The following is a 72089-nucleotide window of genomic DNA, read 5'->3' as shown; positions in this document are numbered from 1 at the left end:
TGTGAAGATTCCAGAGGGAGGCGCCCCACTTCATCGATCCCAGCATATCGCAAAAGTGGCCCGACGTTCTCTTCCACAAGGGTTCCCGTTCGGACGGCTGCAGTGGTCCGCTGCCTTGACTGTCGCCCTGTCTTGGACCCGAGGTGCAGACCTTGGTACGGCGAGACGTGACGGGTTTCTCCTTGGTGACGTCTTCAGTGCCTCAGTTAAGTATTAAGTGGTTGCTAGTTGTTTGGTTACCTCGTAAGGGTTTGCTCCTGTTTGGATAATCCTTTTAGTTCTTTGGTTTGGTTTGGTTTCGTAAGATTATCACTGGTTGTTCTCGTTACGATAATCTTTTGGTTTGGTTTAGGTATCGATACATTCGTTCACTTTGGTAGGCCTAAGTTCTCAGTTCGAGTGCGCGCCTTTCTTTGTGTTTGTTCTGTGTTCCGGTTTATAAAATGGTAAGTCGGAAAAACTGTATGTTTTCATGTTTTGGTTGCAACAGGGACTCCCGGTTGGAGGACTCGTGTCCGGTTCCTCCGATTGGAACTCCTCTTTATGATCTTTACTGCAAGCATGGTGTGGGTCCTATATCTTATAATGAGGTATGGATCCGCTACACGGAAAAATATGGTGTCCTTAGTTGGCCACTACATGGTAGTTTTGAACCTGCAATTCTCGATAATTTAGAAATAAAGCTGTTTAAGAAGAAAGCCCGGCCGGCAATGTTTGATTCTTTCCGTTGTTGGCGAAAAGAATCCAAACAGAGAGAGACTAAAAAATTGAAGAAAGAACAAAAAGAGCAAGAGTTGACTTAGAACAGTCTGCCAAGCAGCTGCAACTCAATGAATCTGAGAAAGCGATAGAGGTAGCCAATAGAGAGCGTAATTTAGCGATAGACAAGTGCTACCCTGCCTTGCCATCGAGTACTGCTAAGACAGAAGAGGACCCTGAAAAGGATCCCCTGTTGTCTAACTTGTTGAGGTCACCTCCACCGTATGCACAGGGTGCTACAGCTCCACCTCTGCCAAATGTTGTGTTACCGGTTGCTGGACAGCCTGGTATGCCTGCCCCTGCTCCCCTGAATCAAGCACCTGCACTCCCTGTGGTTAACAATATTCCTCCGGCACCCCCTCTTCCAGGGTTGCCAGCTCCCCTGCCTATGCCTGCACCGCTTATACCTGTTGTTTCACAAATTACTTTGCCTGCTACTCCTACTCTTACTGTTCCGTCTGTCCCAACTACTACTCTACTTCAAACTTCCTCAAGCTATATGACTCCGCTTTCTGTTTGTCGGAGAATCACTGAATCTGTCTCTAATATTCTATCTCCCTTTTACAAAACTCTGATTAGGAGTCCTGCCTCTGAATCTGTTCAGAGACGTAGTCAGCTTCCTAGTGTTGAAGAACGAGGAATATTAGATTCTACAGCTCTTAGGTGGATTTCTAAGTTGGAAGGTATGATGTACGAGATGTATTAGATACATTTATGCAATGGAATGAACCGACACAACGCTATGTGTTTGATGTTACGTGTTCCCTTTTACGTGAGGAGTGGGAGGAGAACGATTCTGAACAAGTTCCGGATGAATTAATTCATGTTCAACAAAAAATTTGCTGCAGGTATGATAGTCAGTCAGGAGATAAAAGAAGCAATGGAACTGATTTTAGGCTTCAGGTTTGATCATTCCCTCCGTTCACCAAGGGACTTAGAGAAACGTAGGGCAAATAAAGGTCGTCAATATCCTATGAGGGAGGTTCCGCCAATATGGCGCAAAGCCTTTCAAGCTGATGCAGTGAATGGTATTGCGGCCGCTCCAGCACAGTTCCAGAGAGTGTGGATACATATTCCGTGGAAACGAGCTGAAGTGTTAGCAGTAAAACAGGCCTTGCCAGATCCGCGTAAAAATCCCGCTGGATATTACAAAGAGCTGACCCAGACGGTTCAAGCTTGCGTAATGAATTTAGCGGACATTGACATGCTATTTGGCAATGTAGTACCGCAACCAATCTGGGCTAAAATTCGCAGAGAAAATCATCCAGTTGCTCTAGGTGGTGATTGGCAGGCTATAGTAGCAGCAGATGGTCAACAAATTGGTGGTTCTAAACCCGAACCTCTAATTGCTAATTTACCTGGTAGGATAATTGATTTGATGAAAACTCTGATGCCAGCATTGCGCGTTAACTGGGACAAATTGTCCGCATGCAGGCAGAAGAAAGACGAAAGCGTTTCTGACTTTTTCACTAGATTTGAAGAAACTTTCGTAGATCACAGTGGTCAGGATATGAGCACGGAGGGAGGCCAGAGATTATTTGTTGATAAATTTGTGCACAATTTGTTACCAGAGCTTAGTAATAAATTAAAAGATTCTGAAAGTGCGTGGGCTGTCTCTACGACTGCGCAAATACTTGCAACTGCCCAGTACTATGAAAATAGGGATAAAGAAGAGAAAGAAAAATCAGAAAAGAAAACAAAAGATTTAAAAACTAAAGTCCTTTTGCAGCAGGCATATCCGCCCGCACGAATCAGACAAACTCTCAGCAAGGGCCATACCAGAGGACCGATTACGGTTCACAGAGACCGCAATACCAATGGAATCAATGTGCGTACTGCAAAAAAGAGGGTCATTATAAGAATGAGTGTCCAGTGCTAGCACAAAATAATAATGCTGCAGCTCAGAGAGGTCGTGGTGGTTTTACGCAACCTTCTACAGGTCGAGGACGAGGTGCTATGCCTCCACAAACGAATGATCGCCCTTCTAATTATTTTGATCAGCGAAATGGGCAATCTGTACAGCCAACTAGATCTCAACAGTATCACGTTGAGGATTACTGTGAAGTTAGTGAGGAATTTCAGCAAAATGAGTACTAGGACAGCCATGGACAAAGAGAGGGAGTAGTATCAGTTCCAGTAGATCAGAGTGGGCCTTATGTCGCAGTAGCTACATCAGGTGTAGTCGAACCGTTTCTGTTGGATACTGGTGCAGCAAAAAGTTCTATCATACATGCGAAACTCCCTGGCGCACCTTTGTCCGGCTTAACAAATGTTTCAGTAGGTTTTTCAGGCACCCCTGTTCACAACCCTGTTTCTGGTCCTTTGTCTATTTCTGTTGGGCCTCATCAATTGAAAGCACCCTTGATTTTGACGACCGGTTGTAATGAAAATCTGCTTGGTTTAGACTTGTTAAAACACCTATACGTGACTCTGTACTGTTCTCCATCAGGAGTACAGCTTACGTTAGGTAAGAGAATCATCTCCCCGATGTACTTGTCAATGGATGCGCTTCCACTGGAGCTGCGTTCTCTCCCTGATACTCTTTGGGCGACTGGTCCTAACGATGTAGGTCTTTTGGAAATTCCTCCTTATGTAGTAACTTTGAAAGCAAATGTCAAATTCCCACGAATCCCACAATATAAGATCTCTAGTGAAGGCGAACGTGCGCTCTTATTGATAGTGCAAGATTTGATCCAAAAAGACGTAATAGAGGAAACTAGAGGAAATGTCTGTAACAGCCCTGTACTACCAATTCTGAAACGCACTGATCCTTCAAAACCTCCAGTCTTTAGATTTGTAATTGACCTTAGAGAGGTTAACAAAATTGTGATTCCACAGTTTCCTGTGGTTCCAGACATTACTGCATTGTTAACGTTGATGCTGAGGACATAGTCAGGGGGGAAAGATGGCGGCCGGCTGCTGAGTCCGGTCGGGAGCTCCGTGCCTGAGCTCCGTATGCAGATACGTTTAGAGGAAGGATGCTTGCGAAATCGAAAAATCACCCATGAAATCAAGATTGTGATACTTGCGATGACTAATATGCAGGGAGTAGCGTGAGCCCGGGAAATCGATTACATCTATTGAGGGCACTAACGGACGTGGCAGGCACAGTGAACGCAGCGAAAGTGAGCGAAAGTGAAAGTGAGCCCGACGTTTACCTGCTGCTGTGTGTGTTCCGTTTGGCGAATGCTGACCCCGCTCAGCGCTAGTGTTAGCGCTCAGGTTTTTCATTCATCCTCCGCCATCAGAACAGAGAGATCCGGCGAGAGGCTCCCTTCCATCGGCGATTCAGAGCTCGATTCAGCTGGCTCAGACACTGGAAAGTGGGAGGCGGCGCTGCGTGCTCATCGAGTCTGCAGGAAAGCGGTGAGCCGAGTTTCCTTCTGTGCTGGAGGTAAGGTGGGGACAGTTGAGGCGCTTAGAAACTGGACATTTTGTGTGAAGTACCTTAATTCTGAGACTTGCTTCTGCTCTTCAATTAATAATACAGTTTGGGGGGTGTTATATAAAAAATACAATTTAATCAACTCGGTTGATTACCCCCAGCTGACTTTCCAGCCAGGAGCCTGTGGGAATAGAATATTATTACAACCCCTTCAGTTACAAGTACAATTACAATTACAACTACAATCACAATTGCAACACATTGTTTCAGGGAGATTGGCTGGAACAAAAGTGGAGGGACAGAAGGAAAGCACAATCTGCGCCACCGCACCTCCAGTAATTCCAGAACTGGCAACACAGGCTATACAGGCTATACAGGCTAGAGTTCTTTTGGACAATAATCCCTCAGGTGTAGACAGAATTGAAACCGTAAGCGCTGACATTTCTGCTTTGGACATTAAAACTGAGCCTCATCTCGATTTGTGTCACCAGGAGAAGTCGTCCTATTGTTTAAGGAATAGGCTTTTTCTTAAAAAATCATCTCCCCCTACTCTCAAACAAACGGTAATCCCGCGAATCACAAAGAGAGTCTCGCGTAAAGCTCCTAAATCAGATAAAGGGATACCAATAAACAAGAAAGAAACCTCGGAGGTTAGGCAGGAACTAGCAGAGAGAAGGAAAAAATCCGCAATAAAAATTACACCTTCTCTGAGGACTTATTTTAAAGTGCAGGATAAACCTCAAGACAGAGCACACTTTGTACCTGTTATGGAAAAGTCTGCCTCACCAGAAGTACCAATGTTATCTCAGCCACTAGTGGGGGATATAAGTGATCCGGGAATTTTTTTGTCTGAGTTTTCAATGAAAGAAATAGGAAGTCAGGATCTGGAGAAATCACAGATGATAGATCAACCTCAAAATCAAACTACTAGTCAAAACCAGTCTCTCATTACGACTACTCCTCTAGGCTCCCTTGGAAATGAACCTGTCTCGGTCCCTGGTTGTTCCACTATGCCGACTACCCCAGAGCTAGAGAATGTTACAAATTTTGTATCCCCTGACGTCATGACTTTGGATATATTTAATACTAATTCTGAACCTGAAGCCAACTCTGACTCTAACCCGAACAAACCTGACAATTCTGCCAATTCTGCTAAGAATCTCTGTGAGTCTAGCAGCAGTAGTATTGTGAGAAGTTGGCCTGATAGGTAGTGTTTCCAATTCTGGAACCACTGGTTATCAGTCCAAGCAAACCCCAAAGATGTCAGGTTGTAAGTCAACCTTGTAGACAAGCTATCCTAGTGGTAGCATGGACTAAGCAGCCTTAAAGGCTTAACTTAAGAGGTCGTGTTAAGCGAGCTTGTTTTACCACATACAATCCTGTAATCAAATGAAAGGACACCACACAAGTATATATTATAAAAATATATGTATTTATTACTAAATTACTCCCCAGTACTCTTTATGAGGAAAGGGGCACAAGCGTTAAATCAAAAGCACTGTTACACATATAAAGTTGCACGTTTATGGATGAGGGCGGGTGGCCACTCAGACCATATATCAAAAAAGTGGTATAAGTAACACTTTACGAACAATGGTTAGGCCTAGGGCCTAGAGATTCGCTGGGAGCAGTCAGGACAAGCAATGAAGAAGTCGGGAGTAGCCCACAGGAGACGGGTGCAGCACGGAAAGTGCGGCGCGCACCAATGCACTGTCAATGGTGCGTAAAAGTCAATTAAAGTGAATAAAAAGATACTTCCGCTGAACCTAGGAACACAAAACTTTAGACACAGACCCTAGAGGTGTGTACCAGTGTAAAGACACCGGCGTTGCAAAGTTACCTCACCCACAGGCCGTGGGTGCACAGGGTCGAAGTGGCGTCGGGTTCTGTCACGCAGGTTCTTGGTGCTTGGAGCTGTTGCAGCTGCAGGCGCTGTGAAGCAGAAGTGTCCGGTGCGATCCAAGGGTGGATCGAAGTAGAAAAGTACCTGAAAGCAGAGGGGACAGAGTCTGGGTCACTCAGCAGTGACCAGGGTGGAACCAGGACGGAACCAGGCAATGTCGGGCGCAATCAGGCGGTTGTCGATAGGCTTCTCTCCGCTGTCACGTGGGCTCTGGGGCATCTGCGACGTCCAGGAGCAGGTCACGATCTGTCCCACGTAGGCTCTCGCCGTCAGCACCGTCGGCTTGAAGATTGTAGCAAACAGCACTTGGCAAAAGCAATCCACGCGGAACCGGGAGATTGCTTATCACTCGAACCAGGAGGGTCAGAGTGGGTGCTCCTTTTCACAGGAGCTGGTGCAGATCTGGAGCAACCAGAAAAGCAAGTCGTATTTCGAAGTTCGTCGGCACAGGGGCCACAAGCCAGCTGGCAAGTGACCGGGCCAACGCGTCGAGCGCACACAAGCAGAAGGGCCCCACGCAGCACTCGTCGAGTGTGGAGGGGTGAGCTTTGGTGCAAGTGGAGCTCGGGGCTGGGGCTTCTCAAACCCCGGTGTACAGCTTCGAGGGTCACTCGTGGGCCGCACGGTCAGCGTCTCGTGGCCTTTTCAAGATGGCGTGCCCCACGCTTCCGGTCGCCTCCACGGGTCTCAGCTCTGCAGGGACTGTGGATCGGGCAGGTAGAAGGCAGGCAAGCTTGATCTCGTCGATCTCTGTCGCTCGAGTTCCGGCGGGAACTGCAACAAAGCAAGGGTCGAGGGCTGGATGGTGCCTGTTTGCACAGGGTGGTCACTCCTTGACCACAAGGGAGATTCTTCAGTCTTCTCACGTCGTGTAGAAAGTCGAAGGGTCCAGATTTCGTTTCTTATGTTTCTTCAGGATGATCTAAAGTCCGTTGGGACTGCTCCCCCTCTTATTCGAATCTAGGGGGTTGGACATCCTGCTAGGTCCCCTCCTATGGGTGGGACCCAGGAAGGGGGTGGTTACACCCCTCTCCTTTGATCCTGGCCGCGCTGGGACAGGGGCTGGGAGGCCCCAGAACCGGTTTGGCCGGATCCTGCAAGGGGCAGCCTTGTGCTCCCCAGGCAGTGTCTGGTTTCATTGAAACTTCCCTACTCCAATCCACTATCTCCTGTCTGGGGTGGTTTGACACCGCCCTGTGACAGGAAACTCTTTGTCCAGGCCTCCTCTGCCGGGTTTCGGTCAGCAGCAGGAGGTCAGACCCGTGTCTGTGGCAGGGGCATCCATTTTGTGGATCTGAGGCTCATTTTAAATCAACCGCGTTTCAGTAAAGTAACATGTCTTCTCCCTCTAGAAGGGTGGAATGCTATCCCCGTCGCCAGAACTGGCGAGGGGATAGTATTCCAATTCGTATGACACCTTACACGACATGTTTTGATAAAGCCAAACCAAAGTTGCTATATAACCGCGAGGATTATAATGCGCTTAAGAGTATATGGTATGGCATTATCCCGGATCAGCTTAGGGAGTTGTTCCCGACAGCTGCAGACAGGCCCAGCTCATGCCAGAGCACCATCTCACATAAAACCACGCACTCTGCCTCCAGGATTGATGAGGCCTTCCATAGGAGTGGCTTACAGGCTATATATGTGTCCAGATATAGGTTTAGATATAGGTATACTATATCTAAGCAAGGGGTGATTACACCCACTTGCCCCAGCTGAGTGATCAGCCAGTTGTGTCAATTTAGATAGCCAGCCAGGGGTGGCAAAAGATATGCTGCAGCCCCTGGTAGGCCTTGGATGCACCTATGCCCTGGGCACCTATAGTGCTCTGTACAGGGGCTGATAAGGTGACCCAAGCCAATCTAGTTATGCACCTAGGGTACATGGAATCCATTTTACAGAGAGAGCAGATAGCCTGGGGCCCTGATTAGCAGGGAACCAGGCCAACTAAGTCGAAAACCAGCTAAACACAGGGCAAAAAATCTGGGGTAACCATAGTCAGGTAGCCACCTTCCTACATAACCCCCCCCCAAACGAAAGGAGATAAGGCTATCCTTGGCCAGGTAAGCCTTTATTGCCTGAGTGGCCATATAAGGAAGTACCTGCACTAGCATGGGTACCCCCTGTCTCATGGTCCACTAAGCAGTCCCTCACCCTAGGGGTATTAGAGGGTCTCCACCATAGGGAATCACTACCTTGGGTGTGTTTATGCAAAGTTAAAGGCTGGTTTGGATATGGAGTATTGAAGTGAGGCTCCACTATTTTTGGGCTCAACTTCCTCCAATTATCTTCCACCATATGTGCCTTTCTTTCTTCAACTGAGTTGCACTGAGCTCTCAGGGTCAACCTCTGGCTACCTAAAGCTGGAGGCTGGGTCCCTCTGTTTGGCTTGCTGGAGGGACAGTTCAGGTTTGGGCCCTTTGGGTCCCAGGTTTGGCTGTGCCCAACAGAATCCATCTGTGGGAGGTCCCTAACTGTGTTTAAGGGGGCTCCCTCAGGAGTTTTTAAAGTTTTCACCTTACTAGGCCTACTAGTTTTGGTGCCCCTAATCTGTTGATGGGGGTGCTTTATTTGACAGGGGGCCCTCTGGGTCTCACTGTCCTTCTTGCCCTCTGCAGCCCTGGGCTGACTGAGGCAAGGTAGAGAGGGGCAGGTTACCTGCTCCAGACTGGATCCCACCTGAGAAGGGTCCACTGCCATCAGAGGCTCTGTCAGGCCAGGCCTAACAACCTCTGGGGCAGTTCCTTCATCAGGGGTAAGATCAGTTCCCTGAGGAGGCTGATCCTGTCCTAATGTCTGGTGAGGGGGAGATTTCTCTTCCTCCTCCATGCTCTCAGTTTGGGTGGAGTGATCCATCATTTCAGGCTTCACAACACACATATCTGTTTGAGTTTGGGCTGTGGCCATCACGGCCCCACCAACCTTTTCAGGAGGAGACTCAGTTTGGGTTTCTGCTGTTATCATAACAGTTTTGCTATTCTGTCTGGGAAGAGCTTCTGGTAAAGATGGGGCAGAGAGTTGCTCAGCCCTACCAACCTTTTCAGGAAGGACATCTTGAATTGGGGCCATAGCCAGTACAGCCCCACTAACCTTTCCATTGGAATTTACCATTCTAGAATGGATTTCCTGTTCAACCTCAGCCCAGGCTGAGATTTCCAAATCATTACCTAGTAGACAGTCTACAGGCAAGTTTGGTGACACTGCCACTCTCTTTGGGCCAATGACACCTCCCCAGCTGAGACTTACTACTGCCATGGGATGATTGGTTTGGATGCCATCAATGTTGGTTACCTGGTATGTGGCACCTGGTAAAAGTTGCTTAGAGGGGACTATACAGTCAGCCACCATGGTGATGCTAGCCCCTGTGTCTCTAAAAGCTTCCACTTTCAAACCATTGATGATGGGTTCCTGTCTATATTTGCTCAAGGTATTTGGGCAAACAGAGAAGTTGGCAAACCCCATGCCAGTCTCATAGACAAGATCATTTGGGGATGGAGACCTGGATAGGCCAGGGTCCCCTTGGGCTCCAAAAGTAAACCCACCCAGATTCCTGGGTGTGCTCCCACTTCCTGGGGGATTACCGCTGACAGTAACAGGAGGTGTTGGAGCTGGCTTTGGAGGTATGTTTTCTTTATTGCCATTCTTGGGACAACAGCTGTCTGTTTTGTAATGCCCAACCTGTTTACAGGCATGGCAATAAGGCTTTTTCTCTGTTGAAGAAGTGTCTTGGGACCCACCCCCCTTCTTGGAGTTTTGGGGCCCTGGGGAAGTGTTTTCTTTACTTTTATCCCCACCCTTATCTTGAGGCTTGGTAGACTCCTTCTTCTGGTTATTGTCCTGATTCTTAGGCCTAATCCTGGTTCTGACCCATTTATCTGCCCTCTTTCCCAATTCTTGGGGAGAGGTCAAATCTGAGTCCACCAGGTGCTGGTGTAAGAGCTGGTTCTGACAATTACTAAGGATCTGCTCCCTCATAATCAAATTATACAATCCTGTAAAGTCATGTACTTTGCTGCCATTCAGCCAACCCTCCAGAGCCTTAGTTGCACAATCAACAAAATCAGTCCAGTCCTGAGTCTGTGTCTTCTGGGTATCTCTGAACTTTAACCTGTACTGTTCAGTGGTTAAGCCAAACCCATCTATCAGAACACTCTTCAGGACTTTGTAATTGCTGGCATCCTCATGTCTGACAGTGAGGAGCCTGTCCCTCCCTTTCTCTGAAAAGGAGTACCATAAGATTGCTGCCCACTGTTCCTCAGGAACCTGCTGTACCATGCAGGCTCTCTCCAGAGCAGTCATCCATTTGTGGATGTCATCCCCTTCCTGATAGGGGGGCACAATCTTTGTCAGGTTTCTACTATCATAGGACCTGGCTTTTTCTTTAGGAACTTTGCTGCCACCAGTGGCATCTAAGCCACACAATTTTTTCTCTCTTGCTAAAGCAAGTTTAGCTTGAGCCAAGGCTACCTCTTCCCTTTCTATTTGGAGTTGGACAGCCCTCATCCTGGCCCTATGCTCTTTTCTCTGGGAGGAAGTCATTCCTCTTTGAGATTCTCTTGAGGCACTAGAAAGGTGAGAGTCCCTTGACAGAGATCTCTCCCTTCTATTACCTGGGAGAATTTGGTTATGAGATCTGGAGTGGTGCTGGCCCCCTCCATTCCCATGTAGGTCCAAGTTGGCCTGGTTAAGCCTGGCAACCTGTACCTGGTTTCCCACCTGATCCTGATCTTCAGGCTCTTCTACATCAGAGCCTTCCTCTGGGTCTTCCTCTTCCTCCTCTACTCCTTCTTGAAGATCCTCATTCTCAGGGGAGTTTATCCCTTCCTCTGTTTCTAAGGGAGTCTGAATCGCCTTATCTAGGTCATCCTTTTCTAGGAGAGCTATTAGGGAAGGAATGGTAGGGCCTCTGCCCTTTTTTAGCCCCCTGGCTGTGCACAAGGCACTCAGGTCTTTGTGGCTAAGGTTGTCATATCTGGATGTTGTCCCTATAGGATCAACTATTACAGGAGCAGAGCCTGAAGCTCTACCTGTATCAGACATGACTGCTAGTGAGGTGTAAGTGGTGCACTTACCTACACTAAGTGGTTTCCTACTGTACCTTGCTAGTGAGTTGTAGTCAGGGTGTGCTAATCCCTTTAATCTACAACTACTAAGTTCAGTAGAACTTAATATGCTAAGCTTTTGATTTATATGTACCTAGAGGTACTTGATGTGATCTTTCAATTTGATAAAGATTGCAATGGTAAAACAAACAGCAAGCTCAAATCCGCACCGCTGCACACCAATGTGAGAAGTTGGCCTGATAGGTAGTGTTTCCAATTCTGGAACCACTGGTTATCAGTCCAAGCAAACCCCAAAGATGTCAGGTTGTAAGTCAACCTTGTAGACAAGCTATCCTAGTGGTAGCATGGACTAAGCAGCCTTAAAGGCTTAACTTAAGAGGTCGTGTTAAGCGAGCTTGTTTTACCACATACAATCCTGTAATCAAATGAAAGGACACCACACAAGTATATATTATAAAAATATATGTATTTATTACTAAATTACTCCCCAGTACTCTTTATGAGGAAAGGGGCACAAGCGTTAAATCAAAAGCACTGTTACACATATAAAGTTGCACGTTTATGGATGAGGGCGGGTGGCCACTCAGACCATATATCAAAAAAAGTGGTATAAGTAACACTTTACGAACAATGGTTAGGCCTAGGGCCTAGAGATTCGCTGGGAGCAGTCAGGACAAGCAATGAAGAAGTCGGGAGTAGCCCACAGGAGACGGGTGCAGCACGGAAAGTGCGGCGCGCACCAATGCACTGTCAATGGTGCGTAAAAGTCAATTAAAGTGAATAAAAAGATACTTCCGCTGAACCTAGGAACACAAAACTTTAGACACAGACCCTAGAGGTGTGTACCAGTGTAAAGACACCGGCGTTGCAAAGTTACCTCACCCACAGGCCGTGGGTGCACAGGGTCGAAGTGGCGTCGGGTTCTGTCACGCAGGTTCTTGGTGCTTGGAGCTGTTGCAGCTGCAGGCGCTGTGAAGCAGAAGTGTCCGGTGCGATCCAAGGGTGGATCGAAGTAGAAAAGTACCTGAAAGCAGAGGGGACAGAGTCTGGGTCACTCAGCAGTGACCAGGGTGGAACCAGGACGGAACCAGGCAATGTCGGGCGCAATCAGGCGGTTGTCGATAGGCTTCTCTCCGCTGTCACGTGGGCTCTGGGGCATCTGCGACGTCCAGGAGCAGGTCACGATCTGTCCCACGTAGGCTCTCGCCGTCAGCACCGTCGGCTTGAAGATTGTAGCAAACAGCACTTGGCAAAAGCAATCCACGCGGAACCGGGAGATTGCTTATCACTCGAACCAGGAGGGTCAGAGTGGGTGCTCCTTTTCACAGGAGCTGGTGCAGATCTGGAGCAACCAGAAAAGCAAGTCGTATTTCGAAGTTCGTCGGCACAGGGGCCACAAGCCAGCTGGCAAGTGACCGGGCCAACGCGTCGAGCGCACACAAGCAGAAGGGCCCCACGCAGCACTCGTCGAGTGTGGAGGGGTGAGCTTTGGTGCAAGTGGAGCTCGGGGCTGGGGCTTCTCAAACCCCGGTGTACAGCTTCGAGGGTCACTCGTGGGCCGCACGGTCAGCGTCTCGTGGCCTTTTCAAGATGGCGTGCCCCACGCTTCCGGTCGCCTCCACGGGTCTCAGCTCTGCAGGGACTGTGGATCGGGCAGGTAGAAGGCAGGCAAGCTTGATCTCGTCGATCTCTGTCGCTCGAGTTCCGGCGGGAACTGCAACAAAGCAAGGGTCGAGGGCTGGATGGTGCCTGTTTGCACAGGGTGGTCACTCCTTGACCACAAGGGAGATTCTTCAGTCTTCTCACGTCGTGTAGAAAGTCGAAGGGTCCAGATTTCGTTTCTTATGTTTCTTCAGGATGATCTAAAGTCCGTTGGGACTGCTCCCCCTCTTATTCGAATCTAGGGGGTTGGACATCCTGCTAGGTCCCCTCCTATGGGTGGGACCCAGGAAGGGGGTGGTTACACCCCTCTCCTTTGATCCTGGCCGCGCTGGGACAGGGGCTGGGAGGCCCCAGAACCGGTTTGGCCGGATCCTGCAAGGGGCAGCCTTGTGCTCCCCAGGCAGTGTCTGGTTTCATTGAAACTTCCCTACTCCAATCCACTATCTCCTGTCTGGGGTGGTTTGACACCGCCCTGTGACAGGAAACTCTTTGTCCAGGCCTCCTCTGCCGGGTTTCGGTCAGCAGCAGGAGGTCAGACCCGTGTCTGTGGCAGGGGCATCCATTTTGTGGATCTGAGGCTCATTTTAAATCAACCGCGTTTCAGTAAAGTAACATGTCTTCTCCCTCTAGAAGGGTGGAATGCTATCCCCGTCGCCAGAACTGGCGAGGGGATAGTATTCCAATTCGTATGACACCTTACACGACATGTTTTGATAAAGCCAAACCAAAGTTGCTATATAACCGCGAGGATTATAATGCGCTTAAGAGTATATGGTATGGCATTATCCCGGATCAGCTTAGGGAGTTGTTCCCAACAGCTGCAGACAGGCCCAGCTCATGCCAGAGCACCATCTCACATAAAACCACGCACTCTGCCTCCAGGATTGATGAGGCCTTCCATAGGAGTGGCTTACAGGCTATATATGTGTCCAGATATAGGTTTAGATATAGGTATACTATATCTAAGCAAGGGGTGATTACACCCACTTGCCCCAGCTGAGTGATCAGCCAGTTGTGTCAATTTAGATAGCCAGCCAGGGGTGGCAAAAGATATGCTGCAGCCCCTGGTAGGCCTTGGATGCACCTATGCCCTGGGCACCTATAGTGCTCTGTACAGGGGCTGATAAGGTGACCCAAGCCAATCTAGTTATGCACCTAGGGTACATGGAATCCATTTTACAGAGAGAGCAGATAGCCTGGGGCCCTGATTAGCAGGGAACCAGGCCAACTAAGTCGAAAACCAGCTAAACACAGGGCAAAAAATCTGGGGTAACCATAGTCAGGTAGCCACCTTCCTACAAGTATGGAGTTACTTATGGAAAAAATGTTCACAGAGATGACATCCAGATTTAGGATATCAGAAGTTAACCAAACCAAACTCCATGAAAGGTTTGAATCTCTGGACTCAAAGTTACTGGCACTAAACGAGAGAGTCTCTACAGTAGAAGCTGTTGCTGTGGGTCTAACAAAGAGGGTGGAAGCATCTGAAAAAAATATAAGAGATTTAAGAGCAAAGGACAAAAGTATGGAGGAAAAACTGGAAGCCTTGGAGAACCAGTCTAGGAGGTCAAACTTGAGATTTCTTAATGTGCCAGAAGGCAGAGAAGGGCCAGATGTAAAGAAATTAATCATCTCCCTACTAGAGGAATACTTCCCGTGGTGTAAATCTTCAGACCTAGAAAATGACATCCAGCGGGCTCACCGTGACCCTTTTGGGAAACCGAAAGAAAGAAAGAACCCTAGGAAGATTCTGGTGAATTTTAAATCATACAACATCAAAGAAAGGATTCTGAGTGAGGCTCTAAAAACAGGAACATTCAACAGAGATGACTGGTCTTTTAGAATTCGATCTGACATTGCAAAGGTGACACAAGATAGGCAGTGGGAGTTGGGTCAAAAAATGCCTGAATTAAAATCACTGGGGGCAACAGTTCAAATGAAGTTCCCGGCCTCACTAAGAATAATGTGGAGAAACAAGATGTACAATATAAGAGATCCCCTAGAGGTTGATAACTTGATAATATTAATGCGGGACCAGATTCAAATACAATCTCAAGCCCACTCCTAGGCATAAAGCTAAATACACTTGCTGTGGGAGACCACATTTATAATGATTCTATGAAATTTAACTGTCCAATTAAGATATACTCTCCATTTTAGCATCCTTATCTAGTCTTTCTCCTTTTTCGGGCACGGAGCTCAAAGAGGGCCATAATTAAGGCCCAAAGGAAAGGGAGGCTTTCCCAGGGAGGGTGTGTGTCTCCCCGTCCCTCCTTTTTTCTTTTCTTTTCCACATTTTTTAGTAAATACTCACGAACACAAATGGTTTTCAACCACTTTAAAAGGGGAGGAAGGAGTGGGGGGGGAGCACATGGGGTGTGGGAGCAAACTAGGGAAAAAAAACAAAAAATGTCCTCAACGCAAAATAGAGAAGAAAACCGGGAACCAGATGTTCAATAAAAAGCACCATAAATCTTACAGAGGGGGATGGAAAAAAATCTGAAGAATATAAAAATAATTACTTGGAATGTTAATGGGTTAAGAGTCAAGAGCAGAAGAAGGAAAATCTTTGAATATTTAAAACTTGTCGATAGCGAAATACTAATCCTACAAGAAACTCATCTAATGAAAAAAGAATGGGAAGAGGTCATTAAAACTCTTTATTGGGTTGAAGATTACGTCTGTACTGACCAACAATGCGCCTCAAAGGGGGTTGTTATTCTTATAAAAAAATCCCTGAAAGCTAAAATATTATCCTCCGAGATAGACCCTAAAGGGAGATGGGCCATGGCCAAGATAACTTTTTTCAACAATACCTTTATTTTAGCCGGGTATTATGGCCCTAACATAGACGACCCCACCCCATTACAATCGTTATACTCTCAATTAATCGCGGTAAATTTTCCTGTGATCCTAGGAGGTGATTTTAATATAATCTTAAACCCAAACATAGATCGGATACCAAAAGGGAAACAAAACACCTTGCCCAAAATGAGAGAATGGCTGACAATATACAAAAGAGATTTAAATCTCATTGATGTATGGGACCAAAGGGGCTCCAAACAGGATAGATTTACTTTTAATAATAAAAAATTGAGAACACAATCAAGAATTGACTATTTCTTAATAGATCAAGGTCTGGTAGAAAATACTCATAAACTGAGTTGCCTCCCCGCCCATCTCTCTGACCATTCGGCTGTGCAAATGATATTAAAAATAAATGATATTAAATCTATATCAAGATGGACTTTAGACCGCTCGATCCTCCTGGACACTACAATAATTGATTTACTTATACAAGAGACAGATCAGTATTTTCATGATAATACAGGGAGTGCTTCACCCCAAATGATCTGGGATGCATATAAGGCTGTAATTAGGGGTAAGATTTGTAACCTGGCAACACATAAATCAAGAGAGGCAAAAAAAGAGATCCAGAAAATGGAAGAAAACATAAAAAATTTGGATAGACAGATCTTGTTAGATACTTCCTCACCGAGATGCCAAGAATTATTGAGGGAAAGGCTCAACCAGAAGGAAAAATTATCATCACTATTGGAAGGGAAAATTAGGGAGAGATGGGAATGTAGTAAACTTGCCAATTACGAGTATGGAGAGGGTTGTGGAAAGATGCTCGCATGGAAACTCAAATCAGACCAAGTTAGAAATAAAATAAATTACATCCACCCAACAGACAACTCTCAAAATGGGTTTGAGGAGAAAATAATAAAAGAAGAATTTTCGGCTTTCCTTACTAAACTCTATGCCGAGGATTGCAACCCAAAAATTGAAGAAATAACTAACTTCCTGCATGCACAAAATATGCCAGTTCTAACCCCAGAGGAAAAAATAATTTTAAATGGTGAAATAAAATCAGAGGAAGTTGCCCAAGCAATTAAAGATCTAAAGAGAGGGAAAGCAGCAGGGCCTGATGCCCTCCCCAACGAATTTTATTTAAAGCTAAAAGATACGCTTGTCCCCCATTTAACAACACTAGTCAACCAGATTTTCATAAACAATGCTAAAATCCCGGAGTCATGGAATGATGCCATCATCTCTATCATATTAAAACCAGGAAAAAATCCAAAGCAATGTGAATCTTACCGCCCAATATCCATCTTGAATTGTGATTACAAGATTTTTACTCAAATCCTGGCAAAAAGGTTAGGGAAAATAGCGGGGACCTTAATAAATTCTAACCAGAAAGGCTTCATGGCAGGAAGACACCTACAAGACCTCACTCACGAGTTAATCGCAGCAATTGACATCTCTATAACAGAAAAGATTCCTCTATCAATAATTACAATAGACGCTGCTAAAGCATTCGATAGAGTAAATTGGTCCTATCTAAATGAAGTACTAAAGATATTCAATCTAGGGGAAAACATCGTAAAAGCAGTAGCCAATATTTATAACTCACCCAGAGCTAAAATATTAATTAATGGGCACCTTACTAACAACATCCTGATAGGCAGAGGTACACGCCAAGGTTGCCCACTCTCCCCTCTACTCTTTAACTTTTATATTGAGCCGATTGCAGAACACCTTAGGAACCTCCCTTTAATTTCCCCATTCTCTTACCAAGGGTGGCACAAGAAAGTCGCATTATATGCGGACGATCTTATGAACTTTACCGCAGACCTAAAAGAGGCTCTTAAAACAACAGAAGAGACCTTGCTGAATTTCGGTAGGATATCTGGTTACCAGATAAATCAAACAAAAACTGAAACCATTAGCTGGAATGAAAACTTCGTATCCCCCTTTAGTAAAGACAAATTAAGATACCTGGGTATCGATCTGGTAAAGGAGATTGATAAAATTACACAACTAAATCTACATAGGGTAGAGGTTGAAGTAAAAAAACTACTGAATGTCTGGAGAGCTTTACCCTTAACATTCCTGGGGAAATCAAACATCATAAAAATGGCAATTCTACCAAAATTCACCTTTATTTTTAATGCTATCCCGCTTGAGTTCAATAGAGATAAGATAAAAAAGATCCAGGGAGACATATCCAGCTTCATATGGTCATCTAAAAAAACAAGAATTGCATGGCGTAAATTAAGAAGATCAAAAGAGCAAGGAGGAATAGCAAGCCCAGACCTACTAGAATATTGCAGAGCCTTCCAATTTAAAAGTAGTAGGGTGTTGTTGGGTCCATATGAAAATTACCCACTATTCTTATGTGTATTAACAAACAACACCAGTCACTTTCTATACAAATTCGGACATCCTAAGTTCTTCAAAAAAATTAAACTAAAGGTCCTGAAATCTGCCGCAAGAGTATGGTACTGTATCAGATCTACGCTGGATATCCCCTTTTACAGCGAAAAAGCCCCGATCTGGGACTCTCATACTACACCAGACTGCCTTAAGGATAGTTTAGCAATATCGCTAAGATCAGCAGGAATAAAGGAATGGGGTCAACTTCTGATTCAGAATAACTTGCTTGAATGGGAAATATTATCTCAGAACACAAACTTCACTCTTTCTAAATTTAAATACTACCAACTACAGAGCTGGAGTAAGTCCCTCAAAGAAACTAGAAAAGGTAATACTACCCTGGAGATGAAGATGTGGACGTCTAAATCATTTTTGAAAGAAACTTCCTACTGGTATTGGGCCTTAATCTCGGCCGGGGAGGAAGACTTCCGAATCCCAGAAGACATCTGGGGAAAAGATCTGCCGACGCTGGATATAAGTAACATATGGCAAGTATCTATGAACATGTGCTGGTCAATTGTAACATCTGCTGCTCTTAAAAGAAACCATTTGCTCACTGTACACAGAGCCTACTGGACTCCGAAAAGATTATCCAAATTTATCGGGGCCACAGTGAAGAACTGTCCAAAGTGCGGTCTGCAGAGGGCAGACGATTTACATATGTTTTGGCGTTGTCCCAGCCTGGATGCCTTTTGGAATGAAGTGGGTACTACCTTAGAAGGGGTATTTGGAAGACAACTCTCTGTAAGTATGGACTTAGTTATTTTTGGGATCTCTAGAACAATTGCGGGAAGGCCTCTTACTAAAGCCCAAGAGAAGTTACTTTTCATTCTGATTCTCTTGGCAAGGAGGGAGATCTGTGTAAAATGGATAACTCCGGTTGCCCCTATTCATAATGAATGGTTGGCCTCAATTTTGAAAGTGTTTAACTTAGATAAAAATAAGAGGTATACCTCAAAAAAATGTAGATTCTGGGATCTGTGGGAAGAATACCATAAGCATTGAACTAAAGGGTGTGGTAAATAAATTGTCTACTTGAAACTTGAAGGTATTACTCCTGGCTCTCCAAATCACCTCCTCTGTGTATGGTCCAATGATTACGCTATCGCAACAATGATGAGAAAGGCTTGTAAGAGTAGCAAAAATGGCTAGCTCAACCCACTATGACCAACTATGCCTCCTCCCTATAAGTATGTGGACGTAAGGGGCTTCCTTTCTCAAGGGTGTCACGCATATCGAGAAGGATCCCTGAAAACTCCTGACTTTTAAATGTTGCGTAATGAGGACTAAAAAGAAAAAAATAATTAAAAAAAAAAATTGTTAACGTTGATTCCTGCAACAGCTACATGGTTTTCAGTGATCGACTTGAAGAATGCCTTTTTCAGCATTCCGATAGCCGAAGAAAGCAGAGACATTTTCGGCTTCTCTCTAGGAGGCCGAAGCTTCAGGTTTAAACGTGCTCCACAAGGTTATTGTGAAAGCCCATCCATTTACAGTCAGGCATTAAAAAGTCAGTTAGATTCTTTTGTACTTCCTCCTGGTTCTGCTTTGGTGCAATATGTTGACGATCTTCTAGTGGCTGCCGATGACAAGGAAACTTGCAAAGCAGCTACAATTTCCCTACTGCATCATTTGTCTGATTTAAATCACAAGGTGTCACCTTCCAAAATGCAATATTGTTGTCAAGAAGTGACCTACCTAGGTCATCTCTTGTCAAAGGAGGGAAGAAGGTTGACCCCAGAGAGAATAAAAGCAATTACGCAGATGAATGTTCCTAACACACAGAGAGAAGTGCGTGCGTTTTTAGGTATCACCTCATACTGTAGGCAATGGATCCCAAATTTTTCACTTTTGGCAAAACCATTGGTGGCCTTGACTGGGAAAGGTGTTCCGAGTCCGGTGCCATGGTCTGCCGAATGTCAGCAGAGCTTTTCTGAGTTACGAAATGCACTGTGTTCAGCTCCGGTGTTGGGAACACCTGACTACAGTAAGCCATTTACACTCTATGTTCACGAGAGAGAAGGTTGTGCATTGAGTGTTCTGACGCAATGATTTGGTGATAAACAACGTCCTTGTGCGTATTTTTCATCAATATTAGATCCAATAGCCAGAGCGTTGCCAAGTTGCTTGAGAGCTACAGCAGCAGCTGCAATGTCCATTCGACAATCTGCTGGTTTGGTCATGAACAACATGCTAGTGGTCATGGTTCCACATGCCGTGGATACACTCATGAACCGAACAAAGACACAGCACCTCACCAGTGCTAGATTATCACGCTATGAGCTGACACTGCTAGCAAGTCATATTCAGATTAAAAGATGCAATGTATTGAATCCAGCAACATTGTTGCCGACTAGCCAGGAGTCGAGTGATTCTGAACCACATGACTGTTGTTTTAGAACTGAGGAGGAGACAAAAGGACGGATTGATCTTAAAGACACTCCGTTATCAGACCCAGATGGCACGTTGTATGTTGACGGTTCTTGTTTTAAATTGGAGAATGGTGATGTAACAGCTGCCTACGCAGTAACGACTTTGAGTACGATTGTGGAGACTGCAAGAGTGAGTCAGAATTCTGCCCAAGCAGCAGAATTAATTGCATTGACTAGAGCGTGTGTTTTAGCTAAAGGAAAGAGAGTGAATGTGTTCACAGATAGTCAGTACGCGTTCGGCGTAGCGCATAGTTTTGGTCGATTGTGGAAGGAAAGAGGTTTTATTACGTCCCATGGGACTAAAATCCAGCTTGGTCAGCTAGTTAATGACTTGGTGGAATCTCTAACCTTACCAATGGAAGTTGCGATTGTGAAGTGCAGTGCACACCGAGCAATCACGGATGATGTTGGTCGTGGGAATGCTTTTGCTGATGAGACAGCTAAACAGACAGCTAGAAATAAGATGAGTGGGATGTATGTGGCAACGTCTGCAAGATGGGTTGCTGAATCGGGAATGTGTGAGGACACAGTGGAAAGTGTGAAAGCAATTCAGACCGAAGCGACTGAAGAGGAAAAGCTTGCATGGAAAGAGAAAACGGGTAAATTGGACTCGAGTGGATGTTGGATCGATTTGTCGGAACAGCAGCGTTGGATGTTGCCTGATGGGTATGTGCTTGCGGTGGTAACGATGGCGCACGGAGCAGCGCACATCAGTTCTAAAGGGATTTGTAAGATGTTGGCTCCAGTCTGGAAGAATGATGGAATTAGTAAATGTGCAGAAAGAGTGGTGAGAAACTGCATGATATGCCTGATGCATAATCCTGGCAAGGGAATCCCCACACCCACTGGTCACTTCGCTCCTCCTTCCTGCCCCTTCGAAGTGATTCAGTTGGATTTCATTCACATGGATCGATGTAACAATCTTAAATATGTCCTAGTGGTAGTCTGTGCTTTTTCAAGGTCTTTTTTTGATCGAAGCATATCCACTAAAAGATAATACTGCCTTGTCCACTGCCAAAATCCTCCTAAAAGAATACTTCCCCAGGTATAGTATGCCACGGATTGTATGGTCGGACAATGGAAGTGAATTCGTAGGGAAAGTTATGCAGAGTGTGTGTACAGGCTTGGGAATCAAGCAGAAATTTCACAGTGCGAATCACCCCCAGTCAGCAGGTTTGGTTGAAGGGTACAATGGTACCCTCAAGCTGAAACTAGCCAAGATACAAGCCTCCACAGGCTTGTCTTGGCCAGACGCACTACCTTTGGCCCTGTTATCCACAAGAGCGACTGTGCATTCCCGAGTAGGGCTCAGCCCCTACGAGATTGTGTTCGGTCGCCCTGCTAATGTTTGGGGGTACCAAGACCTAGGGAGTTTAAACAACTGGAATACCCAATGCTAATTGATTACCTTTTTGACTTGACTGCTAAATTGAGTCTCATTCACCAACAGGTTTTCGATGCATTGCCAAAGCCTCCGGAAAGTCAAGGTCATCAGCTGAAACCCGGTGATTACATCGTTATCAGAAATTTTGGATGGACCAGGAACCTCCAACCCAAGTTTGTGGGTCCTTTTCAAGTGCTGTTGGCGACAAGGACTGCTGTACGTGTGGCTGGACTGAAAAACTAGGTCCACGCGACCCACACTAAGCGTGTACCCCTTCCACTTCCTTATGACAACTGGGTTAGGCAAGGAATTGGTGCCTCTGATACAGAACCGGTTCCTAGATATGTTCCATTCAGTGATGCAGAACTGATAACTGATTCATCGAACTCTGACTCTCCTTCTGAAGCTGCTTCTTTGATCACTGACCAGAACACTGCATCAAAAGAACATTTGTCCTCTGCGAACTCGAACATTGTTACTCCTGCTGAAAACAGACTATTCCCGGATCAAACTGCGCCAGGAAAACTGAGATACAACCTTCGTTCTCATTCTAAGGACAAATAAAGCAGGAAACTGCCTATTTTTATGTTTTGATCTGATATATTGCCTCCAGCCAGGAAGCTTGCTGAAAATTTTGTATTTCCCTGTGTATTTCTGTTGTTCTTATTACCTTGCCGTCTGGGTCGCCGTAGGGTCGTGGCTTTGTGCCTAGTTGAATTTGCGGGGGCCAGACACAAGGTCGGTCTTTCTGTTAGTTCTGGAAACTCCCAGGGCTGATAGAGGCATTTTCAACTACGTACATATCATCAGTGGTCGCGAGCGGTTGTAGAAGATGGAGCTTCCTGGGCTGCACCGAGAGAATGTAATTCATGTTCGCAGAAATAGATTATACAAAGTTCTACATAACAAATGTTTTCTGATGCAATGTGCAATTACGTTTTTGATTATTTTAATAACGTTGGTGGGTGGAATTGCCTTTGGTATCCATTTAATTTTTGCACCGATAACAACTACAGTACCTCCCTCTGATCTTGTTTCTCCTACTGTTGCTTCTTTTCATTCCTTTCATTCGTTCCCCGAACATGAGCAAGCTCGACGCTCAGAATTCATAAATAACACTTTTGTATAGCTCTTGCATCAACACCAACTGGTAGTTAACACAACAGACTGCTGGGTATGTGGTTTGATACCACACACTATGGATAAAGGCATTCCCTACCTGGTCTTGCCTTTTAGCTATAATGGATCATGTCGGGCCTTCCAGACTGTATTTGTCTATGCTCTCGAGACCTATCCCCCGCGTCCTCCAAGTTCCACTAAGTATAACTCCGTTAATAAAGCCTTGATAAAGGGAATAACTGACATGATTAAAGACGTCAATAACTCCCCAATTATCACTAGAGATGAGCTTCGAGTCTATCTGAGTTGGAATTCTACGGAGTATAGCATTAGTTTGGGTGAAAGCAAGGGTAAGAGCTCCACTCCACTTTGCGTCGTACCTCACCGAGGTCAATTCTGCTTGCAAGGTAATGGGAGAAATCCAAGAGCTCGGCTAGGGAAGAGTGACTGTGTTGAAACTTACGTGTATCCATCAAACTCTTCCCCTGCCTTCCTAACTGCTAAGGGTACCTACTTCATCTGTCGAGATAGGGCATATACATGGTTGCCTGCTGATTTTTCAGGTTCATGCTATATTGCTCGACTGTTGCCTCCGACATACACTGCTTCCTCAAATTATCACATGACCAGAGTAGTAAGAGGTGTTTTCAGCAAAGAAGATACCACTGGTCAGGAAGCCGGAGACTTTTTCAAAGGTTTCCTTCCGTTCTGGGGGCCTATGGCCAATAGTAGAAATCTACGTCAGCTAACACGGGTAGTTGAGTCTACTATTACAGAAACTGCTGGTGCCCTTAGTAATTTAACAGCTGAGCTCCAGGCGGATCGTCTCATGATGTTACAGAACCGTATGGTTCTTGATGTAATACTTGCAGATCGAGGTGGGGTATGCAGAATGATCCAATCGAGCTGCTGTGTTTATATTCCCAATAATGCTCCGACTGTATACGAAGCGATCTCTAAGCTACACAAGATTTCCGACTCTATTCATGTAGACAAGGGAAATTGGTCATTAATGGAATGGCTTGGGACTCTACTATCAGCGTGGAGATGGAAGGTTCTGATGGTCATTGGTATTATCTTAGTATTCCTATTCTCGTGCTGCCTTATTATCCAATGTGGTCATGCTTTGTGTAGCCTCTGTGCTGCAACCTGTTTTAGAAAAACGCCTGTGTTTGGAGACAAGGTGCGAGAAAGGATAATGCTGCAACAACATATCACTGACCTAATGAACATTGAGATAGACTCTGACATAGACTGAGTAATTGCCTATGTAAGGGCAAAAGGAGGGTTTGAGGTTCCGTGACGATTTGAACCCGTGTTTTTGACATCGTCGTAAACCCATAATTTCGGTACCAATGAACCGTAAAGGATCCATATAGTACATCCTGGTGTTTTCGCTATGCTACGAGCAAGAGCACTCTAGTTATGAACACATTTCCGATGCACCAATGGCATCCATTTTAGATCATGGCACCCATCTTGTATTCTTGCCCTTACATAGTCAATGGACACACAGTGACCTCTGATCAACTCATTTCACTTAAGGACACGTAGGCTTTAGCCGGCGATTCACCTTGCTAGTGACACGTGCACCTTAGGACAGAAACGCTGTGGCCGCATGACTCGGCAAAAGCTGCCTCCTTTGCCTGAGGCCAGTCCTGCTACACTGGTTCTCGTGCTCGTTGGCCTGATCATGATTAGGCGGCCAAAGTTGGTAGCCTTGCCCATTTACGACCCACAAACATCTCTTATCCTGTTTTTCTATCTTCTGCACCTGGCTCTGCTCCTTTCCTTCTGGGCCTTTATTAGGGGGAGGTAACGAAATTTACGGTGAGGCGGTCCGGCTCTTGAATGAAAAGATGACATGGGATTATGATCGAACAGTGGGAGCCTCTCATTCGTAATGTTTTGACATCAGAAATTTGTTGACGATTCCTGTTTAACGCCAAATATTTATTGTTTAGGACATAAAGTTTAAGAAACGTGCTAGTATGTGGAGAATGTTGCCCCCAGCTAAAAAACTTGTTTTTAAGGAGCAACCAACTTAGTGCAAATTGAACAGGCTCCTAGAATCTGCCCGTGTGTAGTTTCTGTGACTTCTGTGTCCCTGCAGTAATAAACCTTTGGTCTTTGACGCCACCATCGAGAAGCCCGTGTTTCTGTTTATTTGTGCACCGAGACAGGTAGAACTCAGGGGTCTTCGGGTGTTGTCCCTGACACCTCTGGACCTTAATAAAAGTCCAGAACTCCAATGTGTCATCATTTGTCATGTGTCGTCATGTATCATGTGGAGTCATGTGGTTCAAGTTCAAGTTCCAAAATTTGTATAGCGCAATACTCACCCATAGGGTCTCAAGGCGCTTGAGGGAGGGAGGTGCTTTACTTATCGAATATCCAAGTTTTTAGTTGCTTTCTGAATGAGAGGTGGTTCTGTGTAAGGCGGAGGTGGGTGGGGAGAGAATTCCAGGTTTTGGCCGCCAAGTAGGAGAAAGACCTTCCCCCCATGGTGGATCTGTGGATGCACGGAATTTTGGCGAGGGCTTGAGTGGACGATCGTAGTTGGCGGGAGGGGGTGTAGAAGGATAGTCGCGTGTTGAGGCATTCGGTCGTAGAGGGCTTTGTGTGCCTGGGTGAGGAGACAGAATGTTATTCTCTTGTTGATAGGGAGCCAATGGAGGTCTTTCAGGTGGCCGGAAATGTGAGCTCGCCGAGGGATGTACAATATGAGTCTGGCTGAGGCGTTTTGGATGCGTTGGAGTTTTTTCTGTAGTTTGTCTGTGGTTCCGGCGTAAAGGGTGTTTCTGTAATCCAATCGGCTTGTGACCAGTGCGTGGGTGACCGTCTTTCTTGTTTCAGTGGGGATCCAACGGAAGATTTCTTTGAGCATGCGTAGGATGTAGAAGCTTGATGATGAGACGGCGTTGACTTGTCTGGTCATCGAGAGAGTGGAGTCCAGGATGAAGCCCAGGTTACGTGCGTGGTCCTTAGGTATGGGTGCGGTTCCCAGAGCCGGTGGCCACCATGAGTCGTCCCAGGCAGATGGGGATGACCTTAAGATGAGGACTTCCATTTTGTCAGAGTTTAGCTTTAAACAGCTGTTCTTCATCCACTCGGCTACTTCTTTCATTCCTTTGTATAAAATGGTTTTGGCGGTGTTTGAGTCTTTGGTGAGGGAGAGGATCAGCTGGGTGTCGTCTGCGTAGGAGATGATGTTGAGGTTGTGTTGGCATGCGATGGATGCGAGGGGACTCGTGTATACGTTGAAGAGGGTGGGACTGAGTGATGATCCTTGTGGTACGCCGCAGATGACTTCGGTGGCCTCTGATTTGAAAGGGGGGAGGCATACTGTAGGAGAGTAGGGTCTGCTATCCTATGGTCACCCCAATTTTTGCTTTTTGCTTCACTGGTTTTCGACTTACTGAGGCTGTGGGCCTGCTAACCAGACCCCCAGCCTGCTGTTCTCTCTCTAAATTTATAATACATGTGCTATAGGTACATACCACAATTGGAAATGGACTCCTTGTCAGCCCCTGTACCATGCACTATAGGTGCTCAGGGCATAGGTGCCACCAAGGCCTACCAGGGGCTGAAGGATAGCTTTTGCCACCCCTGGCTGGTTCTTAAATTGACACAACTGGCTGATCACTCAGCTGGGGCAAGTGGGTGTAATCACCCCTTGCTTAGATATAGTATACCTATATCTAAACCTATATCTGGACACATATATAGCCTGTAAGCCACTCCTATGGAAGGCCTCATCAATCCTGGAGGCAGAGTGCGTGGTTTTATGTGAGATGGAGCTCTGGCATGAGCTGAGCCTGTCTGCAGCTGTCGGGAACAACTCCCTAAGCTGATCCGGGATAATGCCATACCATATACTCTTAAGCGCCTTATAATCCTCGCGGTTATATAGCAACTTTGGTTTGGCTTTATCAAACATGTCGTGTAAGGTGTCATACGAATTGGAATACTACCCCCTCGCCAGTTCTGGTGACGGGGGTAGCATTCCACCCTTCTAGAGGGATAAGACATGTTACTTTACTGAAACGCGGTTGATTTAAAATGAGCCTCAGATCCACAAAATGGATGCCCCTGCCACAGACACGGGTCTGGCCTCCTGCTGCTGACCGAAACTCAGCATATGGTGGCCTGGACAAAGGGTTTCCTGTCGCAGGGCGGTGTCAAACCACCCCAGACAGGAGATAGTGGATTGGAGTAGGGAGGTTTCAAAGAAACCAGACACTGCCTGGGGAGCACAAGGCTGCCCCTTGCATAATCCGGCCAAACCGGTTCTGGGGCCTCCCAGCCCCTGTCCCAGCGCGGCCTGGATCAAAGGAAAGGGGTGTAACCACCCCCTTCCTGGGTCCCACCCATAGGAGGGGACCTAGCAGGATGTCCAGCCCACCAGATTCGAATAAGAGTGGGAGCAGTACCAATGCAACTCAGATCATCCTGAAGAAACATAAGAAACGAATTCTGGACCCTTCGACTTTCTACTCGACGTTAGAAGACTGAAGAATCTCCCTTGTGGTCAAGGAGTGACCACCCTGTGCAAACAGGCAACATCCAGCCCTCGACCCTTGCTTTGTTGCAGTTCCCACCGGAACTCGAGCGACAGAGATCGACGAGATCAAGCTTGCCTGCCTTCTCCCTGCCCGATCCACAGTCCCTGCAGAGCTGAGACCAGTGGAGGCGACCAGAAGCGTGGGGCACGCCATCTTGAAAAGGCCACGAGACGCTGACCGTGCAGCCCACGAGTGATCCTCGAAGCTGTGCACCGGGGTTTGAGAAGCCCCAACCTGAGCTACACTTGCACCAAAGCTACCCCCTCCACACTCGACGAGTGCTGCGTGGGGCCCTTCTGCTTGTGGCGGCTCGACGCGTTGGCCCGGTCACTTGCCAGCTGGCTTGTGGCCCCTGTGCCGACGAAAACTGAAATACGACTTGCTTTTCTGGTTGCTCCAGATCTGCACCAGCTCCTGTGAAAAGGAGCCCCCACTCTGACCCTCCTGGTTCGAGTGATAAGCAATCTCCCGGTTCCGCGTGGATTGCTTTTGCCAAGTGCTGTTTGCTGCAATCTTGAAGCCGACGGTGCTGACGGCGAGAGCCTACGTGGGACAGATCGTGACCTGCTCCTGGACGTCGCAGATGCCCCAGAGCCCACGTGACAGCGGAGAGAAGCCTATCGACAACCACCTGATTGAGCCCGACATTGCCTGGTTCCGTCCTGGTTCCACCCTGGTCACAGCTGAGCGACCCAGACTCTGTCCCCTCTGCTTTCAGGTACTTTTCTACTTCGATCCACCCTTGGATCGCACCGGACACTTCTGCTTCACAGCGCCTGCAGCTGCAACAGCTTCAAGCACCAAGAGCCTGCGTGTCAAGACCCGACGCCACTTCGACCCTGTGCACCCACGGCCTGTGGGTGAGGTAACATTGCAACGCCGGTGTTTTTACACTGGTACACACCTCTAGGGTCTGTGTCTAAAGTTTTGTTCCTCTAGGTTCAGCGGAGGTATCTTTTAATTCACTTTATCCAACTTTTACGCACCATTGACATTGCATTGGTGCGAGCCGCACTTTCCGTGCTGCACCCGTCTCCTGTGGGCTACTCCCGACTTCAGCATTGCTAGTCCTGACTGCTCCCAGCGAATCTCTAGGCCCTAGGCCTAACCACTGTTCGATAAGTGTTCCTTATACCACTTTTTTAGTATATGGTCTGAGTGGCCACCCGCCCTCATCCATAATTGTGCAACTTTATATGTTTTACTGTGCTTTTGATTTAACGCTTGTGCCCCTTTCCTCATAAAGAGTACTGGGGAGTAATTTAGAAATAAATACATATATTTTTACAATATATACTTGTGTGGTGTCCTTTCATTTGATTACAGGATTGTATGTGGTAAAACAGCTCGCTTAACACGACCTCTTAAGTTAAGCCTTTAAGGCTGCTTAGTCCATGCTACCTCTAGGATAGCTTGTCTAACAAGGTTGACTTACAACCAGACATCTTTGGGGCTTGTTTGGACTGATACCCAGTGGTTCCAGAATTGGAAACACTACATATCAGGCCAACTTCTCACATTGGTGTGCAGCGGTGCGGATTTGAGCTTGCTGTTTGTTTTACCATTACAATCTTTACATCAAATTGAAAGATCACATCAAGTACCTCTAGGTACATATAAATCAAAAGCTTAGCATATTAAGTTCTACTGAACTTAGTAGTTGTAGATTAAAGGGATTAGCACACCCTGACTACAACTCACTAGCAAGGTACAGTAGGAAAACACTCAGTGTAGGTAAGTGCATCACTTACACCTCACTAGCAGTCATGTCTGATACAGGTAGAGCCTCAGGCTCTGCTCCTGTAATAGTTGATCCTATAGGGACAACATCCAGATATGACAACCTTAGCCACAAAGACCTGACTGCCTTGTGCACAGCCAGGGGGCTAAAAAAGGGCAGAGGCCCTACCATTCCTTCCCTAATAGCTATCCTAGAAAAGGATGACTTAGATAAGGTGAGTCAGGCTCCCTTAGAATCAGGTGAAGGGATACACTCCCCTGAGAATGAGGATCTTCCAGAAGAAGAAGAGGAGGAGGAAGAGGAAGAGGAAGGCTCAGATGTAAAAGAGCCTGAAGATCAGGATCAGAGGGTGACCCAGGTACAGGTTGCCAGGCTTAACCTGGCCAACCTAGACCTACATGGGAATGGAGAGGGCCAGCACCACTCCAGATCTCATAACCAAATTCTCCCAGGTAACAGGAGGGTGAGATCTCAATCAGGGGATTCTCATCTTTCTAGTGCCTCAAGAGAATCTCAAAGAGGGATGACTCCCTCCCAGAGAAAAGAGCATAGGGCCAGGATGAGGGCTGTCCAACTCCAAATAGAAAGGGAAGAGGTAGCCTTGGCTCAAGCTAAACTTGCTTTAGCAAGAGAAAGAAAATTGTGTGGCTTAGATGCCACTGGTGGCAGCAAAGTTCCTAAAGAAAAAGACAGGGCCTATGACAATAGAAACCTGACAAAAATTGTGCCCCCCTACAAGGAAGGGGACGATATCCACAAATGGATGACTGCTCTTGAGAGGGCCTGCATGGTACAGCAGGTCCCTGAGGATCAGTGGGCAGCAATTTTATGGTACTCCTTTTCTGAGAAAGGGAGGGACAGGCTCCTCACTGTTAGACCTGAGGATGCCAAAAACTACTCTGTTCTGAAGAGTGCTCTTATTGAAGGGTTTGGCCTAACCACTGAGCAATACAGGTTGTTGTTCAGAGACACCCAAAAAGCACAGACTCAGGACTGGACTGATTTTGTAGATTGTGCAACTAAGGCTCTGGAGGGTTGGCTGCAGGGAAGTAAAGGTTCAGACTATACAGGATTGTACAATCTTATGATGAGAGAGCAGATCCTTAATAACTGTCAGAACCAGCTGTTGCATCAATACCTTGTGGACTCTGATTTGACCTCTCCCCAAGAATTGGGAAAGAAGGCAGACAAATGGGTCAGAACAAGGATTAAGCAGAAAAACCAGAACCAAGGTGACCAGAAGAAAACAGACCAGAAGGGTGGGAATCAGAAAGATAAAGAAAAGGACCAGAAGTCTTCAGGCCCCCAAACTAGCAATAAGGAGGGGGGTTCCCAAAATGGAAACAAGAAAAAGAAGAATGATGGCCCAAAGAAACCTTGGTGTAATACCTGCAAATCAGTTTCACACTGGGGCAGTGAATGCACTAAGAAAAATCCAGTCCCCACCACTGCAGCTCCTAAAGCACCTGCACCCCCTAGTACAGTTAACAGTGGTGGTACACAGCCCAAGGGTTTAGTAGGGTTGACCCTGGGTACTGAGGTGGAATCTGGCCTAGTCAGAATCCCCACACAGGCAGTTCTCCTATATGATGTGGACTTACCTTTGCCCACTGCAGTAAGCCCCAGTAACCTGGGCAAATATAGGCAGACTCCCTTAATCAATGAGAAACTGGCTCATGCCTACAGGGACACTTGTGCCAGTGTCACTATGGTGACACCTGACTTTGTGGACCCTGGTCAGATTGTACTAGGTGAAAGTTACCTAGTGACCAATGCAAGCAACTCCACTACTTCCCATAGTGTGGCTGTTGTGAACTTCTCCTAGGGAGGGGTAGATGGCCTAAAGAAAGTTGTTGTGAGTGCAGACCTCCCAGTAGACTGTCTGTTAGGCAATGATCTTGAAAGCTCAGTTTGGTCAGAAGTGGAGTACAGGACTCATGCAGAAATGCTAGGGATTTCAGCTCATGTCCTTGCAGTGACAAGGTCTCAGGCTAAGAAGTGCCTTCCTGAACCAGTGGTGGATCTTGAAACAATAGACCAACCACAACCCAAGAGAAGGAGCAAGAGGGTTAAGGCTGTGCCTTCCCACTTGCCCCAGGTTGAGGATCAAGTTTCACAGGAAACTGATTCTGCAGTCCAAGAGGAGACTGTCTCAGATGAGCTTGAACCTGACCAGGTTGAGTTTCTGGGGACAGGGGGACCCTCAAGGGCAGACCTGGGGCAGGCTCAATTAGATTGCCCTTCCCTTGAACCCCTCAGACAGCAAGCTGCTGCTGAGGCTGCAGGGAATGCTCAAGGTACCCATAAGGTGTATTGGGATGAAGGACTCCTTTATTCAGAGGCTACAGACCCCAAGCCTGGCACAACCAGGAGGTTGGTCATACCTTTGAAGTTTAGGGGTTTCCTTCTTACCTTGGCCCATGATATTCCCCTTGCAGGACACTTAGGCCAGAATAAGACTTGGGACAGGCTTGTTCCACACTTTCACTGGCCTCACATGTCAGAAAATGTCAAGGAGTTTTGTCGCTCCTGTGTCACTTGCCAAGCCAGTGGTAAGTCAGGTGGCACAACAAAGGCCCCCCTGATACCACTACCTGTGGTGGGGGTACCCTTTGAAAGAGTTGGAATAGACATTGTGGGTCCCATGGATCCTCCAACAGCATCTGGGCACAGATTTATACTGGTGGTAGTGGATCATGCCACCAGGTATCCAGAGGCAATTCCCCTGAGGACCACCACAGGTCCTGTGGTGGCAAAAGCCCTCATTGCAGTTTTCTCAAGAGTGGGCTTTCCAAAGGAGGTTCTTTCAGACAGAGGTACCAACTTTATGTCTGGATACTTAAAAGCAATGTGGAAAGAGTGTGGAGTAAACTATAAGTTTACCACACCCTACCATCCACAGTGCAATGGGCTTGTGGAAAGATTCAACAAGACCCTAAAGGGAATGATAAAAGGTTTACCAGAGAAGCTTAGGCGGAAATGGGACATCCTTTTACCCTGCTTGCTCTTTGCTTACAGAGAGGTCCCACAGAAGGGGGTTGGCTACAGCCCTTTTGAACTTTTGTTTGGCCACCCTGTAAGAGGTCCATTGAGTTTGGTGAAGGAAGGATGGGAGTTACCTCTCAAAAAGCCTAAACTAGACATTGTGGACTATGTACTTGGTCTCCGCTCCAGGATGGCTGAATACATGGAGAGAGCATCCAAAAACCTTGAGGCAAGTCAAGAATTACAGAAAGCTTGGCATGACCAAAAGGCTGTTCTGGTTGAGTACCAGCCAGGGCAGAAGGTGTGGGTGTTGGACCCAGTGGGGCCAGCAGCTCTCCAGGACCAATGGACTGGACCCTACCCTATCATTGAAAAGAAGGGAGAAGTCACCTACTTGGTTGACTTTGGCACCCCTAGGAGCCCCCACAGGGTGCTCCATGTAAACAGATTGAAAGCATTTGTTGACAGGGAGGACATGAATCTCCTCATGGCCACAGATGGGGAACAGGAGGAAGAGAGTGACCCTCTCCCAGACCTGCTTTCCCAGAACCCTGATGATGGTTCAGTTGATGGAGTAGCCTTGGCAGGCAGCCTCACTGAGCAGCAACAGGTGGACTGCAGACAGGTGTTGCAAGCCCACAGACATATGTTTTCTCTCACACCCAGCCAGACTAATTGGTGCACCCATGAGGTGGACACTGGTGACAGTCTGCCTCTGAAGAATAAGATCTACAGGCAGCCTGACCATGTCAGGGATTGTATAAAGGCTGAGGTGCAAAAGATGTTGGAGCTTGGAGTGATTGAGCCTTCAGAGAGCCCATGGGCTAGCCCAGTGGTCCTTGTGCCAAAACCTCATACCAAAGATGGGAAGAGAGAAATGAGGTTTTGTGTGGACTACAGAGGTCTCAATGCTGTCACTAGGACAGATGCTCATCCCATTCCAAGAGCAGATGAGCTCATTGATAAATTGGCTTCTGCCAAGTTTCTGAGCACATTTGATTTGACAGCTGGCTACTGGCAGATCAGACTAGCTGAAGAGTCAAAAGCCAAAACAGCATTCTCTACCCCTAGTGGGCATTATCAGTTTGTGGTAATGCCCTTTGGTTTGAAGAATGCACCTGCCACCTTCCAAAGGTTGGTGAATCAAGTCCTTGCTGGGTTGGATGACTTTTGTGCAGCATATCTAGATGATATTGTTGTCTTTAGCTCCACCTGGGAGGATCACCTGATCCACCTGAAGAAGGTTCTGGAGGCCCTGCAAAAGGCAGGCCTGACTATCAAGGCTACTAAGTGCCAGATAGGGCAGAGCAAGGTTGTGTACTTGGGCCACCTAGTAGGTGGGGGTCAAGTTCAACCACTGGAGAGCAAGATCCAGACCATACAGGACTGGGCTCCTCCAACTACCCAGACACAAGTCAGAGCCTTCTTGGGCCTGACTGGGTATTACAGAAAATTTGTAAAGAACTATGGGTCCATTGTGACACCATTGAATGACTTGACATCCAAGAAGATGCCCAAAAAGGTTCAGTGGACAGTTAGCTGTCAAAAGGCATTTGATGACCTGAAGAAGGCCATGTGCTCTGCACCTATCCTGAAGAGTCCTGACTACTCCAAACAGTTCATTGTACAGACAGATGCTTCTGAGTTGGGGGTGGGAGCTGTGCTTTCACAACTTAATCAAGATGGTCAAGACCAGCCCATTGCTTTTATTAGCAGAAGGCTGACCCCCAGGGAGAAACGTTGGTCAGCTATTGAGAGGGAGGCCTTTGCTGTGGTTTGGGCCCTGAAGAAGTTGAGGTCATACCTGTTTGGTACTCACTTCCTAATTCAGACAGACCATAAGCCCCTCTTGTGGCTAAATCAGATGAAGGGTGAAAATCCCAAACTGCTCAGGTGGTCCATTTCCCTACAGGGGATGGACTTTACAGTGGAGCACCGCCCAGGGACTGACCATGGTAATGCAGATGGTCTCTCCAGGTACTTCCACTTAGAACATGAAGACTTATCTGGTCAAGGTTAAGTTTAATGTCCCTGCGTTTGGGGGGGGGGGGTTATGTAGGAGAGTAGGGTCTGCTATCCTATGGTCACCCCAATTTTTGCTTTTTGCTTCACTGGTTTTCGACTTACTGAGGCTGTGGGCCTGCTAATCAGACCCCCAGCCTTCTGTTCTCTCTCTAAATTTATAATACATGTGCTATAGGTACATACCACAATTGGAAATGGACTCCTTGTCAGCCCCTGTACCATGCACTATAGGTGCTCAGGGCATAGGTGCCACCAAGGCCTACCAGGGGCTGAAGCATAGCTTTTGCCACCCCTGGCTGGTTCTTAAATTGACACAACTGGCTGATCACTCAGCTGGGGCAAGTGGGTGTAATCACCCCTTGCTTAGATATAGTATACCTATATCTAAACCTATATCTGGACACATATATAGCCTGTAAGCCACTCCTATGGAAGGCCTCATCAATCCTGGAGGCAGAGTGCGTGGTTTTATGTGAGATGGAGCTCTGGCATGAGCTGAGCCTGTCTGCAGCTGTCGGGAACAACTCCCTAAGCTGATCCGGGATAATGCCATACCATATACTCTTAAGCGCCTTATAATCCTCGCGGTTATATAGCAACTTTGGTTTGGGTTTATCAAAACATGTCGTGTAAGGTGTCATACGAATTGGAATACTACCCCCTCGCCAGTTCTGGCGACGGGGGTAGCATTCCACCCTTCTAGAGGGATAAGACATGTTACTTTACTGAAACGCGGTTGATTTAAAATGAGCCTCAGATCCACAAAATGGATGCCCCTGCCACAGACACGGGTCTGGCCTCCTGCTGCTGACCGAAACTCAGCATATGGTGGCCTGGACAAAGGGTTTCCTGTCGCAGGGCGGTGTCAAACCACCCCAGACAGGAGATAGTGGATTGGAGTAGGGAGGTTTCAAAGAAACCAGACACTGCCTGGGGAGCACAAGGCTGCCCCTTGCATAATCCGGCCAAACCGGTTCTGGGGCCTCCCAGCCCCTGTCCCAGCGCGGCCTGGATCAAAGGAAAGGGGTGTAACCACCCCCTTCCTGGGTCCCACCCATAGGAGGGGACCTAGCAGGATGTCCAGCCCACCAGATTCGAATAAGAGTGGGAGCAGTGCCAATGCAACTCAGATCATCCTGAAGAAACATAAGAAACGAATTCTGGACCCTTCGACTTTCTACTCGACGTTAGAAGACTGAAGAATCTCCCTTGTGGTCAAGGAGTGACCACCCTGTGCAAACAGGCAACATCCAGCCCTCGACCCTTGCTTTGTTGCAGTTCCCACCGGAACTGGAGCGACAGAGATTGACGAGATCAAGCTTGCCTGTCTTCTCCCTGCCCGATCCACAGTCCCTGCAGAGCTGAGACCAGTGGAGGCGACCGGAAGCGTGGGGCACGCCATCTTGAAAAGGCCACGAGACGCTGACCGTGCAGCCCACGAGTTATCCTCGAAGCTGTGCACCGGGGTTTGAGAAGCCCCAACCCCGAGCTACACTTGCACCAAAGCTACCCCCTCCACACTCGACGAGTGCTGCGTGGGGCCCTTCTGCTTGTGGCGGCTCGACGGGATGGCCGGATCACTTGCCAGCTGGCTTGTGGCCCCTGTGCCGACGAAAACTGAAATACGACTTTCTTTTCTGGTTGCTCCAGATCTGCACCAGCTCCTGTGAAAAGAAGCCCCCACTCTGACCCTCCTGGTTCGAGTGATAAGCAATCTCCCGGTTCCGCGTGGATTGCTTTTGCCAAGTGCTGTTTGCTGCAATCTTGAAGCCGACGGTGCTGACGGCGAGAGCCTACGTGGGACAGATCGTGACCTGCTCCTGGACGTCGCAGATGCCCCAGAGCCCACGTGACAGCGGAGAGAAGCCTATCGACAACCACCTGATTGCGCCCGACATTGCCTGGTTCCGTCCTGGTTCCACCCTGGTCACTGCTGAGTGACCCAGACTCTGTCCCCTCTGCTTTCAGGTACTTTTCTACTTCGATCCACCCTTGGATCGCACCGGACACTTCTGCTTCACAGCGCCTGCAGCTGCAACAGCTTCAAGCACCAAGAGCCTGCGTGTCAAGACCCGACGCCACTTCGACCCTGTGCACCCACGGCCTGTGGGTGAGGTAACATTGCAACGCCGGTGTTCTTACACTGGTACACACCTCTAGGGTCTGTGTCTAAAGTTTTGTTCCTCTAGGTTCAGCGGAGGTATCTTTTAATTCACTTTATCCAACTTTTACGTACCATTGACATTGCATTGGTGCGAGCCGCACTTTCCGTGCTGCACCCGTCTCCTGTGGGCTACTCCCGACTTCAGCATTGCTAGTCCTGACTGCTCCCAGCGAATCTCTAGGCCCTAGGCCTAACCACTGTTCGATAAGTGTTCCTTATACCACTTTTTTAGTATATGGTCTGAGTGGCCACCCGCCCTCATCCATAATTGTGCAACTTTATATGTTTTACTGTGCTTTTGATTTAACGCTTGTGCCCCTTTCCTCATAAAGAGTACTGGGGAGTAATTTAGAAATAAATACATATATTTTTACAATATATACTTGTGTGGTGTCCTTTCATTTGATTACAGGATTGTATGTGGTAAAACAGCTCGCTTAACACGACCTCTTAAGTTAAGCCTTTAAGGCTGCTTAGTCCATGCTACCTCTAGGATAGCTTGTCTAACAAGGTTGACTTACAACCAGACATCTTTGGGGCTTGTTTGGACTGATACCCAGTAGTTCCAGAATTGGAAACACTACATATCAGGCCAACTTCTCACACAGACTTTCTGGGTTCTTCTGGCGAGGAACGAGATGATCCCTTTCAATGCTTTTCCTTGTATTCCGACGTTGCCGAGGCATTGTATGAGGGTGCTATGACAGACAGTGTCGAAGGCTGCAGAGAGGTCAAGTAAGATGAGGGCAATGATTGATACAGGCAAAGGAAATATCAATGACAATGGAAATATCGTCAAAGCGCACTTACGCAATATAGCGCTACTTTGCAAATATACTAATTGATCAGGCACTTATAATAGTGGGAGCAATGCGAGCAAGCACACAGCAATTTGGCAGAATAGTGCTACGATACCACGAGCACCGAGCAGACCAGGGAGCTGTGGTAAATATTTGATTTACCGTCTTAATTTCTATGCAGGTAAGTACTTAATCAATAATAACTCAATCGGAAAGAAAAAAACAGAGTCCGTGGTGTTAGAGTTCTTAGGGGTTTTATTCCTTAAGAAGGAATCGTTCCGGAACTGGATATCATGTTCCTGCAACCACAAGGGGTTCAGGAAGGGATAGAGCAAAATTTTATTGACAATACATAGCTTATATACTTAAGTTACATTATAGAAACCAATACAGTAGGCGTAACAGCTGAGAGAAACAAGATAACAGCATCCACGTGGTAGTGATACGTAATTAGAAGGCGTGAACTAGGCGTGAACTAGAGGTGTGTGCTAGAAACGTCACAGATAGGTGTCATAGGTGGGTGGCAATGAAACAGAATCTTGTAATGTCAGCAGAAATCTGAGGCCTGGATGCGCGCGCAGCTGCATGACGTGTGATTGACGTGAAAACTGGAGGGTGCAGGGGACTTGACATTTATACTGGCGGAAAGAGACAGAAGTCTGGCATGTCAGATCAACTTGTGCTTCTATCATATCTGATATCTGATGTTTGGGAACCATATTATCTGAACGGAAAAGGTCTCTGGGGCAGAAGCTATTCTATACTGACTGTGAGTGCGTGTATAAGCGCCTAAGTGTCTGCAGGAGAAGTGTGGGGGCATGGGCCTTTCATGGGAGCATGGTAACAGAGGCTATGAATTACTTGCACGGAGACAGTGATGCCGGGCCCTTCTGCTCTGCAGCTGGGGGGATGTTTACTTAAACTAGTAGGCAGGAATGCATTTTCGAGGAGCGGAACAGATAATTCGAAGGTTGAAGTCAGTCTTGGCAGGCAGCAGGCTGAGCTAAGCGCGGTGGGCCGCGCTGGAAGTAAGTCAGAGTTCACGGGTACAGAGACAGCCTGGGCTGAGGCTCTCGGAGTCAGAAAACAGAAAAAAGAGGCTCGATGGCAGAATTCAGGGCCTACTTCGCCAGAGCTGAAAAACGTGTAAAGTACACTACAAAAAGACGTTGGCATAGCATACTTAGAAACAGAATATTCAACCCATTCAGGGTGGGTCTGAAAGAGGACATGTTAACGTTGGACGCAAATGTATTTGCGTCTTCATAGCTGGCACAGGAGGGAAGTTACATGCACTTTAAGCTGGTACATGGAGACGGTGGGGTACACGCTAGGGAACACAACTTGACCAAAAATTTATATTTCCTCATTCCCTCCTTGTTCCCTACGGACCCTTCATGATATATCGATCCTCATGAATCGATCAGTTTGTTCTTGTAACATCATTTGCTCTTCTTTCTTCCTCTCACGTTTTGAGAGAAAACTGGAATGTTCAATACATGATGTGGCACACAGTCCACAAATCGCTGGCCCACACTGTAGGCACAGGCAGCAACTGAATACTATGACTAGGCCAATACCTAGGAAGGATAGGATCTTCCATCCCCAAGCGGTTAACGTTGTCCAGAACCAACCGGACCAAGTCCAGGTGCCTGGATTCTGATGTATCAGATTTGCAATTTTATGAAGACGTGTAATCGCTTTGTATACAGATGGCGCGTTTTCTGGAATGAAAACACAGCAACTTGACCCGATGACCTTACAAGCTCCGCCTCTATCTGCCAAGATGACGTCAATAACAAGACGATTCTGAAGGACAACAACCCGCATGGCGGACTGTTCTTCTGTTAGGTTACCTAAGGCGGAGGCAGTTTCATTTACTACTGCTTCAAGTGTTCTAGTTAATCTGCGTATGAGTTTACTATTTTGGACGGGGCCTAAGAAGAAAAATAATCCCTTATTAAAATCGGTGTATTGTTCCCATGCCGTTTCTGTGTAGTCGACAAGCGGGAGATCTCTTCGGAGTCTATTCTTTACTAGATTTGTATTTCTGTGATAATCAGGAGGAGCTAGGAAAACAGGTGGCAGAAGGAATGCAATATAACAGGTACCATCCCAATCTGGAGGCAAGTGTATGTATGCGGTATGACCACAAACAAAATAGGAATGACGGGTAGCTCTAAAGGACGATTTGCCTTGATCACTGAATTCGACCACAGTAGTACATTTACTATGACCTAAGTGTACTGAACCTTTCTTACTAACACACAATTCACCAGTGACTGGTAATACTGACATAGCGGGGAGAACTGGTGCAGCTTCGGATTCAACAGTAAGAATCATAAGGTTAATTGTATAATTACCTAATCCATATACTTCATTTTCTAGATCAGTTCCTATTCTAGTGGGGAGTCCCTTCTTATCAGGGTAACAGACATTAAGCAGAACTAAGTTCAAGTTTCCCCAAACCCAGCTCCCTTTGAAAACAGCAATATCAGGATCTAAGGAATTAATTATTCTAAACCATGCACCACAGGAGCCATTGTGAGTGAACGGGTACGGAAAGAGGGGCAGAGCTCCCTTGTATTTCTGGTAGGGAGGGAGTCGGCCACATATCCAGCAGTTTGTAGCATTGTTAGTCTGATGGGAATGATGTAACATACTAATGAATGTGTTGTTGCGCAGCGCAAGTCTGTAAGAAAGTTCGTGTGGAGGTAATTCACTAAAAGAATGTTCAGCAGAAACATTGTAAGCAGATTGTTCACGCTTGAAAATAGGGTAATAGATAGGGAGCAGTATACTGGCAACAATAATCAGAAGACTTAGAAAAAACATAATTAATAATGTCACTATACAGTGACTACGGAGTGATTTGCAATATGTACGTTTCTTGAGTTGTCTCTCTCTCTCTCTATCTCGATCTAGGGGATACATGTCAGAAACTATTTAACCGATTCATCTAGGGGAGGACTTAAACAATTAAACTGTCTGACTTGCTAGATCGGAGTTTCAGTTTATACTCCTCTTGGGGAGTTTTCTCTCGTTTGGGAACTTTAAAGTCACTAGGTTCGATACAGTCTTTGGAGGGGGTGGACGAGTCTGGGTCTGGTTTCAGTTCATTGCACCTTTTAACATGACTCGTATGTATCCACCCTTTTCTGCCTTCCACTTTAATGGCGGTCCTCGTTGTAAGAAGGACGGTCTTCGGCTCTTTCCAGCGGGGCTCCAGCGGACTTTTCCTGTCAAAGTTCCTAATCAAGACTGTGTCACCAGGACGGACATCATGCGGCTTTACATCAGTGTTGTCAGGGAAGGCTGCGGCAACCTGTGAACGACATGATTGGAGTGCAGACATCAAGGAGGCAAGGTAATCTGTCAACATGTTACAATCAACATCAGTAATTTTCTTAGGAATGGGCGTCCCCCACATATTCGGTGGTCTGCCAAAGACCACTTCGTACGGGGATAGTCCGGATCTCGAGTGGGCAACCATTCTCATGTAGAACAGTGCAACTGGCAGGGCGACTATCCAGTCGACCCCTTTCTCTTTACATATTTTAGCAAGGCGGGTCTTTAGTGTCTGATTATGCCTCTCTACAAGGCCTGCGGCTTCGGGATGTCGGACACAATGGAATTTCCACTGATATCCTAGCAGCAAGGAAACTTGTTTCATTAATTCAGATGAGAATGGCTGTCCGTTATCTGAGTACACGACACGAGGCAAGCCGTACCGTGGGAAGAATTCTCGAACCAGCTGTCTGGCAGTGGTCGGAGCAGTGTAGTCTGGGACTGGATATGCTTCGGTCCAACGGGAAAGTGCACAAACAATTATGAGGACATATTTGAATCCTCGACAACGATCCATCTGGATATAATCCATCTGGAGGACTTCAAAAGGGTGATCGGGAGGATGAAATCCACCTTGCTCTACAGGGACGCTTTTACCTGGATTGAACTGACAACAGATCATGCAAGTACGTACTTTCTGTTTTGCTGCTGCTCGTAAGTGTTTATTGCTCCAGAGATTTTGTAAACTGTCTAACATCGCTTTCTCTCCTAGATGTGCTGGACTATGTGCTGTATTGATTATGACTTGAACCATAGAGTCGGGGAGAAACCATGTAGATTTTTCCTTCGTCATCCAACCTTGATCTGTCTGGATCCCTCCTAGTTCAGTCCATTTCTTTATTTCATCTGCAGTAGCATGTGTCTGAATATCGATTACATCTAGTGTGGGATCCCTAACTGTCATACAATGTGTCGGTACTATTGTCTTTGTCACGTCAGTTGTCTGAGTGTGAGTCAATGCTGTATGTTTTGCTGTCTGGTCTGCCAGGTCGTTACCCTGGGAAACAGAATCTGTAACTTTAGTATGTGCTTTACACTTCATAACGGATATGCCCGAAGGCAGATGTATTGCTTCTAACAGTGCTTGAATGAGGGGTCCGTGTTGTATCTTGGCACCATGAGAGGTCAAAAAACCTCGTTCTTGCCATAACATTCCGAAGTCGTGTACAACTCCGAAGGCATAACGGGAATCAGTGTATATGTTGACATTTCTGTTCTTGGCTAGTATACAGGCTCGGGTCAGAGCAATAAGCTCTGCCGCTTGAGCGGACAGTGTGTCAATACGATGTGTTTCTTTAACTTCGGTTTCAGTGGTCACTGCATACGCGGCCACTAATTCTCCTGTACTTGTTCTCATACATGAACCATCCACATAAAGTGTCAGGTCTGGATTTGTCAGTGGGACATCTGTTAAGTCTCGTCGAGGTTTTGTTACTGTATTAATGATTTCTATACAATCATGCGGGGCTGGATCTGTCATAATTGTAGGTAACAATGTTGCGGGGTTCAGAATGCTGCAGCGTCTGATTTCTATGTGTGGCTGAAATAGTGTTAATTCGTAACCTGTCAGTCGTGCTATGGTCAAGTGTTGAGTCTGGGTTCTGTTTAAAAGATCCTCTACAGAATGTGGAACTTGAACTGTTAATTGATGGCCTAGAACAATTGAATCGCTCTGTCTGATTGCTAACGCTGTTGCTGCTACTGACTTTAAGCACGCAGGGAGTGCCTGGGCTACTGAATCCAATGTACTTGAAAAATAAGCGCAAGGCTTATGTGAACCTGCTTGATCTTGAGTGAGGACAGACAATGCTGTACCATCACGTTCTGTAACAAAAAGTGTAAACGGTTTGCTGTAACATGGTGTCGCTAAAACTGGTGCTTGGCGTAAGGCTTTCTTTAATTCCTCAAAGGCTTGTGTGTGTTCCTGAGTCCAAGGAAGGGCAGTCGAAGTCGCTGCCTCTTGTGTCGTTAACTGGATGAGTGGTTTAGCTAGAAATGCATACTGAGGGATCCATTGTCTGCAGTACGAGGTGAGGCCTATAAAGGCCCGCACTTCCTTTTGTGTCTGGGGTTGTGGCATATTTACAATTAACTGAATGCGATCGGGAGTGAGCTGTCTCCCCACTTTGGACAGCAAGTGACCCAAGTACACAACTTGCTGAACACAGAATTGTAGCTTCGAAGGAGACACCTTGTGTCCCTTGTCGGCCAGAAAATGTAACACTGTCAGTGATGCTTGTTCACATTCGGGCTCACTTCGTGCAGTGATCAGCAGATCATCGCCGTATTGCAGTAAAGCGGTGTTAACTGGCATTTGAATACAATCTAGTTGTCTTTTCAGTGCTTGACTATAGATGCTGGGGCTTTCTGTGAATCCTTGAGGTGCGCGGGAAAATTTGAAACTTCGTCCATTTAAACTGAATCCGAAGAGGTATTGGCTCTCTGGATCAATCGGTACACTAAAGAAGGTGTTCTTGAGGTCAATTACAGTAAAGAACGTTGCTTCAGAATCAATAGCAGTGAGTAAGGAAGAGATATCGGGGACCACAGGGTACTGTGGAACAATGCATTTATTCAGTTCTCTTAAATCAATCACCAGCCGATATACTGGCGGTGCATTGGGATCAGTACGTTTAAGAATCGGAATGATAGGGGAATTACAGATATTGGAGTCGGTCTCTACGACTACTCCTTGGGCAATGAGCTCTTCAATGATTTCCAGTAAAGCCACTACAGCATCGGGTGGTAACTTGTATTGTCTGATTCGGGGTAAAACAACACCAGGTTTCAGTGTAACACGGTATGGTGTAATGTGCATACAACCTACATCAGTTGGGCCTTTTGCCCACAAGTGATCTGGTACATTTTTCAATCTGACATCAAACTCTCGTAATACATAGTGACCCTTGAAATCCCGCAGAAAGAGTCTAACTCCCTCCGGGGAACAACATATAACAGCTCCTAGAGCCTTCAATGTTTTGATACCTAACAGATTTTCTGGACATGATTTCGTAAGTAACAGGTCTGTAACACGTGATAATGGACCCACAGCCAGGGGAACGGGTTTCGATACCTCATTTACAATAGGCTGTCCTGAAAAACCAAGGGAAACATTCTGTGAGCCTGAGAGGGGTGCCCCTGTGACTTCATCATGGCTGATTGTAGTGCGGCTTGCCCCTGTGTCAATTAAAAACTTTCTGTCTTTTCCCAATACTTGACTGTGTACATAAGGACCCTCTTGATCTACAGGAATCTCAATAAGAGGCAAGCCAACCTCCCTCTCTAGGCTGTTTCATGCGTATCGTTGGTAATCGGGGTAAGCAGATTGGGCATACTGGTACATTTGTTGTGAAACTTGCTGAGTCGCGGCAATGGGCTGTGGCTGTGGTACCGCTACTGTCTGTGCTGCATGTGATGAAGCATGCGTATGCTGTGCAGTCTGCATGGGCTGTACATTTTGCGAAGTCTGTTGCTGGGCATGATCTTGTCTAGGCGGATGCGGTCTTTCTTTAGTTTTACCTGTTGCTATGTTATGTTTCAGAACTGGGCATTCATGTACGTAGTGACCTGGCTGCTTGCAATAGTTGCATGTCCCTTTAACGGGAGCAGCGGCGTGACCTGTCTGGGTCGTACCCTTTCTGTGGCCGTCGGTTGGAACCGACTGGGCTACTAGCATTTTCATTTTCGTGTCTTTCATACGTTTCTGTTCCTGATCCTGTTCTTCTCTAATTCTGTTCTGATGGTATTGTAACATTTGTAACATCTGTGATGGCGTATTTGCTTGCCATGTACTCTCAACCTTGTATACACGATTTTTAACTGCTAACAGGGAATTCTCTACTAACTTTGATACAAAAAGATGCGGGTACGACTCGCTACTTGGTTTTAGACCACTATTAATAATAAAACATTTCTCGAATCTTGAATAGAAGTCACTAGTATCTTCATCTGGTTTCTGTTTACATGCTGAGATTGCGTCCCAGTCTTCCTTTCTAGTTGTCAGTAATCTTGGCAGAACCTGTACTATCAAACCTGGTAATGCTTTAGTTTTCTCCCCGAGGCCTAGCCCTGGGATACGTTTTTCCTCCTCGTCTTCTATTTCTGCCCATACAATCTTTTTGTCCCCCACCTCCCATTCTTTTTCCTTGAGTTTCTCGTAGATGCCCGTGGGCAGCAGTACCTTTAACATTTTCATGATATCTTCATATGTGTAATCTCCCATTAGTAACATGTCTTTAAGTTCTCTGTGAAAACCTGCAGGGTCTTTATCATGACACGGTACCAGTTTCTTCATTTCTAACAATTCTAACTTGGTCAGAGGCGTGTGTACATACACACGTTTCAAGGTATGATCGTCACCCATAACTGGATGTACTTCTCGTGAGGGGTTCTGACTTTCTATGCCATGCAGACGCTCCATATGATACATTTTTCTTTCTGGGGGCGGAGCGGGAACATATTCGGAGCTTACGAAAGTGTTATATCTATGTCGTTGTTCTAGAATTATTTGTATTAACTTGGTACTTAGACCTCTCCATCTATCCCTGAGTAGTGCTTCTAATGTATCGTGTAAGGGACCTGGATCAGAATGTTGGTTTCTGTGTAACGTGAGGAGGTGCTGAATCATGTATACACCTGCTAATTTCTGCTCGTCTGGGGAAAGGTTCAGAAATGTCTGCGCTACTGTGTCATCATTGTATATGTTTGGATTGTCAGCCCATAATACTGCTGACCGGGCTAGTTCTTGTTCATCCATAGAATTGAGTACGTGGTACCCTATTCGTTCTCGAAGCCTTTTATCAGTCTCCTGGAACTGATGTTCAGGAGAATTCGGTTTTGTTATGCCAGAGAGAAAAACTCTCTTGCTTTCCGGACGAATGCCTTTCCTAAGGTAAGTTCCCTTACCTACATACGCTATCGTGTCTATAATAGGGGCATTTGTAGAGCGCTGAGTTACGCGCACCGGCGTGTCCCCGCGCTGACAGTGAGAAAAACATAAGACAGGGAAAACAGTGCTGGCAGGTCAGGATTATCTAGTAAAGAGGTGAGTTTTTAGCTTAGCTCGAAACTTCATTTCTACTGGCTCCAAGCGAAGGTCCACTGGGAGTTTGTTCCAGTAGTTGGGGGCCAGGTGCCTGAAGGACCTACCTCCCATACGAGCTTTCTTTATCCTGGGAGTCCTCAGCAGTCCTCCTCCCGCAGATCTGAGCGCTCTAGATGGTTCATAGGCTTCGATCAGTTTCTGCAGAGGTCGGGGCGCCCTATCCTGCAGAATCCGATGACATGTGCAGAGGGCTTTGTACTCAACTCTGCTCTTTACTGGAAGCCAGTGTAATTTTTGGAGTGCCAGCTTCGAGGGCGCCCTTTTGGGCAGCCTAAGAATCAGGCGTGCCGGCGCATTCTGCAGCACCTGAAGGCGTGCCATGCTTTTAATCGGTGCCCCAAGGTACAGCAGGTTCCCATAGTCAAGCCTTGCGGTCACCAGGGCATGCACCAAGGTTTGGCGGGCTTCCACTGGCAGAAGGTCTAGAACTTTCCTTAGTCTCTTCAGGACCCCAAAGCAAACTCCTACCACCCGATTGATCTGAGGCCCGAAGGTCAAAGCAGCATCGAACCAGACGCCCAGGTTTTTGGCCTCCTGACAAGGGGCAGGAGTTGGTCCAAGACAGGATGGTCTGTAGTCGTTTCTTGTTCTTCAGGTTCTTCCTCCTCCTCGGAGGAAGCGTTTTCTTTCTCTTTTTCGTGTATTTCTATCACTGTTTTTCTTATTCTCTTGTACATACTGGCTATGCAACTCCATTTATCATGTTTTTCTTCAGATATATTTTGGCCCCACTTGTTGAGTGCCTCCATTTCATCCTGTTCTGTCCCAGGCCTGTCTGGTTCTCTGATTAGGCAATTTATGAAAAAGCGTAGTATATATGCTTGAATGTCAACTTTCTGATGCGCCATGGCATCCTTAATACTTTCAGGGTCTTGCCCAGTCTGGACAAAGTGATATATTCTATCTAGGTGCTCTTTCATTCCTGATAATAACAGTAGGTAATCTGCAGCATGTCGTAAGCGTAGTGATGCTAAAAACATCCTATCGTCTTTACCGGGTACTGGATCGTATCTGCAAACTTGGAGCGGTTCTTTGAGTATGTCGAGACGGGGTGATTGGAACGAAAAAGGATTCTGCATATCCCTAAGCTGTAATCTGTGTGTTGGGGGCGGGGTCTGGTGACCCCGTGTCGCACCTCCTGTAGCGGAAGCTTGGACATTACCTCTCTGCGGAGTCTGTATCTGTACTTGAACTTGTCTTTTAGTAGGATCAGGTAGAAGCGGTTTTGGTAGATCAATTTTAAGTGCGGGAAGTGGTGGAGGTGGAGGAATGATGGGCTGTCGAACGGGGAAACCTGATTGCAGTTGTGGCGGAATTTGGTCTGGAGGCGGGTTGACACCCCCGTCACCGTCAGTAGGCGGGACGCGGACAGGCAGACTGGTGTAAGCGGGTGCTACATCCTCTAGATAGGAATTCAGAAATATGTCTTTAGTGGTCCTGTGAGTTACTTTAGTTGGCACCAATGGTGGCGGCAGATTTTTCGGTATCTCTGAAGTGGCTTCAGGCGAACCCTCGGCCACGAGATACATACCATTTACGAGATTGTTTCGTGCGCGGTCTATTTGCTCTGATTTTTACTCGGATCCCTTCAGTAACTAATTCATTTGCTTGGGCTTTATCTGATTCTTTAAGTCTGTCTTCTCTACGGAGTGCTTTTTCAGCACGCTTATGTGATTCCTTACGCCAAAATTCTATGGCGTCTTTCTGAGATTGTCTGGCTTTCTTTTTCCATAGTGCTTCCTCTACCTTCATGATGCACTCGGCATCCCATGTTCCGGTAACAGGCCATCTGTGTCTTTCGTCTAGATGCTTAGTATAATCGGCCCATAAATCTAGATATAATATGGCATCTAAGCCATGCTTGTGGTACATAAAATTTCCAGGAGTGTCCCTAGGGGGGATAGGAATTTCTTCCTCTATTATCCCTTTCCTAGTTCCTATCTGCTTTAATTTGTTGAAAAACGGCATCTTGTTTGCTTAATACTGAATGCTCAATCCTTGCTACTTAATACTGAATACAGCTAGTTACACAAGAACACAATAATGCACATTAAAAACAGTCACACTCATACCACGACATTAATCAGATGAAAAGACATTTGAGACATATATGACTACCCCCCTATTCCGGATGTACTGCTAAACAGCACAGATACACTGTCAGAGACAATGCAAAAACTTGAATAACTGATGTCTGATGTACTGCTAAACAGTACAGATACACTGTCTAAAGCAGTGCAGACCGGACTTGTGTACCCAAACCCGTCTAGATACGTCCCAGCAATGGTACTCACCGGGAATCACGGAAACAGAAGGCCTCGGAAAACTCGACTGGACCGGCCTGGACTCGACTCGACTCGACACGTGGATACTTCGGAAACTGGTGGGCCTCTTGACACCTCGGACCTTGCTTCTTTCGGCTAGGCTCTGGTCGGGATCCTCCGCACTCCTCACCGCCTCGTCTGGGTGCTGATTGCAGTCTTCGTCACCTCCGTGGGCCAGAGGGAGATACAGGAAATCCTGCCGGTACGCGTAGTTTCCGTCTAACTGATGGCAGGGGACAGAGTTTGCAACGCACCAACCGGCGCGTGGGGTGGGGGAGGGGTCCCTGTTCGGGCGCCAAAATATTGTGGTAAATATTTGATTTACCGTCTTAATTTCTATGCAGGTAAGTACTTAATCAATAATAACTCAATCGGAAAGAAAAAAACAGAGTCCGTGGTGTTTGAGTTCTTAGGGGTTTTATTCCTTAAGAAGGAATCGTTCCGGAACTGGATATCATGTTCCTGCAACCACAAGGGGTTCAGGAAGGGATAGAGCAAAATTTTATTGACAATACATAGCTTATATACTTAAGTTACATTATAGAAACCAATACAGTAGGCGTAACAGCTGAGAGAAACAAGATAACAGCATCCACGTGGTAGTGATACGTAATTAGAAGGCGTGAACTAGAGGTGTGTGCTAGAAACGTCACAGATAGGTGTCATAAGTGGGTGGCAATGAAACAGAATCTTGTAATGTCAGCAGAAATCTGAGGCCTGGATGCACGCGCAGCTGCATGACGTGTGATTGACGTGAAAACTGGAGGGTGCAGGGGACTTGACATTTATACTGGCGGAAAGAGACAGAAGTCTGGCATGTCAGATCAACTTGTGCTTCTATCATATCTGATATCTGATGTTTGGGAACCATATTATCTGAACGGAAAAGGTCTCTGGGGCAGAAGCTATTCTATACTGACTGTGAGTGCGTGTATAAGCGCCTAAGTGTCTGCAGGAGAAGTGTGGGGGCATGGGCCTTTCATGGGAGCATGGTAACAGAGGCTATGAATTACTTGCACGGAGACAGTGATGCCGGGCCCTTCTGCTCTGCAGCTGGGGGGATGTTTACTTAAACTAGTAGGCAGGAATGCATTTTCGAGGAGCTGAACAGATAATTCGAAGGTTGAAGTCAGTCTTGGCAGGCAGCAGGCTGAGCTAAGCGCGGTGGGCCGCGCTGGAAGTAAGTCAGAGTTCACGGGTACAGAGACAGCCTGGGCTGAGGCTCTCGGAGTCAGAAAACAGAAAAAAGAGGCTCGATGGCAGAATTCAGGGCCTACTTCGCCAGAGCTGAAAAACGTGTAAAGTACACTACAAAAAGACGTTGGCATAGCATACTTAGAAACAGAATATTCAACCCATTCAGGGTGGGTCTGAAAGAGGACATGTTAACGTTGGACGCAAATGTATTTGCGTCTTCATAGCTGGCACAGGAGGGAAGTTACATGCACTTTAAGCTGGTACATGGAGACGGTGGGGTACACGCTAGGGAACACAACTTGACCAAAAATTTATATTTCCTCAGAGCGGAGAGGAGCAACCGCTTCTGAAGGAATCAGGGCGGTCACAGCGCTACAGTTGGAGAGCGGAGCCTCAACTATCAGTGGGAGGGAGGAGCAGCTGGGAGGCGGGAGCGGGGTGGTGGGCTGGGCAGGGAGGCACCACAACAAACAACAAAATGGCTGCTAGCCAAAAGCGAAAAAGGATTGGGGCACAATGTAATTAAACGCAATCAAAACAAGTCAAGTCTGGTTCTCCTCTTGACCCTTGCCCGGCCCATATCCTCCGTCACATCTTTGTTACCTGCCCGGATCCCCCCCTCCACCTTCTAAATAGCTCCCTTGCCCAAGGTGTAGTTCCCAATTCTTTGAAATCGGCGGTAATTGTGCCCATTCTAAAAAAACCTGGGGCTGATCCTTCTGTCCCCGCCAATTTCCGCCCCATCTCCCTCTTGCCATTTCTGGCTAAGGTACTCGAGCGTCATGTCACCCGCGCTCTGAGTTCCTTTGTGGAGACGTATGGAGTCCTTGCCCCCCACCAGGCCGGTTTCCGCCCCGCTCACTCCACGGAGTCTGTTGTCATTTCGGTCCTGGACAACCTCAGGGAGGATATGGACACCAATCAGCACCAGGCCCTTGGGCTCCTCGATCTTTCAGCTGCCTTTGACACGGTTGACCATACCATCTTGTTGTCCCGTGTCAAGACGGCGGGGATCGGGGGGACCACCCTGGTCTGGTTGTCCTCTTTCCTGAGTGACCGCACCCAGGCTGTCCGTCTGGGTGATTTTACGACGGACGTCCAGGGAGTGCAGTGCGGGGTTCCCCAGGGTTCTTCCCTCTCCCCCCTCTTGTTCAATCTCTATCTTGCCCCCCTTATCTTTTCCCTTCAACAGATGGAGGTCGCCGTATTTAATTATGCAGATGACCTCCAGCTTGTTTTCAATCTATCCTCTTCTCCCTCTTCTGTGCTAAATTTTCAATCTGTCATGCTTCACATCAGGGACTGGATGAACCACAACCACCTTAAACTCAACCCTGATAAGACCGAGTTGGTGTTGACGGGTGGTTCATCCAGCCCCTGGTCCTCCCTCTTCTGGCCCCCCTCTCTTGGTACTTCTCCTGCTCCCTCCTCCTCTGTTAAAACCCTGGGTATAAAAATCAATTCGCAACTCACCCTTCACTCCCAGGTTAGCTCCGTGGTATCTTCCTCCTTTCTTTCCCTGCGAACTATTCGCAGAGTGTCTCGCTTTTTCACCTTTTCTGCTCTTAAGCTTATAATCCTGGCCATGGTGGTGTCCCGCCTGGATTACGGCAATGCTTTATATGCCGGCATCCCCGCCTACAGCTTGCGGCGTCTACAACAGATCCAGAACCAGGCGGCCCGCCTGGTCTTCAATCTCCCTAAATTCCACCACTCTTCCCCCCTTTTGAAATCACTACACTGGCTCCCTGTGGGCGCCAGGGTCCAATTCAAGCTTGCAACTACGACCTTTCTAGCTCGACTTGGATTGGCTCCGGCCTTTATCTCGTCCGAGATTACTCCATACGTTCCTACTCGGGAACTTCGCTCGTCTTCCCAATCCCTCCTCACTGTTCCCCGTTTCCGGAGAAAGAAGTGGGGAGGATCTAAATTCGCCACCCTTGCCCCGACCCTTTGGAACTCCCTTCCCCTTGAACTCCGTACCATTACACAGTACCCTCAATTCCGTAAGCACCTTAAGACTTATCTGTTCAAAAAGTCTTTTACCTAACTTTCCCCCACCCCTCTCTGCCTACTAGCTTTGGATCCAGTTAGAGTCAGCGCCAAGAAACCGCTGGTATACGTGCGCTATAGAAATAATTTTAAATCAAAAAAATCAAAACAGCAGTGGCACCGGCACAGTCAGGCACAAATGATTGATTCAGGCAAAGGAAATATCAATGACAATGGAAATATTGTCAAAGCGCACTTACGCAATATAGCGCTACTATGCAAATATACTAAGTGATCAGGCACTTATAATAGTGGGAGCAATGCGAGCAAGCACACAGCAATTTGGCAGAATAGCGCTACAATACCACGAGCACCGAGCAGACCAGGGAGCAGAGAGGAGCAACCGCTTCTGAAGGAATCAGGGTGGTCACGTGGTGTCATGTGTTATCATGTGTCATGTGGTGTCATGTGTCATCATTTGTCATGTGTTATCATGTGTCATCATGTGTCATCAGGCATCATGTGGTGTCATGTGTCAAGTGGTGTCATGTGGTGTCATGTTGTGTCATGTGTTATCATGTGCCATGCGTCATCATGTGTCATCATATGCTGCCATGTGTTGTCATGTATCATGTGGAGTCATGTGGTGTCATGTGTCATCAAGTGTCATGTGGTGTCATGTGTCATCATGTGTCATGTGTGGTCATGTGTATTTGGCCTGGTTGAGAGCCAAGACACCAGTACGCATTACTCAATTTATTTTGAACGCTAGTACATTTATTTTGAATTTTCACAGAAAGTCAACTTAGATCAACATTACATTCATATTCATGTTTCATTTGTTGCGATGCAAATTTTTTGTCAACATATAAATTGCTATCTTTAAGCATAAACCATACATTTCAATATCAGTACATTTTATCTACACCCAATGCATTTCAGGGCGCGAGCCCCTTCGTCAGGGGTCTGTATGTAGAGAAAAGAAAGAAAAAGATAAGGAATTTTAATACTATTGATGCACTAATATATAGGGAAATAGATCTCTGTGCTGTATATATTTCTCACCGCAGGTAAAGTAGAATCAATTGTAGGTTGCAGTAACCCAATTGGATATTGAAGTAGCCTGGACGAAAGAAAAAGGGAGGGGGGAACTAAGTTTGAGCATATTAGGTTGATTAGATAGGTGATTTATGCAAAAACCTCTATATGGAATCTCATGTTACCTGTGACCTGGCTCTCAACCAGGCAAAATACACTTTATATTTCATAGTTTGCAGGCTATATACCAGCACAGCACACATACCGAACAAACGTTTCAACAAACCCATTGAAAAGAGTGCAGCTACCCTCCCAAATTCATGTGTGGTCATGTGTCATCATGTGTCATCATGTGTCATGTAGTGTCATGTGGTGTCGTGTCAACATGTGTCATGTGTCATGTGTCATGTGGTGTCATGTGTTGGCAAGTGTCATGTGGGTCATGTGGTGTCATGTGTTGTCATGCATCATCATGTGTCATGTGGGTTATGTGGGTCATGTGGTGTCATGTGTCATCATGTGTCATGTGTCATGTGTCATGTGTCATGTGTCGTCATGTGTCATGTGTCGTCATGTGTTGTCATGTGTCATCATGTGTCGTCATGTGTTGCCATGTGTCGCCATGTGCCATCAAGTGTCAAGTGGTGTCATGTGCCATCAAGTGTCAAGTGGTGTCATGTGCCATCAAGTGTCATGTGGTGTCATGTGGTTTCATGTTGTGTCATGTGGTGTCATGTGCCATGCGTCATCATGTGTCATCATATGTTGCCATGTGTTGTCATGTATCATGTGGAGTTATGTGGTGTCATGTGTCATCATGTGTCAAGTGGTGTCATGTGTTGTCATGTATCATGTGGAGTGGTGTCATGTGTCAAGTGGTGTCATGTGTCATCATGTGTCTTCATGTGTCATCATGTGGTATCATGTGGTGTCATGTGGTGTCATGTGGTGTCATGTGTTATGTGTCATCATGTGTCATGTGTCATGTGTAATGTGGTGTCATGTGTCATGTGGTGTCATGTGGTGTCATGTGGTGTCATGTGGTGTCATGTGGTGTCATGTGTCATCATGTGTCATCATGTGTCATGTGGGTCATGTGGTGTCATGTGTTGTCATGTGTCATCATGTGACATGAGTCATCATGTGGTGTCATGTGTCCTGTGTCACCATGTGTCATGTGGTGTCATGTGTCATCATGTGTCATGTGGTGTCATGTGGTGTCATGTGGTGTCATGTGTCATATGGTGTCACGTGGTGTCATGTGGTGTCATGTGTCGCCATGTGTCGCCATGTGTCACCATGTGTCGCCATGTGTCGCCATGTGTCTCCATGTGTCGTCATGTGTCGTCATGTGTCGTCATGTGTCATGTGGTGTCATGTGGTGTCATGTGGTGTCATGTGTCATATGGTGTCACGTGGTGTCATGTGGTGTCGTGTGTCATCATGTGGGATCATGTGGTGTCATGTTTCGTCATGTGTCATAATGTGTCATGTGTTGTCATGTGGTGTCATGTAGTGTCATGTGGTGTCATGTGGTGTCACATGGTGTCATGTGTCTTGTGGAGTCATATCTCATGTGTCATGTGGTGTCATGTGGTGTTGTGTAGTCTTGTGGTGTCATCTGTCATGTTGTGTCATGTGGTGTCGTGTAGTCATGTGGTGTCATGTGTTATGTGGTGCCATGTGTTATGTGGTGTCATGTGTCATGTGGTGTCATGTGGTATCTTGTGGTGTCATATCATGTGGTGTCATGTCATGTGGTGTCATGTGGTGTCACGTATCATGTGTCTTGTGGTGTCATGTCTCATGTGTCATGTGGTGTCACATATCATGTGTCTTGTGGTGTCATGGCTCATGTGTCATGTGGTGTCATGTGGTGTCATGTGGTATCATGTGGTGTCATGTGTCATCATTTGTTGTCATGTGGTGTCACGTGTCATCATTTGTTGTCATGTGTCATCATGTGTCATGTGGGGTCATGTGTCATGCAGTGTCATATGTTATGTGGTGTGTCAACATGTGTTGTCATGGTCATCATGCATCAAGTGGTGTCATGTGTTGTCATGTGTTGTCATGTGTCATGTGTCATCATGTGTCATCATGTGTCATGTGGTGTCAAGTGGTGTCATGTGGTGTCATGTGGTGTCATGTGTCATCATGTGATGTCAGTCATTTGTCATGTAGTGACATGTGGTGTCATGTGTCAAGTGGTGTTATGTGGTGTCGTGTCATGTGTTGTCATGTGTAATCACATTTCATGTGGTTTTATGTGTCGTCATGTGTCATGTGTTTTTTTTGTAAAAAAACAACGGTCCCATGCATAGGAAATATATGTGAGACAATGAATATAGACAAAATCAATTCTATATTTGGAGCGACATGTCCAGCCGGACAGAGGTCTTCAATTTTTTACTCAATTCGAAGTTTTATACAAAAGGAATACCATCAACAAATCACCAGTTTGGGGACCAAGCCTGTACCCAAACACAGATCAGTACAGAAGTTTGACAGAAGACTAAACAGGGCTTGTTAAGGCAAAAGCTGCAGTTTCTGTAAAAATTGTATGTACAGAAATATCAGGCACGCACCATTACATATAAATAACATATGGATCAAGTTTTTGTATAAAGTGCACAACAGGTCGACGGCGTTTTGGTCCTACTACTTAATCATGGAGACCATCATCAGGACATTTAATAAATGCCTTACGGTTGTAAGCCTCTAGTGCCTAAGGAAGGGAGGAGAGAGAAGGCATACATACATTTAGTGGTGGACATGTACATAACAAATTTTCCTATTGTAATGGTGACTGAGTGAAGGTGAACCTATCTATGATTTAAAACGCACAACGAGGTGTGTGTGGCATCAGGTGGATCAATGTGGAGGTGATCAGTTGGTTCCTGTAGGAGTAGAGTTAGCTACTCAATTCCAGCTCTGTACATGGGGTCGTGATAATGAATAGTCATTTCAGAGTGAACAGAAAACGTCGGAAGGAAGTGGAGAAATGTACTCGGTTCTACATAGGTACAATGAGGCCTGCCCGGGAAGTGATTACCTATGTAAAAAAATCCTAGACTAAGGAAGAGCCGGTTGTGCGGGCGGCGCATTGAGATGAGACCAGAGTGCACTAAGTATACTAAATGAGTATGCTGTGACATAGGACAATCCAATCGATATTCGGCGAAAGTGTCAATTTTCACGGCGCAGTGGGGGGAGGATGGATATACTAAATGAGCATGCTGTGACATAGGACAATCCACTTGATATTCGGCGAAAGTGTCAATTTTCACAGCGCAGTGGGGGTGGATGGAGATGGGGGAGGCTCACCGGGGTAGATCATGCCGGTGGGGTTCATGCAGCGAGCGTGATGGCCAAATGCCTAGTGAGGCAGAGCGACCCTGCGAATAAAGGGAGGACATCATTAGAATTTGGAGGGTCGATTTCCAAAGGGTATGGTTGGGCGGGCGCGGGAGGGAATCTTACCAGATTCGGGCGCAATTCTGAATGTCTGCGTTACAATTGTGTAATTCCGCGGTGCCAGGAGATACCTGTAAAGTATAGGGGGTGCTTAGGCCATGAGAGAGAGTGTGACTGGATGGTCATGTATCATCATGTGTCACGTGGTGTCATGTGTCATTATGTGTCATGTTTCATGTGGTGTCAAGTGTCATAGGGTGGTATTTATCATGTGTCATGTTGTCATGTATCGTGTGCTGTCATGTGCTGTCATGTGGTGTCATGTGTTGTTATGTAGTGGCATGTGCCATATGTCATGTGATGTCATGTGTCATGTGGTGTCATATGATGTCACGTGTCATGTGTCATATGTCATGTGGTGCCATGTGGTGTTATGTGTCATGTGTTGTCATGTGGTGTCAAGTATCATGTGGTGTCATTTGTCATCATGTGTCATGTGCCATCATGTGTCATGTGTCATGTGTCATCGTGTGTCATCATGTGTCATCATGGTTCATCATGGGTCATCATGGGTAATCATGGGTTATCATGGGTCATGTGTCATCATGTGTCATCATGAGTCATGTGGTGTCATGTTGTGTCACTTGGTGTCATGTGTCATGTGGTGTCATGTGCCATCAAGTGTCATGTGTTGTCATGTGGTGTCAAGTATTATGTGGTGTCATGTGTCATGTTTTGTCATGTGGGTTCATGTGGTGTAATGTGTTGTCATATGTCATGAGTCATCATGTGTCATGTGGTGTCATGTTTTGTCATGTAATGGCATGTGTTTTCATGTGTCACATCATATTATGTCATGTAGTGTCATGTATTGCCATGTGGTGTTATGTGGTGTCATGTGTCATGTGGTGTCATGTATCATCATGTGTCATGTGTCATCATGTGTCATCATGTGTCATGTGGTGTCATCATGTGTCATCATGTGTCATCATGTGTCATGTGGTATCATGTGGTGTCATGTGGAGTCATGTGGAGTCATGTGTCATCATGTGTCATCATGTGTCTTGTGGTGTCCTGTGTCATGTGTCATATGGTGTCCTGTGTCATGTGTTGTCATGTATCATGTGGAGTCATGTGGTGTCATGTGTTTTCATGTGTCATGTGGTGTCATGTGTCATCATTTGTTATGTGTCGTCATGTATTATGTGGAGTCATGTGGTTCAAGTTTAAGTTCCAAAATTTGTATAGAGCACTACTCACCCATAGGGTCTCAAGGCGCTTGAGGGAGGGAGGTGCTTTACTTATCGAATATCCAAGTTTTTAGTTGCTTTCTGAATGAGAGGTGGTTCTGTGTAAGGCGAAGGTGGGTGGGGAGAGAATTCCAAGTTTTGGCCGCCAAGTAGGAGAAAGACCTTCCCCCCATGGTGGATCTGTGGATGCGCGGAATTGTGGCGAGGGCTTGATTGGACGATCGTAGTTGGCGATAGGGGGTGTAGAAGGATAGTTGCATGTTGAGGCATTCGGGTCGTAGAGGGCTTTGTGTGTGTGGGTGAGGAGACAGAACGTTATTCTCTTGTTGATAGGGAGCCAATGGAGGTCTTTCAGGTGGCTGGAAATGTGAGCCCGCTGAGGATGTCCAATATGAGTCTGGCTGAGGCGTTTTGGATGCGTTGGAGTTTTTTCTGTAGTTTGTCTGTGGTTCCGGCGTAAAGGGTGTTTCCGTAATCCAGTCGGCTTGTGACCAGTGCGTGGGTGACCGTCTTTCTTGTTTCAGTGGGGATCCAACGGAAGATTTTTGAAGCATGCGTAGGATGTTGAAGTATGATGATGAGACGGCATTGACTTGTCTGGTCATCGAGAAGGTGGAGTCCAGGATGAAGCCCAGGTTACGTGCGTTGTCCTTAGGTATGGGTGCGGTTCCCAGGGCCGGTGGCCACCATGAGTTGTCCCAGGCAGAGGGGGATGACCCTAAGATGAGGACTTCCGTTTTGTCCGAGTTTAGCTTTAAACGGCTGTTCTTCATCCACTCGGCTACTTCTTTCATTCCTTCGTGTAAGTTGGTTTTGGCAGTGTTTTGGTCTTTGGGAGGGAGAGGATTAGCTGGGTGTCATCTGCGTAGGAGATGATGTTGAGGTTGTGTTGGCGTGCAATGGATGCGAGGGGGCTCATGTATACGTTGAAAAGGGTGGGACTGAGTGATGATCCTTGTGGTACGCCGCAGATGACTTCGGTGGCCTCTGATTTGAAAGGGGGGAGGCGGACTCTCTGGGTTCTTCCGGCGAGGAACGAGATGATCCATTCCAATGCTTTTCCTTGTATTCCGACGTTGCTGAGGCGTTGTATGAGGGTGCTATGACAGACTGTGTCAAAGGCAGCAGAGAGGTCAAGTAAGATGAGGGCAATGATTGATACAGGCAAAGGAAATATCAATGACAATGGAAATATCGTCAAAGCACACTTACGCAATACAGCGCTACCATGCAAATATACTAAGCGATCAGGCACTTATAATAGTGGGAGCAATGCGAGCAAGCACACAGCAACTTGGCAGAATAGCGCTACAATACCACGAGCGCCGAGCAGACCAGGGAGCAGAGAGGAGCAACCGCTTCTGAAGGTATCAGGGAGGTCACAGCGCTACAGTTGGAGAGCGGAGCCTCAACTATCAGTGGGAGGGAGGAGCAGCTGGGAGGCGGGAGCGGGGTGGAGGGCCGGGCAGGGAGGCACCACAACAAACAACAACAAAATGGCTGCAAGCCAAAAGCGAAACAGGATTGGGGCACAATGTAATTAAACGCAATCAAAACGGCAGTGGCACCGGCACAGTCAGGCACAAATGATTGATTCAGTCAAAGTAAATATCAATGACAATGGAAATATTGTCAAAGCGCACTTACGCAATATAGCGCTACTATACAAATATACTAAGTGATCAGGCACTTATAATAGTGGGAGCAATGTGAGCAAGCACACAGCAATTTGGCAGAATAGAGCTACGATACCACGAGCGCCAAGCAGACCAGGGAGCAGAGAGGAGCAACCACTTCTGAAGGAATCAGGGCGGTCACGGTGTGTCATGTGTTATCATGTGTCATGTGGTGTCATGTGGTGTCATGTGTCATCATTTGTCATGTATTATCATGTGCCATCATGTGTCATCAGGCGTCATGTGGTGTCATGTGTCAAGTGGTGTCATGTGCCATCAAGTGTCATGTGGTGTCATGTGGTGTCATGTTGTGTCATGTGGTATCATGTGCCATGCATCATGTGTCATCATATGTTTCCATGTGTTGTCATGTATCATGTGGAGTCATGTGGTGTCATGTGTCATCAAGTGTCATGTGGTGTCATGTGTCATCATGTGTCATGTGTGGTCATGTGTATTTGGCCTGGTTGAGAGCCAGGACACCAGTACGCATTACTCAATTTATTTTGAACGCTAGTACATTTATTTTGAATTTTCACAGAAAGTCAACTTAGATCAACATTACATTCATATTCATGTTTCATTTGTTGCGATGCAAATTTTTTGTCAACATATAAATTGCTATCTTTAAGCATAAACCATACATTTCAATATCAGTACATTTTATCTACACCCAATGCATTTCAGGGCGCGAGCCCCTTCGTCAGGGGTCTGTATGTAGAGAAAAGAAAGAAAAAGATAAGGAATTTTAATACTATTGATGCACTAATATATAGGGAAATAGATCTCTGTGCTGTATATATTTCTTACCGCAGGTAAAGTAGAATCAATTGTAGGTTGCAGTAACCCAATTGGATATTGAAGTAGCCTGGACGAAAGAAAAAGGGAGGGGGGGAACTAAGTTTGAGCATATTAGGTTGATTAGATAGGTGATTTATGCAAAAACCTCTATATGGAATCTCATGTTACCTGTGACCTAGCTCTCAACCAGGCCAAATACACTTTATATTTCATAGTTTGCAGGCTATATACCAGCACAGCACACATACCGAACAAACGTTTCAACAAACCCATTGAAAAGAGTGCAGTTACCCTCCCAAATTCATGTGTGGTCATGTGTCATCATGTGTCATCATGTGTCATGTAGTGTCATGTGGTGTCGTGTCAACATGTGTCATGTGTCATGTGTCATGTGGTGTCATGTGTTGGCAAGTGTCATGTGGGTCATGTGGTGTCATGTGTTGTCATGCATCATCATGTGTCATGTGGGTTATGTGGGTCATGTGGTGTCATGTGTCATCATGTGTCATGTGTCATGTGTCGTCATGTGTCATGTGTCGTCATGTGTCATGTGTCATCATGTGTTGTCATGTGTCATCATGTGTCGTCATGTGTTGCCATGTGTCGCCATGTGCCATCAAGTGTCAAGTGGTGTCATGTGCCATCAAGTGTCAAGTGGTGTCATGTGCCATCAAGTGTCATGTGGTGTCATGTGGTTTCATGTTGTGTCATGTGGTGTCATGTGCCATGCGTCATCATGTGTCATCATATGTTGCCATGTGTTGTCATGTATCATTGTAGGAAGGTGGCTACCTGACTATGGTTACCCCAGATTTTTTGCCCTGTGTTTAGCTGGTTTTCGACTTAGTTGGCCTGGTTCCCTGCTAATCAGGGCCCCAGGCTATCTGCTCTCTCTGTAAAATGGATTCCATGTACCCTAGGTGCATAACTAGATTGGCTTGGGTCCCCTTATCAGCCCCTGTAAAGAGCACTATAGGTGCCCAGGGCATAGGTGCATCCAAGGCCTACCAGGGGCTGCAGCATATCTTTTGCCACCCCTGGCTGGCTATCTAAATTGACACAACTGGCTGATCACTCAGCTGGGGCAAGTGGGTGTAATCACCCCTTGCTTAGATATAGTATACCTATATCTAAACCTATATCTGGACACATATATAACCTGTGAGCCACTCCTATGGAAGGCCTCATCAATCCTGGAGGCAGAGTGCGTGGTTTTATGTGAGATGGAGCTCTGGCATGAGCTGAGCCTGTCTGCAGCTGTCGGGAACAACTCCCTAAGCTGATCCGGGATAATGCCATACCATATACTCTTAAGCGCCTTATAATCCTCGCGGTTATATAGCAACTTTGGTTTGGCTTTATCAAAACATGTCGTGTAAGGTGTCATACGAATTGGAATACTACCCCCTCGCCAGTTCTGGCGACGGGGGTAGCATTCCACCCTTCTAGAGGGAGAAGACATGTTACTTTGCTGAAACGCGGTTGATTTAAAATGAGCCTCAGATCCACAAAATGGATGCCCCTGCCACAGACACGGGTCTGGCCTCCTGCTGCTGACCGAAACCCGGCAGAGGAGGCCTGGACAAAGAGTTTCCTGTCACAGGGCGGTGTCAAACCACCCCAGACAGGAGATAGTGGATTGGAGTAGGGAGGTTTCAAAGAAACCAGACACTGCCTGGGGAGCACAAGGCTGCCCCTGGCAGGATCCGGCCAAACCGGTTCTGGGGCCTCCCAGCCCCTGTCCCAGCGCGGCCAGGATCAAAGGAGAGGGGTGTAACCACCCCCTTCCTGGGTCCCACCCATAGGAGGGGACCTAGCAGGATGTCCAACCCCCTAGATTCGAATAAGAGGGGGAGCAGTCCCAACGGACTTCAGATCATCCTGAAGAAACATAAGAAACGAAATCTGGACCCTTCGACTTTCTACACGACGTGAGAAGACTGAAGAATCTCCCTTGTGGTCAAGGAGTGACCACCCTGTGCAAACAGGCACCATCCAGCCCTCGACCCTTGCTTTGTTGCAGTTCCCGCCGGAACTCGAGCGACAGAGATCGACGAGATCAAGCTTGCCTGCCTTCTACCTGCCCGATCCACAGTCCCTGCAGAGCTGAGACCCGTGGAGGCGACCGGAAGCGTGGGGCACGCCATCTTGAAAAGGCCACGAGACGCTGACCGTGCAGCCCACGAGTGACCCTCGAAGCTGTACACCGGGGTTTGAGAAGCCCCAGCCCCGAGCTCCACTTGCACCAAAGCTCACCCCTCCACACTCGACGAGTGCTGCGTGGGGCCCTTCTGCCTGTGTGTGCTCGACGCGTTGGCCCGGTCACTTGCCAGCTGGCTTGTGGCCCCTGTGCCGACGAACTTTGAAATCCGACTTGCTTTTCTGGTTGCTCCAGATCTGCACCAGCTCCTGTGAAAAGGAGCACCCACTCTGACCCTCCTGGTTCGAGTGATAAGCAATCTCCCGGTTCCGCGTGGATTGCTTTTGCCAAGTGCTGTTTGCTACAATCTTCAAGCCGACGGTGCTGACGGCGAGAGCCTACGTGGGACAGATCGTGACCTGCTCCTGGACGTCGCAGATGCCCCAGAGCCCACGTGACAGCGGAGAGAAGCCTATCGACAACCGCCTGATTGCGCCCGACATTGCCTGGTTCCGTCCTGGTTCCACCCTGGTCACTGCTGAGTGACCCAGACTCTGTCCCCTCTGCTTTCAGGTACTTTTCTACATCGATCCACCCTTGGATCGCACCGGACACTTCTGCTTCACAGCGCCTGCAGCTGCAACAGCTCCAAGCACCCAGAACCTGCGTGACAGAACCCGACGCCACTTCGACCCTGTGCACCCACGGCCTGTGGGTGAGGTAACTTTGCAACGCCGGTGTCTTTACACTGGTACACACCTCTAGGGTCTGTGTCTGAAGTTTTGTGTTCCTAGGTTCAGCGGAAGTATCATTTAATTCACTTTAACTAACTTTTACGCACCATTGACTTTACATTGGTGCGCGCCGCACTTTCCGTGCTGCACCCGTATCCTGTGGGCTACTCCCGACTTCTTCATTGCTTGTCCTGACTGCTCCCAGCGAATCTCTAGGCCCTAGGCCTAACCAATATTCGATAAGTGTTACTTATACCATTTTTTTAGTATATGGTCTGAGTGGCCCCCCGCCCTCAGCCATAATTGTGCCAACTTTATATGTTTAACAGTGCTTTTGATTTAACGCTTGTGCCCCTTTCCTCATAAAGAGTACTGGGGAGTAATTTAGAAATAAATACATATATTTTTACAATATATACTTGTGTGGTGTCCTTTCATTTGATTACAGGATTGTATGTGGTAAAACAGCTCGCTTAACACGACCTCTTAAGTTTAGCCTTTAGGCTGCTTAGTCCATGCTACCACTAGGATAGCTTGTCTAACAAGGTTGACTTACAACCAGACATCTTTGGGGTTTGTTTGGACTGATACCCAGTGGTTCCAGAATTGGAAACACTACATATCAGGCCAACTTCTCACATTGGTGTGCAGCGGTGCGGATTTGAGCTTGCTGTTTGTTTTACCATTGCAATCTTTATCAAATTGAAAGATCACATCAAGTACCTCTAGGTACATATAAATCAAAAGCTTAGCATATTAAGTTCTACTGAACTTAGTAGTTGTAGATAAAAGGGAGTAGCACACCCTGACTACAACTCACTAGCAAGGTACAGTAGGAAACCACTTAGTGTAGGTAAGTGCACCACTTACACCTCACTAGCAGTCATGTCTGATACAGGTAGACCCTCAGGTTCTGCTCCTGTAGAAGTTGATCCTATAGGGACAACATCCAGATATGACAACCTTAGCCACAAAGACCTGAGTGCCTTGTGCACAGCCAGGGGGCTAAAAAAGGGCAGAGGCCCTACCATTCCTTCCCTAATAGCTCTCCTAGAAAAGGATGACCTAGATAAGGTGAGTCAGACTCCCTTAGAAACAGAGGAAGGGATAAACTCCCCTGAGAATGAGGATCTTCCAGATGATGATGTAGTGGAGGAGGAAGAGGAAGAGGAAGGCTCTGATGTAGAAGAGCCTGAAGATCAGGATCAGCAGGGAAACCAGGTACAGGTTGCCAGCCTTAACCAGGCCAACTTGGACCTACATGGGAATGGGGGGGGCCAGCACCACCCCAGATCTCATAACCAAATTCTCCCAGGCAATAGAAGGGAGAGATCTCCATCAGAGGACTCTCACCTTTCTAGTGCCTCAAGAGAATCTCAAAGAGGGATGACTTCCTCCCAGAGAAAAGAGCATAGGGCCAGAATGAGGGCTGTCCAACTCCAGATAGAGAGGGAAGAGGTAGCCCTGGCTCAAGCTAAGCTTACTTTGGAACAAGCTAAACTTACCTTGGCAAGGGAGAAAAAAATAAGTGGCTTAGATGCCACTGGTGGCAGCAAAATTCCTAAAGAGAAACCCAGGTCCTATGATAGTAGAAACCTGACAAAGATTGTGCCCCCCTATCAGGAAGGGGATGACATCCACAAATGGATGACTGCTCTGGAGAGAGCCTGCATGGTACAGCAGGTTCCTGAGGAACAGTGGGCAGCAATCTTATGGTACTCCTTTTCAGAGAAAGGGAGGGATAGGCTCCTCACTGTCAGACATGAGGATGCCAGCAATTACAAAGTCCTGAAGAGTGTTCTGATAGATGGGTTTGGCTTAACCACTGAACAGTACAGGTTAAAGTTCAGAGATACCCAGAAGACACAGACTCAGGACTGGACTGATTTTGTTGATTGTGCAACTAAGGCTCTGGAGGGTTGGCTAAATGGCAGCAAAGTACATGACTTCACAGGATTGTATAATTTGATTATGAGGGAGCAGATCCTTAGTAATTGTCAGAACCAGCTCTTACACCAGCACCTGGTGGACTCAGATTTGACCTCTCCCCAAGAATTGGGAAAGAGGGCAGATAAGTGGGTCAGAACCAGGATTAGGCCTAAGAATCAGGACAATAACCAGAAGAAGGAGTCTACCAAGCCTCAAGATAAGGGTGGGGATAAAAGTAAAGAAAACACTTCCCCAGGGCCCCAAAACTCCAAGAAGGGGGGTGGGTCCCAAGACACTTCTTCAACAGAGAAAAAGCCTTATTGCCATGCCTGTAAACAGGTTGGGCATTACAAAACAGACAACTGTTGTCCCAAGAATGGCAATAAAGAAAACATACCTCCAAAGCCAGCTCCAACACCTCCTGTTACTGTCAGCAGTAATCCCCCAGGAAGTGGGAGCACACCCAGGAATCTGGGTGGGTTTACTTTTGGAGCCCAAGGGGACCCTGGCCTATCCAGGTCCCCATCCCCAAATAATCTTGTTCATGAGACTGGCATGGGGTTTGCCAACTTCTCTGTTTGCCCAAATACCTTGAGCAAATATAGGCAAGAACCCATCATCAATGGTTTGAAAGTTGAAGCTTTTAGAGACACAGGGGCTAGCATCACCATGGTGGCTGACTGTATAGTCCCCTCTAAACAACTTTTACCAGGTGCCACATACCAGGTAACAAACATTGATGGCATCCAAACAAATCATCCCATGGCAGTAGTAAGTCTCAGCTGGGGAGGTGTCACTGGCCCAAAGAGAGTGGCAGTGTCACCAAACTTGCCTGTAGACTGTCTACTGGGTAATGATTTGGAAATCTCAGCCTGGGCTGAGGTTGAACAGGAAATCCATTCTAGAATGGTAAATTCCAATGGAAAGGTTAGTGGGGCTGTACTAGCTATAGCCCCAATTCAAGATGTCCTTCCTGAAAAGGTTGGTAGGGCTGAGCAACTCTCTGCCCCATCTTTACCAGAAGCTCTTCCAAGACAGAATAGCAAAGCTGTTATGATAACAGCAGAAACCCAAACTGAGTCTCCACCTGAAAAGGTTGGTGGGGCTGTGATGGCCACAGCCCAAACTCAAACAGATATGTGTGTTGTGAAGCCTGAAATGATGGATCACTCCACCCAAACTGAGAGCATGGAGGAGGAAGAGAAATCTCCCCCTCTCCAGACAGTAGGACAGGATCAGCCTCCTCAGGGAACTGATCTTACCCCTGATGAAGGAACTGCCCCAGAGGTTGTTAGACCTGGCCTGACAGAGCCTCTGATGGCAGTGGACCCTTCTCAGGTGGGATCCAGTCTGGAGCAGGTAACCTGCCCCTCTCTACCTTGCCTTAGTCAGCCCAGGGCTGCAGAGGACAAGAAGGACAGTGAGACCCAGAGGGCCCCCTGTCAAATAAAGCACCCCCATCAACAGATTAGGGGCACCAAAACTAGTAGGCCTAGTAAGGTGAAAACTTTAAAAACTCCTGAGGGAGCCCCCTTAAAAATAGTTAGGGACCTCCCACAGATGGATTCTGTTGGGCACAGCCAAACCTGGGACCCAAAGGGCCCAAACCTGAACTGTCCCTCCAGCAAGCCAAACAGAGGGACCCAACCTCCAGCTTTAGGTAGCCAGAGGTTGACCCTGAGAGCTCAGTGCAACTCAGTTGAAGAAAGAAAGGCACATATGGTGGAAGATAATTGGAGGAAGTTGAGCCCAAAAATAGTGGAGCCTCACTTCAATACTCCATATCCAAACCAGCCTTTAACTTTGCATAAACACACCCAAGGTAGTGATTCCCTATGGTGGAGACCCTCTAATACCCCTAGGGTGAGGGACTGCTTAGTGGACCATGAGACAGGGGGTACCCATGCTAGTGCAGGTACTTCCTTATATGGCCACTCAGGCAATAAAGGCTTACCTGGCCAAGGATAGCCTTATCTCCTTTCGTTTGGGGGGGGGTTATGTAGGAAGGTGGCTACCTGACTATGGTTACCCCAGATTTTTTGCCCTGTGTTTAGCTGGTTTTCGACTTAGTTGGCCTGGTTCCCTGCTAATCAGGGCCCCAGGCTATCTGCTCTCTCTGTAAAATGGATTCCATGTACCCTAGGTGCATAACTAGATTGGCTTGGGTCCCCTTATCAGCCCCTGTAAAGAGCACTATAGGTGCCCAGGGCATAGGTGCATCCAAGGCCTACCAGGGGCTGCAGCATATCTTTTGCCACCCCTGGCTGGCTATCTAAATTGACACAACTGGCTGATCACTCAGCTGGGGCAAGTGGGTGTAATCACCCCTTGCTTAGATATAGTATACCTATATCTAAACCTATATCTGGACACATATATAACCTGTGAGCCACTCCTATGGAAGGCCTCATCAATCCTGGAGGCAGAGTGCGTGGTTTTATGTGAGATGGAGCTCTGGCATGAGCTGAGCCTGTCTGCAGCTGTCGGGAACAACTCCCTAAGCTGATCCGGGATAATGCCATACCATATACTCTTAAGCGCCTTATAATCCTCGCGGTTATATAGCAACTTTGGTTTGGCTTTATCAAAACATGTCGTGTAAGGTGTCATACGAATTGGAATACTACCCCCTCGCCAGTTCTGGCGACGGGGGTAGCATTCCACCCTTCTAGAGGGAGAAGACATGTTACTTTGCTGAAACGCGGTTGATTTAAAATGAGCCTCAGATCCACAAAATGGATGCCCCTGCCACAGACACGGGTCTGGCCTCCTGCTGCTGACCGAAACCCGGCAGAGGAGGCCTGGACAAAGAGTTTCCTGTCACAGGGCGGTGTCAAACCACCCCAGACAGGAGATAGTGGATTGGAGTAGGGAGGTTTCAAAGAAACCAGACACTGCCTGGGGAGCACAAGGCTGCCCCTGGCAGGATCCGGCCAAACCGGTTCTGGGGCCTCCCAGCCCCTGTCCCAGCGCGGCCAGGATCAAAGGAGAGGGGTGTAACCACCCCCTTCCTGGGTCCCACCCATAGGAGGGGACCTAGCAGGATGTCCAACCCCCTAGATTCGAATAAGAGGGGGAGCAGTCCCAACGGACTTCAGATCATCCTGAAGAAACATAAGAAACGAAATCTGGACCCTTCGACTTTCTACACGACGTGAGAAGACTGAAGAATCTCCCTTGTGGTCAAGGAGTGACCACCCTGTGCAAACAGGCACCATCCAGCCCTCGACCCTTGCTTTGTTGCAGTTCCCGCCGGAACTCGAGCGACAGAGATCGACGAGATCAAGCTTGCCTGCCTTCTACCTGCCCGATCCACAGTCCCTGCAGAGCTGAGACCCGTGGAGGCGACCGGAAGCGTGGGGCACGCCATCTTGAAAAGGCCACGAGACGCTGACCGTGCAGCCCACGAGTGACCCTCGAAGCTGTACACCGGGGTTTGAGAAGCCCCAGCCCCGAGCTCCACTTGCACCAAAGCTCACCCCTCCACACTCGACGAGTGCTGCGTGGGGCCCTTCTGCCTGTGTGTGCTCGACGCGTTGGCCCGGTCACTTGCCAGCTGGCTTGTGGCCCCTGTGCCGACGAACTTTGAAATCCGACTTGCTTTTCTGGTTGCTCCAGATCTGCACCAGCTCCTGTGAAAAGGAGCACCCACTCTGACCCTCCTGGTTCGAGTGATAAGCAATCTCCCGGTTCCGCGTGGATTGCTTTTGCCAAGTGCTGTTTGCTACAATCTTCAAGCCGACGGTGCTGACGGCGAGAGCCTACGTGGGACAGATCGTGACCTGCTCCTGGACGTCGCAGATGCCCCAGAGCCCACGTGACAGCGGAGAGAAGCCTATCGACAACCGCCTGATTGCGCCCGACATTGCCTGGTTCCGTCCTGGTTCCACCCTGGTCACTGCTGAGTGACCCAGACTCTGTCCCCTCTGCTTTCAGGTACTTTTCTACATCGATCCACCCTTGGATCGCACCGGACACTTCTGCTTCACAGCGCCTGCAGCTGCAACAGCTCCAAGCACCCAGAACCTGCGTGACAGAACCCGACGCCACTTCGACCCTGTGCACCCACGGCCTGTGGGTGAGGTAACTTTGCAACGCCGGTGTCTTTACACTGGTACACACCTCTAGGGTCTGTGTCTGAAGTTTTGTGTTCCTAGGTTCAGCGGAAGTATCATTTAATTCACTTTAACTAACTTTTACGCACCATTGACTTTACATTGGTGCGCGCCGCACTTTCCGTGCTGCACCCGTATCCTGTGGGCTACTCCCGACTTCTTCATTGCTTGTCCTGACTGCTCCCAGCGAATCTCTAGGCCCTAGGCCTAACCAATATTCGATAAGTGTTACTTATACCATTTTTTTAGTATATGGTCTGAGTGGCCCCCCGCCCTCAGCCATAATTGTGCCAACTTTATATGTTTAACAGTGCTTTTGATTTAACGCTTGTGCCCCTTTCCTCATAAAGAGTACTGGGGAGTAATTTAGAAATAAATACATATATTTTTACAATATATACTTGTGTGGTGTCCTTTCATTTGATTACAGGATTGTATGTGGTAAAACAGCTCGCTTAACACGACCTCTTAAGTTTAGCCTTTAGGCTGCTTAGTCCATGCTACCACTAGGATAGCTTGTCTAACAAGGTTGACTTACAACCAGACATCTTTGGGGTTTGTTTGGACTGATACCCAGTGGTTCCAGAATTGGAAACACTACATATCAGGCCAACTTCTCACAATCATGTGGAGTTATGTGGTGTCATGTGTCATCATGTGTCAAGTGGTGTCATGTGTTGTCATGTATCATGTGGAGTGGTGTCATGTGTCAAGTGGTGTCATGTGTCTTCATGTGTCATTATGTGGTGTCATGTGGTGTCATGTGGTGTCATGTGGTGTCATGTGTTATGTGTCATCATGTGTCATGTGTCATGTGTAATGTGGTGTCATGTGTCATGTGGTGTCATGTGGTGTCATGTGGTGTCATGTGTCATCATGTGTCATCATGTGTCATGTGGGTCATGTGGTGTCATGTGTTGTCATGTGTCATCATGTGACATGAGTCATCATGTGGTGTCATGTGTCATGTGTCACCATGTGTCATGTGGTGTCATGTGTCATCATGCGTCATGTGGTGTCATGTGGTGTCATGTGGTGTCATGTGTCATGTTGTGTCATGTGTCGTCATGTGACGTCATGTGGGTCATGTGGTGTCATGTGTCATCATGTGTCATAATGTGTCATCATGTGTCATGTGTCGCCATGTGTCGCCATGTGTCACCATGTGTCGCCATGTGTCGCCATGTGTCTCCATGTGTCGTCATGTGTCGTCATGTGTCGTCATGTGTCTTGTGGTGTCATGTGGTGTCATGTGTCATATGGTGTCACGTGGTGTCATGTGGTGTCATGTGTCATCATGTGGGATCATGTGGTGTCATGTTTCGTCATGTGTCATAATGTGTCATGTGTTGTCATGTGGTGTCATGTAGTGTCATGTGGTGTCATGTGGTGTCACATGGTGTCATGTGTCTTGTGGAGTCATATCTCATGTGTCATGTGGTGTCATGTGGTGTTGTGTAGTCTTGTGGTGTCATCTGTCATGTGGTGTCATGTGGTGTCGTGTAGTCATGTGGTGTCATGTGTTATGTGGTGCCATGTGTTATGTGGTGTCATGTGTCATGTGGTGTCATGTGGTATCTTGTGGTGTCATATCATGTGGTGTCATGTCATGTGGTGTCATGTGGTGTCACGTATCATGTGTCTTGTGGTGTCATGTCTCATGTGTCATGTGGTGTCACATATCATGTGTCTTGTGGTGTCATGGCTCATGTGTCATGTGGTGTCATGTGGTGTCATGTGGTATCATGTGGTGTCATGTGTCATCATTTGTTGTCATGTGGTGTCACGTGTCATCATTTGTTGTCATGTGTCATCATGTGTCATGTGGGGTCATGTGTCATGCAGTGTCATATGTTATGTGGTGTGTCAACATGTGTTGTCATGGTCATCATGCATCAAGTGGTGTCATGTGTTGTCATGTGTTGTCATGTGTCATGTGTCATCATGTGTCATCATGTGTCATGTGGTGTCAAGTGGTGTCATGTGGTGTCATGTGGTGTCATGTGTCATCATGTGATGTCAGTCATTTGTCATGTAGTGACATGTGGTGTCATGTGTCAAGTGGTGTTATGTGGTGTCGTGTCATGTGTTGTCATGTGTAATCACATTTCATGTGGTTTTATGTGTCGTCATGTGTCATGTGTTTTTTTTGTAAAAAAACAACGGTCCCATGCATAGGAAATATATGTGAGACAATGAATATAGACAAAATCAATTCTATATTTGGAGCGACATGTCCAGCCGGACAGAGGTCTTCAATTTTTTACTCAATTCGAAGTTTTATACAAAAGGAATACCATCAACAAATCACCAGTTTGGGGACCAAGCCTGTACCCAAACACAGATCAGTACAGAAGTTTGACAGAAGACTAAACAGGGCTTGTTAAGGCAAAAGCTGCAGTTTCTGTAAAAATTGTATGTACAGAAATATCAGGCACGCACCATTACATATAAATAACATATGGATCAAGTTTTTGTATAAAGTGCACAACAGGTCGGCGGCGTTTTGGTCCTACTACTTAATCATGGAGACCATCATCAGGACATTTAATAAATGCCTTACGGTTGTAAGCGTCTAGTGCCTAAGGAAGGGAGGAGAGAGAAGGCATACATACATTTAGTGGTGGACATGTACATAACAAATTTTCCTATTGTAATGGTGACTGAGTGAAGGTGAACCTATCTATGATTTAAAACGCACAACGAGGTGTGTGTGGCATCAGGTGGATTAATGTGGAGGTGATCAGTTGGTTCCTGTAGGAGTAGAGTTAGCTACTCAATTCCAGCTCTGTACATGGGGTCGTGATAATGAATAGTCATTTCAGAGTGAACAGAAAACGTCGGAAGGAAGTGGAGAAATGTACTCGGTTCTACATAGGTACAATGAGGCCTGCCCGGGAAGTGATTACCTATGTAAAAAAATCCTAGACTAAGGAAGAGCCGGTTGTGCGGGCGGCGCATTGAGATGAGACCAGAGTGCACTAAGTATACTAAATGAGTATGCTGTGACATAGGACAATCCAATCGATATTCGGCGAAAGTGTCAATTTTCACGGCGCAGTGGGGGGAGGATGGATATACTAAATGAGCATGCTGTGACATAGGACAATCCACTTGATATTCGGCGAAAGTGTCAATTTTCACAGCGCAGTGGGGGTGGATGGAGATGGGGGAGGCTCACCGGGGTAGATCATGCCGGTGGGGTTCATGCAGCGAGCGTGATGGCCAAATGCCTAGTGAGGCAGAGCGACCCTGCGAATAAAGGGAGGACATCATTAGAATTTGGAGGGTCGATTTCCAAAGGGTATGGTTGGGCGGGCGCGGGAGGGAATCTTACCAGATTCGGGCGCAATTCTGAATGTCTGCGTTACAATTGTGTAATTCCGCGGTGCCAGGAGATACCTGTAAAGTAAAGGGGGTGCTTAGGCCATGAGAGAGAGTGTGACTGGACGGTCATGTATCATCATGTGTCACGTGGTGTCATGTGTAATTATGTGTCATGTTTCATGTGGTGTCAAGTGTCATAGGGTGGTATTTATCATGTGTCATGTTGTCATGTATCATGTGCTGTCATGTGCTGTCATGTGGTGTCATGTGTTGTTATGTAGTGGCATGTGCCAAATGTCATGTGATGTCATGTGTCATGTGGTGTCATATGATGTCACGTGTCATGTGTCATATGTCATGTGGTGCCATGTGGTGTTATGTGTCATGTGTTGTCATGTGGTGTCAAGTATCATGTGGTGTCATTTGTCATCATGTGTCATGTGCCATCATGTGTCATGTGTCATGTGTCATGTGTCATCGTGTG

This window comes from Lissotriton vulgaris, chromosome 2_2 (assembly GCF_964263255.1).
Source record: "Lissotriton vulgaris chromosome 2_2, aLisVul1.2, whole genome shotgun sequence".
In the NCBI taxonomy this organism is placed as follows: Eukaryota; Metazoa; Chordata; class Amphibia; order Caudata; family Salamandridae; genus Lissotriton; species Lissotriton vulgaris.
This window is presented reverse-complemented; position numbering follows the sequence as displayed.